General features: G+C 29.9%; 4 protein-coding genes and 1 long non-coding RNA gene across 10 annotated transcripts; 3 read left to right on the top strand and 2 right to left on the bottom strand.

Annotated features, from left to right (window-relative positions):
• The first annotated feature begins 1,343 nt into the window (after positions 1 to 1,343).
• LOC105135990 (uncharacterized) lies at positions 1,344 to 1,620 on the top strand. Its single transcript, XR_844291.1, has 2 exons — positions 1,344 to 1,416; positions 1,476 to 1,620. It is a non-coding gene; the product is annotated as an uncharacterized LOC105135990 (long non-coding RNA).
• Positions 1,621 to 12,647: 11,027 nt separating this feature from the next.
• LOC105135993 (CBL-interacting serine/threonine-protein kinase 12-like) lies at positions 12,648 to 14,806 on the top strand. The gene has a single exon (XM_011041120.1). The coding sequence runs from the start codon at positions 12,876 to 12,878 to the stop codon at positions 14,520 to 14,522; it is 1,647 nt and encodes a 548-aa protein (XP_011039422.1). The 5' UTR covers positions 12,648 to 12,875; the 3' UTR covers positions 14,523 to 14,806.
• A 5,229-nt stretch (positions 14,807 to 20,035) lies between these two features.
• CIPK20 (CBL-interacting protein kinase 20) lies at positions 20,036 to 22,220 on the bottom strand. The gene has a single exon (XM_011041121.1). It carries the CDS (start codon positions 21,552 to 21,554, stop codon positions 20,199 to 20,201), a length of 1,356 nt encoding a protein of 451 aa, XP_011039423.1. The 5' UTR covers positions 21,555 to 22,220; the 3' UTR covers positions 20,036 to 20,198.
• Positions 22,221 to 29,414: 7,194 nt separating this feature from the next.
• On the bottom strand, positions 29,415 to 35,627 carry LOC105135995 (probable LRR receptor-like serine/threonine-protein kinase MRH1). 5 transcript variants are annotated; one of them, XM_011041126.1, is made up of 15 exons: positions 35,268 to 35,627; positions 35,042 to 35,094; positions 34,712 to 34,865; positions 34,469 to 34,601; positions 34,127 to 34,198; positions 33,526 to 33,669; positions 33,301 to 33,444; positions 32,591 to 32,692; positions 32,362 to 32,423; positions 31,801 to 32,268; positions 30,979 to 31,169; positions 30,726 to 30,858; positions 30,467 to 30,624; positions 30,175 to 30,357; positions 29,415 to 30,044 (listed from the first exon to the last, which is right to left on the bottom strand). In XM_011041126.1, the coding sequence occupies exons 3-15, from the start codon at positions 34,809 to 34,811 to the stop codon at positions 29,784 to 29,786; spliced, it is 2,151 nt and encodes a 716-aa protein (XP_011039428.1). In that variant the 5' UTR covers positions 34,812 to 34,865; positions 35,042 to 35,094; positions 35,268 to 35,627; the 3' UTR covers positions 29,415 to 29,783. The 5 variants fall into 5 exon arrangements, with proteins under 5 accessions (XP_011039428.1, XP_011039426.1, XP_011039427.1 ...); XM_011041124.1 differs by having other exon boundaries at positions 34,712 to 35,094; XM_011041125.1 differs by lacking the exon at positions 35,268 to 35,627 and adding an exon at positions 35,216 to 35,239 and having other exon boundaries at positions 34,712 to 35,094.
• A 12,444-nt stretch (positions 35,628 to 48,071) lies between these two features.
• LOC105135996 (2-aminoethanethiol dioxygenase-like) lies at positions 48,072 to 51,823 on the top strand. 2 transcript variants are annotated; one of them, XM_011041128.1, is made up of 6 exons: positions 48,072 to 48,188; positions 48,743 to 49,099; positions 49,249 to 49,412; positions 49,549 to 49,696; positions 51,052 to 51,255; positions 51,354 to 51,823. In XM_011041128.1, the coding sequence occupies exons 2-6, from the start codon at positions 49,000 to 49,002 to the stop codon at positions 51,473 to 51,475; spliced, it is 738 nt and encodes a 245-aa protein (XP_011039430.1). In that variant the 5' UTR covers positions 48,072 to 48,188; positions 48,743 to 48,999; the 3' UTR covers positions 51,476 to 51,823. The 2 variants fall into 2 exon arrangements, with proteins under 2 accessions (XP_011039430.1, XP_011039431.1); XM_011041129.1 differs by lacking the exon at positions 48,072 to 48,188 and adding an exon at positions 48,195 to 48,282.
• Positions 51,824 to 67,426: the final 15,603 nt, after the last annotated feature.

The raw sequence follows: 67,426 nt of genomic DNA on the forward strand, positions 1-67,426 counted from the left end.
CTTTGAGTATTTGGTATATGATCCAAATGGGATTTATTGAGGTTATTTGATAAGATTATATAAGTTTTTGTATGCTTTAAATTTTGATAGCCTTGTTATTTTGAATAAAATTAATGTGTTTGCTTGAAAGTAACATCTATTTTTTTATTTAATAAGGAAAAATTAAAGTATCAGAATATAATCGACTATGCAGCATTCTTCTTATACTTGAGGATTTTAGTTCATATATTCAACTTTTGGTTCTATAATTCAAGTAATTTTTTAGTTAATATTCTTTTCGCAATCTGATTTTTAGCTTTTCAAGCTTGTTATCTACTTCATTATGAGGTCAAGAGTCTATGCTTTATAAGTTTATCAATTTGATATTATGTGATACCCTAAAAATTATTAAAAATCTTTACTTGTACTCCTATGAATCTCATCTATTTATCAAGGCATGGATTAAATGTTTGTTATCTCAGTATATTACCAAAAAATTATGGATGATTAGACACTACTAGAAAAACGAGTTAAAAAGTCAAAGGAATCAAGAAAAAAGGAAAATCATATTTAGGATTATCATATTAACTTGTATTTATTGATCAATCAATTATATATATCCATGTAATAAGAAATAATTACAAATACAAAAGTGTTATGAATGAGATCGTGAAAGAGATAAATGTGATAAATGATCTAGGATGTCGCGTGCATAATCTACTTTAAATCCCATTAAGCTATATAATTCTAAAAGATACATAGCAATTGAGCTCTCAAAAAGCATGCTTAGTTACACAACTTATTCTTTCAAGTTTGCCTATTGTAGTGTAAATACGAGAGTGGAAGATGAAAGAAATGGATCACAGATCCATGTCACCCATGGGTCAACTCGGGCCATGATCCCATGTAATAGAAGCATGGGGAGGGAAGTTACCTCCCGTAAAAAAATATGAACATTAAAGGAGTCCAAAAAAAAAAAAAAACATTATGAGAGTTCTGTAACTAGAAAGAGAGAAGAAACGGGTTCAGAGAGTTCTTCCAAGGAATTTGGCATTCAAGTGGAAGGAAAGCCAAAAACCCTTCCATGCTGTCAAAGGGATTGAACATTGCAATTCAAGTCTATTTAGGCTATGAATATTGAGTACGATTAGTGTTTAATTAACATGTGATCATAGTTAGACTAATGATACAAATTCCATAGGATATTTTGCATGAAATGGATTTTGATCCTCTATTAATTTTCCTATACATATTAAGAGGCTAAAAAGAAAGAAGCAAAAGGACTTGAAGCCTTAGGATAGGAGAAGAAAGTCTCAGGGAGAAATTATGAGACTTCTGATAAATGGGGCAAAAACTCAACACATTTCGAAGGATATGAGCATATGCGGGAACCATTTTACACAACTGAATTACATAAAAGAGTAATTGTTTTTCTGTATTTTTTCACACAAACAGGGTAGGACAGGTCTGGATTTCAGATCATTGTATTTTTTCACACAAACAGGGCAGGACACGTCTGGATTTCAGATCATTAGGAAAATAAAGTCTCAAAAACAAGGGTCCAACTATCTTTGACAGAATCTACAACAGAAAAACAAAACCCTGGGCACCAGAAAACTTTACTGATTGCCTAAGGCCAAATCATGCCAAGCATCTGCATCAACATGTTGAGTATCCTGATCTGAAAACAAGAGCAAACTCGAATATGGGTTACAAACGGACTAGCAGCATTGATTGAAACACAACATGACAAAAACAAATTGATCTAAAGAAACACCAGTGCCCTTATCTCAACTGTGTTTCTAAACAGTGAAGGATTAACTAGAACCACCCAACCAAACAGCTCTCATCATTTCCAGCCAAGTCTCCTTCACTTAATAAACAAGCAAAAATATGTAAAGGGAAAAACTGTTCCAGAAACTCAGTCTGTGTTGAGCAAACCAACTAAATTGTCTTTGTAGACTGACTGAACATATATTAAAATTACTGAAAGATGGTATTAAAAAAAAAAAAAATCAGACTGAGTTTCACCTCCAGTGACATTACAGAAACAACGATTATAAAGATGGGCATCCAATTGAACAAGAAAAAAAGATAAATTTCCCCAAAGTTTAAAAAACACTAAAACAAAGTTTGGGAGGCATACTTGAATCTTCAGCATCATCAGTCCTCACAACCATCACTGGTGGTAATGCAAGATCTGCATTCAGTTAAAACAAGCATAATTCAAAACTTTGGGAAATTAAAGGTACTGTTAAAAAAAGAAAGCTGCATTGGATAATTAGCACATGAATAAAAATGACGATACCATCATCAGGCAAAGTGTCTCTCATCCATTCCTCGTCCACAATATCTATAAGAATACCCATGTTTAGTTCCGCCATATTTGCTTCTTACTTCAATCAGATTCCCTTTCAAAAATACACACCACAAACATTATACACAAAACAAAGGTTAAGTAACATTCGATATCAACGCTCCAAAAAATAAAGTTTGGTTGAGGCGTTTTATCGAGCAGGTTGAAGTCCTATATTACACTAAAGCTAACATTAACACTATACCAAAAAATTGTCCAAAGCAATGAAATTGAAGAAATAAAAGCAAAATCAAAGAAGGAAACTTAAGGATATGTACCTATGCCGACGGCGACGGCGACGGCGACGGCGAACGAGGAACAAGATCCGAACCCTCCTAAATCCAAGTATTGAAACACGACAAGCAGTGTGTGTCCTGTCCGTATAATTGCCTAAAATCGAGATTTGGGCTTGGGTCATAGATGATCGTGTTCAGATTTGAAGCAAGCCCATTGGCCATTGTTTTAGGTCTGGGCAAATTTTGTGGACACCGTTAATCAGGAAAGAAAGGGACAAATTCAGTAATTAGCATACAAATTAAAAACAAATAGTGAATTAACATTACAGCAAATTTTTTTGAAACAAATAGTGAATTAACATTACAGCAAAAAAAATTTATGAAATAGAACACTTTTGAATGTAAGAATTCAAAAACATGATATGAATTAAATTTTATGCTTATAAATGATAACATCAATTAAATTCTAGTAATCATCTCAGTTATTTCACAAAAATTCCAAGAACAAAAATAAAATTATGATATTTATTATTTAATTTGTTAGTTTTATATTTAATTTAGTTGATGATTCTACAGAATAAGAAATTTTTTATTTTAACAACATTTGGGTAGAGCTTCTCATATTTAAGAATTATATCTAAAATTTTATTTCACTTAAAAATACCTATAAAAAACCATAATAATCAAATACAACAAATTCTTACATTTTATAATCACAAATATCTTTAGGAATGCAAATAAATAAACACACATACAAAATGAATCTCAAATACTTAAATAATAGAACTTCTAATAATTAAAATCTCAAAATATATCAATATAACTCATTTATCTATCTATGTCTACACCATCTACTAGATGACCCAAGCTTATCAATAACATTATTGTTTCTTGCTCCTGCTCCTACCTGAATAGTCTCATCCTCTATTATGACATAATTAAAAGTTAATCTTTCTCTAAATATATCAAATCCATTACAGCAAATATTGAACCATTGAGATATATAGGTGTGTCCTACATGAATAGTCCTATGTTTTCTTTATCAATATTACAAAACATGAATGCGATCTCTTGGCCTCCCATAGTAACAAGTCAATCTAATATTAATAAAATATTAATATTAACTTTAAAAATCAATAAATAAAACCCAACATTTTAAATATATTAATTAGTTACGATATTTTAAATTCACTGTGCATGTTGCTTGTATTGCATGTATATAAGTAAAGAAACTGCTCAGGATCCAATATGATACTCATATATTAAATCAAATACTTCTTCTTTACAATTACATGATGCATTTTTTATAAATATCTTATTTCTATGTGTATCATAATGTGATAGGTAAGCTTCATGACGGTTTGATCAATTGTAACCATCATCTTTACCCCAACATTTTGTGACTTGCAACACATCATTCATCTTGATATTAATTGAAATGTGTTGTATATAGTTAAACTGTTGTTTTACCTGATCTGAGCAATATAGTTTAATCATTTAAAAAAAATCAGTGGAACCATTAATGTTCATATATTCATTTCTTTAATGTAAATAGCTAGAGTAACTATCACTCTTTCATTCAAAGAAGGCGTTCACATGACTTTTAAAATGAGTTTCTTAAAATTATAAAATAAGAATTTGGTAAGGTTAAGATTTTTTTTTTTAACAAATGGTTTAAAAAATACATGGATAGCACAGTACTTATCTAGCTCGTTCTAATAAAATAATAACACATGTGTTATATTATTATTAAATACCCTACTAGCACACCATCTAACATTACAAATATTTCAATTTAATTGTATTTTTAAAGTTACAATTACATAATATAAATGCATACAACTGCAAAATAAAGTTGTAATACTTGCATTCCGGTAGGAGTTAAAGTGTAACTCTCTTAGACAATCATAAATAGTAATCTGACTATTTAGGATTGGGTCACATGAAGATGCTCCCAATACCATAATTTTTATTAAATAAATTTTTTTTATTTCATGTTAACAACAAACATTTGTAATGTAAATAGTTATTTTAAATTCTTCAATTGATACTTGTAAAAATAGTTAACATCCCTCAACTTGTTTGACTCCCTTCATGCATTCAAGACACATATGTCTATAGAGGCATGCTAAGATAGTAGATCCCCAACTGTAAGTGGGAATGACGTTAAAATTATCTAGGAGCATGAGATAAATTAATGACACATATCTCTCTATAAGGTCTGTGAATAATACACTATCAAACATACATAATATATATGCTTTGATATACCTAAATAATACATTAAAATTATCATGCTAACTCATGCCAACTTAACAAATAATCAACACATTCAAATCATAATTTAATTGATATCTCTGCAAGACATCGTTGTTAGCATCATATGGTAGTGTGGTGAATATCTTCACATTCCATTTAAGACGTATGTTACCCTTCCTTTAATTCAAAATAAAAAGGTGTCAATCTAAATGCACACTTGCATAACATAATTCGATTATATACACCTGAAGATGTGACTTCTCGTCTATCAATAAGAAGTCCAAAAAAAATTGCCACATCCTATAGTGTTGATGCATCTCCTTGTGCCTACAATGAAATGTGCGCATTGCTCAATTATGGCATGGATCAATCCATGGTCAAGTTTGATGTGCTTTAGATAAATAATGTATAAAAAACCAGCCTAAAACATTTATGGTTGAATCTACTTATGTAGTTTCATCTACTTATATGTTCGAAAATAAATTATGGTCTTAAAATACATAATAATTTAAAATATAATTACCTAAATATATAAAATCTATAATAATAAGTAATAAAAAAATTATTTAAATTAAATATTTTTACGATCCCTGTGAAAATATCCTTCAATCAATCTCTATCTTACAACTGCATGACAAAAGTGTCATCGAGTCCGGTAAACATGTATTCTGACTCAAACTCTCTATGAAAATCATCATGCTTTTTTTGGATGTCATTATCATGCTTTATAGGAATACCATTGTTGTAATGTGGCCACCCAATAAGAGAAAAGGGTATGTTACCTCATGTGTGTGGTATCCTATATAAAAGTACCTATGTTTGATGTGAAATTAGATAAGTTTAATATGCTTTTCAAAAATATCATAATATATTTGACTAAATATTTGTTTTTTCATATATACATTGTCGATTATGATTTTTTTTTTTTATTATTATAGGTTATGTCATTGCATATGTCACCCCTATAATGCTCATGAACCTCTTTTACATCTATGGTGTTGTGAAAACAAGTAGACATTTGTCTACTAAGCTTAAATTTTCATAATGATGAGTTTGCTTCAATTCGAGGTTCTGCGTAATCACTTTATTCTAACTTGTCCGGTAATGGATGGAATGAAATGTCATATATTGATCTGTAACTTTAAACCACATAATAATTATTAATAAATTGTACAAAGTTTAAGTGATTCTCCGCACAATATGCAAGAATATGTGAACATGGACGTGAAAATATCTATTATTTACCACATGTGCATATTCTATAATTCAATTTCAACACTATTTTTTTAGAAAACTTGTTGCTCTGAGTCAAACAACATTGAAGTATGATCTCTTGATATATCTTTGCTCATTATTAATTCAACCTGAATTAATAGGTGTCAAATTATCTTACATTGAATAATAACTATTATACCTATAAAACGAGCATTAAACACACAAGAATGATGAAAATGAACTTTAGCCAATTCATTAAAAAAAATCTTTAATTTATGTTTTATTTTATTTTATTGGTATATAGGCATAATAGGCCATTTAATTTAGGTTAAGCTTTCAATGAATTTAATAAACTTATTATTAAGTTGCAATAAATATTTTAAAAATATGCCAACCTAAATTAATTTTTCTCTTTTTGAAATGCTAAACATTCTTAGTTATGCAATGAGATTTCTTTTCTTTCTTGTTTTTTTTTTTGTCTTTTTTAGATACTTGATCATAATGCAATTTAAAAAAAAACAAAAAAAAACAATGGTCAATTGTTTTTTAATGGCATTCTCCTTTTTAATTTATCCATTTACCTAAAACATGCTAAAAAAACATCATGCTTCACCCCCACATACATTATCACTTCACTAATCCATGTGCACTCTCACACAAGCTCATCATCATATATCAACCAATAATCACAACAAAAAATTAAAATAATTCAAAGTTCAAAATAGACATTCCAAAAATGATTGGATTAGATCTGAGTAGTAAAAATTTTGGAGGAGCCATTGGAATCTCAAGAATAATGTTGGAACACCCTGGAATAGTGGTAGCGCATGTAACCAGACTCCACCATCATTGCCAACACATAGTGATCATGTGCCATTGCTATGAGTAACTGTCACCTGGTGGATTTGAAACGCTCATGTAAATTGCTCATTTCTCCACTAACAATAAGGAAAACTTATTTATAAAGAAGGAGATCTGCTCAATTGAAGGTTTGATCCTCTCTCTTGTTTTTTTTCTCATTCTCTCTGTATACTTGTTTTCAACAGCACCAATCACTACCATGGAGGAAGGAGACAAGCTTGGTCATTTGGGCTACAACTGTTATCAGTGTGGTGGTGCTAATAGTGACTATATTTAAAAGGATGAGAGAGACTTTTGGGTTCTTTAAAGGGGGAGTCAACAATTAGAAGAAAAGAAAGACACTGCGGGTGATGGCTACTATTGCTATTGGTGTGGTGATCATCGATGATATTGTTAGTGCTTACGAGTTATGATAGTAAAGGCTATGAATGGAAGAGTGAGTCTAGCTTGGGTTTTTTAGTGGAAGGAGGCTATTGATGGGTTGAAGGTCTCACTATAAGTGAAAACACTATAGATTTTGCACATTTTCTTCTTCTTCTTTTTTGGTTTTTTAAATTTTCTTACTTTGGTTATTGGATTTTTTTTAATAGTTTCATCCTTCTATATTATATTGACTGGAGATTGAGCTTGATGATTTATTTTGTGTTTCATTCTTCCTAGTTTTTACGGTCTATAAAAAACTCCCGGCATTGAGTTGGTTCTAGATTTTGCAAAAATAAATCAATTTACTTATTTTCTTAAAAAAAAAAACTCAAAATTCAAAGTAAGGTGAAATGGTAGCCATAATTTTTTTTTTTCAATTTCACCTTCTACGTTGTATTAGTTGGTGATTTGGCTTGATGATTTGTTTTGTATTGATTTTTATGGTTCTTAATTTTATAAAAAAGAATTTAATTTTTTTTGTAAAAAATAAAAAAAATGAGGGAACAAAAATAATTTTTTTGGTGAAATAGCATCCCTTTAGAAAAAAAATATTGTCATTGTTATTTTATTTTATTTTTTTTGAAGATTTAGCTTAAGTTTTTATCCAATTTCTTTTTTTGATCCCTTTAATTTGAAAATGATATTATTTAGTTTAAAATGTTATTTTATTCACAATTTAGTCATTTAGTTTAAGAGGGGAGAGAGAGTCATTGAAAAATAACAAATAAGAGAGAAGGAGGTTGGTTGCTCTAATTCTATAGATAAAAATGATCAAATTACGACAAAAATGTCTTTGAGATGTTTTTGGACTTCAATGTTACTAGAAAAAATATATTAGAGTTGCTAGAGTTCTTTTCAATTGAATTTTATATGTTTTTAAACTGAGATTGAGAGTTTTTTTAATTGAGAAATTGATTGTTTGAATAATATTTTTTTTAGATGTTTTTAGATGAATTAAGAATGCATTTTAGATATTTAATTTGACACATTAGATTAATCTCAATACAATTTATTTTGACACCAAATTTAGAAAAGAATATGGATGGAAGGTTTAAAGGTTGAATAACTATGTTTAGTATGATGTCATTTCTAAATAGTTCACTATAACAATGCATAAGGGTTGTATTATTGTTATATTTGTTTCTTTTTAATTGATTCACATTAAAATTACTATTTTTTATTTCTATTTTAAAAACATGACTCAATTTTATTTTATTTTGTAATGTTCGAAGAAATTTTGTCACGGGCAACCTATCTGGTGATAATCTAAATTGGGATCAACCTAGGTCCCGTTTGTTTGCAGGAAAGTAATTTTTTTTTTAAAGTGAATTACGAGAAAATGAATTATTTTCTGATGTTTGGTAGTGTAATGAAAAATAAGTTGAAAAATATTTTCCAGTTTTTGGTTATGTCATGGAAAATGAGCTAGAAAATAACTTATTAATGTTTTATTTTTGTCAAATTTATTAAAATAATTAGGACTAAATCTTACAAATTAAAAGGTTGAATGAGAATAAAATTGAAAAAAAAATATAATTCATAAATTATCTCAAATAAAATAAATGATAATCAAAATAATAAAGATTAAATCTAAAAAAAACGATGAAGAAATTAAAATAATAATAATTAACATTTCATAAAGTATTTCAAATAAAATAAGTAACAATCAAAAGAATGAGGACCAAATTTGATAGATAAAGAATTAAAAAAAAATAATAGGAGAAAAGTAAATAACAACTATAAAAATAAGGACCAAAATTAATATAAAAATAAAATTTTAAGAAATAAAATTGAAAAATAAATATTCAAAATAAAATATATATAGCAATAAAAAATTTGAGGATCAATTTTGATATAATCAGCAAATAATGATATTTCTAAATTTTTCATAACTTCTGAAAAGTGTTTTCTGTCCAAATTTTTCAGGAAAACACTTTCCTGAAAACCAAGTTAAAATTTTCTTTGATTGAAAAGTGTTTTTTGTTGACTAATTTTCCTAACAGCAAACAAATATTATAAAGTTTGGAAAGTGATTTCTCGAAAATCACTTTGCAGAAAACAAACACAACTAAAATGTAAAATATTTTTCTGAAAACAAAGTTAATTTTTTTTTTAACTGAAAAGTGTTTTATGTCGATTGGAAAGTGTTTTTTATTAACCAGAAAGTATTTTTTATTAATCAATTTTTTTAATGACAAACAAATATAGAAAAGTTTGAAAAATAATTTTTTTAAAAAAAAATTAAAAAAATAAACATGTTCTTAAGAAGAATTCGTTTTATATTATTATCCATGCTCATGATTCTCAATTTATTTTATATATATATATATGTCAATGTCATTAGATTTTAAATTTATAATTAAAATTGATCCTGCCGTTTCATCCTCCACCTCGCGGCGGAGTCCTCGGCAATCATCTAAGTAATAGCCAGGTCAACATTTTAAAATTTTAATATGTGGAGGTGGTGAACCGACCACCGACATTTAGTTGATGAGTTGACTTATCATCAGCCTTATCATCATAGAAAAAACCACAACACCATAAATCCCTCTCCATGCCACGTACTCCATCTCCGGAAACCGTTGATCATAAAATCGTAGCCATGAATACACGCAAGCAACGAGTGACTAGACTCCACGTGGTGGCACAAAGGTGTGAATGTGAGGTGGGAAGCAAGTCTGTTATTGCGTATTTGCCTTAAGAAGTACTCTCCATCATTCTCTTTAGCCATTACTTTTCTTTAATTGCTTATATAGCTTAGCTACTCTTTCCCAAAGAAAAAAAAAAAATTATCTCGATAAAATTAATAAAGATCCAAAATTACAATACATGTTAATACACCAACGAGTTTTGGAATTGCATTTCAAAAAAAATTTGATGAAATTTTAAAAAATATTTATTTATATTTTTAAATCATTTTAAAATATTAATATAAAAAAATATTTTAATATATTTTTGAGTAAAATATATTTTAAAAAACAATCAATACAATATTTTTAAACATTTTCATATTTATTCATAAATATCTTAATTTTAAGGGGGAAAAAAGAGTGTTTTTACACTCACTTCATACTTTTAATTAGGTAATTACCACTATTTGTTTTTTTTTTAAAAAATTTAATTATTTGGATGAATTTTCTTTTTCTTTTTATCTTTTTTTCTTTAAGAAAAGAGAAAGAAAGAAGTTCAACCATTTGATGCTAGATTTTTGTGGAACTTAAATTCATGTTACCAATTAGTGAGCTTATTATTTAAAGAGTTGATTTATTTTAATTAATTACTTTATACATCCATCTATGTTGTAGTCAAGATTTTGATTGAGATTTATTATCTTTATTGTCAATTACTTGGAGAAACGCTTGTGTCAAACTACAACAACATTTCCTTATATAAATCGAGATAAAATAATTAGGAATAATATCTAGACCAATTCTTTAACATTAAATTTGTAATAATAGGATCATATATATTTAGACCAATTTAAAAAGAAACAAGAGAATTACATTTTAAGGATAGGAGACACGCATTAAGCATTATATAAATATTTTATAATATTTCAGTTATTGTTAAAAAATAGAAAAAAATATTAAATTAAAAAAATTGATTAAATATATTAAATTATTATTATTGTATGTGGTAATATTCTTAAGTATTTATAATAAATTCTAAAAAAACATGAAATGATTAAAATTATGGAATGACTCTTGATAATTGCCCGAAGAACTCTAAAAAAAAATTACTAATAAATTCTTAAAATTTTCTAAAAAAATCTACACAATTCTAATGCATGAATCTCTTCTATTGATTATATTTGGTTATTGTTTTGGAATAAAAAAATAAATTAGTAGAAAAAAATGCATTTGGTTGAAAAAATATGAACATAAAAACAAATATGCATCTTAAGTAATTTTGGAATGAATTTATATATTTTTAAAATAAAATGTATAAAGGACTAAAATGAATTTATATCTCTAGAGAATTTTATTCCTAAAATATCACTATTAAAAACATTTAATTCAAAACATGTTCAAATGAGACATGTTAGGATTGAAATGATTATTAATGTAGTTTTAAAACTCCATAAAAAAGACAATCTAGGCAAGATCTTAATCATGGATCAAGAGGATTAACCCAAGTTTATTCCAAAAAAGTTTTTTCTTAAAAGATCAAAATAAATTGTTTTTGTAAAAAAAAATTTTTTTGACTGAGTTTGGTAATTGAATAATCAGGTCACAAGTAAATTAAAGTTTTTGATCAAATCAATTATTCCTCTATTTTCTCTTAAACATAGACCGATCTAAACTCTAGATTTGTAAGGTTTTATGTTGGCCATTCAGCCAAATTAAGTTTTATAATTAGAATTATTATACTATTATTAATTTCAACAATTGATATACACTAAAATAAAAAAAATATCTAACTAGTTTTTTAAAATATTAAAGCTTGATAATAATACATATTAGAAATAAAATAAAATATTTTATTTTATCTTGTTTATCATCAACTAAATATAATACATAAATAATCAATGTGAAATATATGTCATTACATAACATAATTCAATCTCTAAAGAAAATAATAACATAAATAGAAGTAATAAGCATAGTTATTAAATCTAGACCAGTCCTGCAGGTCGACTCGGTAGCTGAACTAATCCGAGTTTGTTAGAAAATCGGTCGGTGCAACGACTTATCCAAACCCGAGCGAGACTTAGTGTTTTTTTTTAAATATTATTTTTCTCCTATATGGTTTTTTTCATATTTTTTTAAGTTAGTTATTAATACCTTTTAAACTATATAAACATTAGAAAAATATTTTTTTTTTTTAATGTAGGATTTGAAACCCTTTAATATATATATATTTTATGTTTAGAAGTTATTTTTTTAATATGAGATTTGAAGCCTTTAGTATATATATTCTATATTCACAAGAAAAAAATTATATTTTTTTATTGTGAGATAAAAAACTTTTTTGACTTAAACATTTCAACTTAAAAGCATAATATAATATTTTTTCAATATAGTAAAAAAACTTTTTAAAATTTCATTACTTACAATATATATAGTTTATATTTATATGAAATTTTTTAATTTAAAATATTAAAATTAAAATATTTTTTTAATTTTTTAAAATTAATTCATAAAATTCAAGAGTCAACTGGGTCAACTTCAAACCGAATTTGATAACTATGGTGATAAAGTCCAGCTACGTCCAGACAATTCTAATGACCTGTTTTCTTTTCACTTAAAAGGCACAAGGAGTAAAGAGCATATACCCTTTCCTTATAAAATCCTATCCTTTCTTACCTTTACAAATTGAAAAAAAAGAAAAAGAAAAAAGAAAAAAGAAAAAAGAAGACGCTGACACGTATCCAATCATGAAAGCCAAAATGCAATTTCATCCACCCTTCCCCTTCCATTTAGCTCCTCGTCCTCCACTTTTCCTTTCTTAAAACAAAAACACCAACAGCACAAAAGAAAACAAACCTAAAAAACAAAATAAAAATCTCACCCTCTCATATCTCATCTCTCATCTCTCCAATTTCCATGGCAACCAACAAAACCCCAAACAACATTAGCAACCAAAGCCAAAGTCCTCTGCTCGGTCGGTACGAGATCGGCAAACTTCTTGGACATGGTACTTTTGCTAAAGTATACCATGCTAGAAACGTTAAAACCAACGAAAGTGTTGCCATCAAAGTTATTGACAAAGAAAAGATCCTCAAGGTTGGTCTTATGGCGCATATCAAACGTGAAATCTCCATTCTTAACCGTGTTCGCCACCCCAATATTGTCCAGCTTTTTGAAGTCATGGCTACAAAAGCCAAGATTTACTTTGTCATGGAATATGTTCGAGGCGGTGAATTGTTCAATAAAGTTGCCAAGGGTAGGTTAAAAGAAGAGGTCGCCAGGAGATATTTCCAGCAATTGATATCTGCCGTGGCTTTCTGTCATGCCAGAGGTGTGTTTCATCGCGATTTGAAGCCAGAGAATTTGTTGCTTGATGAGAATGGGAACTTGAAAGTTTCGGATTTCGGATTGAGTGCAGTGTCTGATCAGATTAGACAAGATGGTTTGTTCCATACTTTTTGTGGGACTCCTGCTTACGTTGCTCCTGAAGTTCTTGCCAAAAAAGGGTATGATGCTGCTAAGGTAGATATTTGGTCTTGTGGGATTGTTTTGTTTGTGTTAATGGCTGGTTATTTACCTTTTCAAGATCAAAATATTATGGTTATGTATAAAAAGATTTATAAGGGTGAGTTTAGATGTCCTAGATGGTTTTCTTCTGAGCTAGTTAGGCTTCTTTCTAAACTTCTTGATACTAACCCCGTCACAAGAATTACAATCCCCGAGATTATGGAGAATAGGTGGTTCAAAAAGGGTTTTAAACATATTAAATTTTATATTGAAGATGATAAAGTTTGTAGTGTTCAGGACGAGGATGATGTGGGTTCATCTTCTGATCAATCATTATCTGAATCGAAATCGGAATTCGAAACTAGAAGAAGGGTTACCACTTTGCCTAGACCTGCAAGTTTGAATGCTTTTGATATTATATCGTTTTCGCCTGGGTTTGATTTATCTGGATTGTTTGAGGAGGGTGGGGAGGGAGCAAGGTTTGTTTCTGGGGCTCCTGTGTCGAAGATTATATCTAAATTGGAGGAGATTGCTAAAGTTGTAAGCTTTACAGTTAGGAAAAAGGATTGTAGAGTGAGTTTGGAAGGGTCTAGAGAAGGTGTGAAAGGCCCATTAACAATTGCAGCTGAGATATTTGAGTTGACACCGAAATTGGTTGTGGTGGAGGTTAAGAAGAAGGGAGGGGATAAAGGAGAGTACGAAGAGTTTTGTAACAGGGAATTGAAACCTGGATTGCAGAAGTTGATGCAGGAGGAATCTGAGGCAGCACCTGCTGCTTCTGTGCCTACTGCTCTTGCGCCATCAGAATCCTCACTATTCACCATCGATCCTTTTCCCACTGATTCTTCACAATCACCCATGGATCCTTTTCCTACGAATTATAAACAATTACTTATTGATCCTTTTCCTACCGATGCTTCACATTTACCTATCGATCCCTTTCCTACCAATTCTACCCAATTACCTATTGATCCTTTTCCTACCGATTCTTCACATTTTCCTATAGATCCCTTTCCGACCGATGCGTCAAATTTACCATCGGATTCTGAATATTAGAGAAAGAGAGAGAAAGGAAAAGGGTATGCTTTTCTCTTTACTTCTACTTGCATAAGCTTTTGTATGACATACATATATGTATTTTCGATTTCTTTGATGTTCTGTTGTGTCAGTTAGGGGATTAGATGCTAATACATGTTGCATGTTGTTTTCTTCTGCTGAGAGATAGTAGATTAATCGAAGAATGAAATACTTATTTCTGCTGATCTTGGCAATTCAGTGGTGACTTGTGTGTTAAATTAACTTATGTTGTAAATGTGATTGAAGTTGCTTTCTTGTGTTCATTCCCGCTGATTGTGGTACAGAGTGTTGCAAATACAAGTTTCATAATTTGGATTATGATGATAAAATCATTTAAAATTTCTTGTGCCCGGTCCTATCTCTGGGTAGGAATATACACTCTACCCCTGGTTATACAGCTTTCGCTTGGATGTTTTTGAAGTATGCAGAAAGCCTAGATATTGATTAGTTGCAAATATGATTGGTGAAGTTATTTGTCAACTCTCTTCATGGTAGGATTTCAATAACAGCAGTATGTAGGCCTTCTGGTGTTGCAGTTGATTCCTTGGCATAATTCATCCGAAGGGCAAGAACTATTTCTCATTTATATGGGGGCCATATTTAAATCACGAATAGTAGTTGTAACTTAATTTGTAGACTAAACGAATGATGCTAGGTCCTCTGTGTCAATGCTATTCTTCATGGGAGAAAAGATGTGTTGAAGGTGGACTTAGGATCTCTCAAATTCGGCAATCTGAAATGCAGGCCGTCATTATCTCAAATTAGTAAATGAACAAACAAAAGCTTGAAGTCATTTTTGCCTTATAAATTTGGTGAAAGGGGGAAGAAAATGTCTAGGGGCTTCCATTTAGTTGTCGGTCAATTGTATATTGCTAAAATGCTTGCCTGCTACCACAGAGCTTGTTCCAGTGAAAAATTGGGCTTTCTTTTCATCTCAGTTTTAAGGTGTCTTATTTCAGCTGAATGATTGAGAATGAGAGAATTGATGTGATACCCAATTGAACATCACTTGTATTTTCATCAATGCTTAATCTAAAGAATTTAGTGACTCTGTTTTACCCTCCAGCTTCATTTTTCTTCTCTCTTCTATCACCGCTTTGCCTTTTGTCGTGTATCACGAGTCATAAAACTTGTGCTGGAGCGAAACTTCGTGTTTTTTTCTCTTCAAAGTGACAAATTTACATTTTCAACATTTTAAAAAGGCCAAGGATTGATTCATTTCTTTCACGATCATGACTGAAGCTACAAGTTGACGTGATAATTGAGTGGCTGTGTTGCTGGTATAATACACGCTCTTGTTTCCAGCTTGCTTTGTCTCAAATTATTGAAGGTAGACGGGGCCCTAGTTTAAATCCATTCCCTTTCCAGGAATAAGACATGGCACGTTTTTTCGCTAGCGTATAGGGGACGTAGTACCTCACGCACGGACAAATTAGAGGCGTGCAGGCTTTATTCGTGGTCACTAGGCATGGCGTGCTGGGTCCTTCTTATTAGTTCCTTTTTCCGGCTATAGTGAAGTCCATTTGGCACCATCCATGCTTCATATTGATTATCTCTTAGCTCAATGATTCTGTAGCCATATCCGCTTATAGTGTGTCAAGATGGAAATTTGCATGTTCTTTCCAAGAAAAACTGGGCCAAGAGGGCAAAAGTAAACTGAAATCACTTCCATCTGGTGCAAATGAAGGTGATTACCATGAAACTGAACAGCTTACCAACTATCCATCTGGGAAAATGGCATTAATTAGTTCACTGGACATAAAAAGTATATTTCTGTGCGTTAACAGCACCCGTAATTGACTGTTTGTTCTATTGAGTTGGAAAATGCTAAATAGGGCAAGAATGGTAGTTGTCGCCTCTGACAACAAGAAGAATCAGACCAATGAAACATTTGTCATTCGTCCAGAGTCACAAACTCTTGGAGGATGAGGCTTCTAAAGTAAATTACATTGCCTTAATTCATATATTTAAGGGTAGTCTGCATACTTCATATCCGTATGAATCTATCATATACATTAAGCAAAACGACACTTTAATTAACAATCCATATGGCACTCTAATATTCTAATCGAATGATTAATTAATTTCAATTGGAATAGATTCTTCTTTCATTATATATGCATAGTCGTGACATTTGTGTTACATGCACAATTATGATGTATAATAGCGGAATATTTCAATTTAAAACACTTTCATTCAGCATTAAAGCTAGCATGTTAGCCCTTTGGTAATTATATTAATGTATTGTCTAGCCAAAGCCTTGCGACCTTCCATATATCTAATTACTCTTCTTTTCTCGAAGTCCCTCTTGCGAGGTCCCCACGGGAATCATTGTATCGTCACGAGATTAGGAAATTTGGAATCCAGGTGTGTTTCTTAATCTATTTATTGGATTAATCAAGCTGATGATTTTGATTTTTAGGGTGTAAGTGGGCCACTTGCATGGGTCAATTGGCGTTTGTACCTATGTGATTACAAAGTAATAAGCTTAAAGAGGTATTATGCTTATTTTCTTGAGTTTTTAGTCTAAGTCTTGAGAAAAACATTTGTAAAAATAATTAAATTTATTTCAATGCTTTAAGCAAATTATTTCAAGGGGCGTTTTTAAAATTGTTTGTGAAAAAAATATAGCTTTGATTAATGCATAAATTGATTAAAAAAAATACTCTTTAACGGTTTTATAAAGAAACTATTATAATCCACCATTTTATGAGTTGAAAAATACCATCTAACTTTAGGGAAAAAAACAAAACAAAAGAAAGAACATAGCATGCTGTCTTTAATTTACATTTTGGCTCCCAGCTTGCTAATGTAAATAAATAAGTGGGTTAGCCATCGGCGCATAGACTTATAAAATGATAGAGACATTGGCTCCTTCATATAAATTAAAATAAATTTTCGTAATTATTAATATAATAGTCATTAAAAATTTATATAATTATTAATTTTAAAACTTATAAGATTAATTAAGATATATACATCTTGATCTGAATATTTATATTAATAATAATAAAAAATTATTACAATAATTTAGAAGGATGGAGCGCAAAATATCTATCTACATTTCTATTTAATTAAGCTTTTTTAATCTTAAATAATTTCACTTCAGATGTCTCTTCTATTTAAAAAAATTTATTATTAGATATGATATCTAATTAAAAAAATATATTATTAGATATTTTAAGGTGAGGATTGGTTTTCTTAACTTGATTTTGCAGTAAAAACTTTTCGCCAAGACTTTAAATATTTTATTAATTAAATACAAATCAACTTGACATTAGGGGAGAGGTTTGTTTCTCCCAAAGCTTCCAGTAATAGTGAATCTTAGCTTAGCAACCTTAATTTTTTTTTCCTTGAAAAAACAAATGATGATATGTCATCTAAGGTAGACGACGTACTCAATTGCATAAGGTTATCAAAAGACAAAATTGTGCCACAACGGCTTGAAAAAAACATAACCTTCAAAATCATCTTATAGCCTTCCAAAACCAATTTCTAATTTTATATTCCACTTAGCTATAATACTATATTAGTGATTTGCGTACTATATTATAGGTCAAATCAGATTTTTTTAGTGTAAAAAAAATTAATATCTAGTCATTGTTAATATGTTTTTTAGCATAATTATTTTTTTTAATTATGAATTCAAAATTTGATGTATATTTAACCATATTTTTTTATATAAATATTAAAACAATAATATATTAAAAAATATATTTTTTAAATGTTTAGATTAATGATATATTAGACCAAACCCTGCTAACCTTAGATAATTTGCTAAATCTATGACCTAAATCATGAGATTACGATAACTTCATATAAAATAAATCAAAATATATTATGAAGTTTAATTCTCAATTAATAAAATATTAAAAAATAAAATTGATAAAAAAACATTCAAGTTAAAAAAAGATAAAAAATGATCTGATTCAACCCAAATTAATCTTCAAAACCCGTAACCTGAATCATAAAAATAAGATAACTTCATGAAAAATAAATTAAAAAAATTACGAAGCCCAACTCCCCACCAATCCAATATTAAAAGATATATTTAAAAAAAATATACTCAATTTAAATAAAAAGGACAAAAGGAAAAGGATTTGAATTAATTTAAGTTAGTTTGTCAAACTTCCAACTCGAGTTACCTGTATTAGGTTACGAGACTGGAATAAAATTAAATCCATAATTTTTTTTAAATCACAAAGTCTAATAATTAACTAATAATTTAATGTTGAGTGATGAATTTAAAAAGAAAAATAAAATAACAAAAAATACCAAAAACAAATGATCCAAGCCTAATGCCTCACAAGGACAATAAAAAAAGTCACATGCATTGTCAAAGCAATAACTTTAAAAAATAATAAAATATCATAAAATAAATATTTTATACTTATATTTAATTAATTAATTTTAAAATACTTATTGGTATGAAAATTAATCATGAGAGTAAGACCGGAAAAACTTGGTTATGTTAAACTTGTTTATTTTTTATTTATAAGCTATTTTAATCTATGTTCTAAACTATATACTACAAGTGATAAAGGAAAAAAAGAGATGAATACTAAATTTCCATGCCGAGCCTGACAACATTGGAAGATATGATGAGTGACATTATTTCTAGAAAGTTAACATGAAGGTGCTTGAGAGTTTTGGAGAGGAAGCGATTTCATGACATTCTATGTTACAAAAATAGGTTACTTTGTTCATTATTGAGATTGAATATATTGCCCTTCCTAAAGGAGGCAATTTTTTTTTATTTCCTACATAAAATTGGTCCTGAATTAATTAATTAATAAATAAATATAAGTCTTAGCCTTATTCAAGTGATGTTAGTGAAATTTAAAAAACCAAGCTTTGACTTTGTTTGCAAGAGAGAGTTCACGTGCGTGCACGCATAGAGAGAGAGAGAGATGTTATTTTTCTTACCTTGATCGAGGATGATTTGTGATCAAGGTAAAATTTATGCTCTTCAACTCGAATTGTGTTCTTGATTAAAAAGCTTTTATCTTCAAGTGTTCCGTAAAGAAACAATTTGGTGAGATTTACTCATCTTTTCCATGGTTGTTATTGTTAATATCCACCCTTGTGATGATGTTTTTGTTGCTGAGATAATTCAAGTTAGCGGCTTGATGATGTTATGTGAATACTTTATTGAAAAACAAACCTTGTATTCCAATTATTTGATATAGTTGAATAAATTTAATGAACTATAGTTTCATTAATTTTATATACACTTGGATTTTTTAAGTAAAAAATATTTATAATTATATATTTTTTAATTTAAATTTAAGTACTTAAAAGTTTATCAAATCCTAATTGATTTAGTCGAGTTAAGATGATCGGTTAAAAAATAAAATTTTTTATGTGATAATATATTTTATTAAAACTCAAACTTGAGACCTTATGTTGATTATATGATTAATTAGTTTATTGTCTTGTTAAAATTAATATGGTTGAACTCATTTTAATTGTAAAAGAGAGAAGAGTTTCGGCCTTTATGAATTCAGTTTACATATGCAAATGACTTTTCCCATTACAAATTAATAAAAGATAAAAAAGAATAAAAACTGAAATGAAAAGCGAAGAATTAATTCAAGCAGGAGCTATAACAAACACATTTTTTAGATGAAAAGAAGCAATAGAAGAGCACCACTTCTACACTTGCGGCTGCTCACTTCCCTGCCATGCCCAAACTATATCCTTGAGTGAAGGCTTTAATTCGTGATCACAAAACTCCTTGTATTCAAATGAATCCCCTGATTTTTTCTTCATCTCTACAACATAAAATGATGGCGTAACCTCACAGATTTCTGCATCTATAGCAAGCAACCCTTTTCTTCCTTCCTTGCTGCCCTCCAACATTAGTGTTCCATCTTTCTTCTTAAAACTGAAACTCTCTGCCATTGCTATTTGTTCGAATTTCGACATGATCATCGAGGCTGATTTTGTTGTAGTAAATCTCGCTTCCTGTCTTTGATTCTTATCCTTCTCAAAGAGGCCAGATAAATCAAATCCTTTTGAGAGAGATATGATGTCGAAGGCATTGTAACAAGTTGGTCTTAGAGGACTTCTTGGAGCCACCATGACATTTTCCCTTGAATTGCTTCCGTTATCCGATGCTGAATCAAAGGCAGAATGCACATCCTTAATCAAGTTGCTTCTGGCGTGACCTTGGGGTGATGGTGGGGTTTCAATCTGCTTATATCCCTTCCTAAACCAGCAATTTTTAGTTATCTTTTCTATGCTGGTTCTTGAGCTTGGATGGGGATCCAGAATTCTCGAAAGAAGCTTTTTAGCCTCGGGATGGAACCAATTGGGACACCTGAATTCTCCTTTGGTAATCTTCCTATACAATTCCATGAGATTTTGGTCATGGAAAGGAAGAAAACCCGCCAAAAGCACGAAGAGAATAACCCCACAAGACCATATATCAGCCTTGGGTCCATCGTACCCTTTCTTGTTAATGACTTCTGGAGCAACATATGCAGGAGTTCCACAGGTTGTGTGGAGAAGACCATCTTGCCTCCTCGACTCCGATAACGCACTCAATCCGAAATCCGTAATCTTCAGGTCACCATTTTCATCGAGGAGAAGATTTTCAGGCTTGAGATCTCGATGGTAGACCCCTCGGCTATGACAAAAATCAACCGCACCAATCAACTGTTGGAAATATTTGCGAGCAACGTCTTCCTTCAGTTTCCCTTTGGCAACCAAGTTGAATAGCTCTCCTCCTTTCACAAACTCCATGACGAAATATATCTTGGTCCTGCTTGCCATGACCTCATTGAGTTGAACAATATTGGGGTGCCTAACAAGACGCATGACCGAGATTTCTCTCTTGATTTGATCTATCAAACCACTCCTTAATACCTTTTCTTTGTCAATAATCTTGATGGCAACGCTTTGGCCAGATTGGAGATTTCTTGCATGGTAAACCTTGGCGAAAGTCCCTTGTCCGAGCAATCTCCCTAACTCATATCTATTCATCAATATAGGACCCATCTTCTCCATATTAATTAGACTGACCAAAGGTTATTGCATTTCACCGTCGTACATTGCTTGTAATACATCTTCTGATCATATCTCCTCCGTTAGAATTGAGGAGTCTATGATGTATTCAAGGCAAGAAGGGAGAAAGGGAGAAAGCTACCTTTTAAAACTTTAATATGCCCCTATTAAGGAGATAGGTAGAAGAAGAAGGTTATTTCAGAAAGACAAACCATACCCTTCCATCAATTGTATAGTAACAGAAAAGCTGAAATCTAATTAAAAGATCCATAAAAATAGCAATACTGATCTGGTCTATATTTACTTGGCTGAAATCTAAGCTGAAAGGGACAATGTCAAAAGCATCGACCATATTTTTTTATTTTTTATGCCGTCCCCTACTTCTGTGTACAAATATTAACACACAAGCTGATGACTTTCACAACCTCCTCTTATTTTGTTCTTTAATGGCTGTAATTCGATGTAGGATTTCCCAAGAACACAATAACTTTCAAATTAAAAAACAAAAACCATACGCACGGCCGGATATTCACGAGGGCTTGGCATGTGGATGCTTTGTGATCAACTGGCCCCATGAGATCTTCAATGACCACAAATGGAGTGATGCTTCGATATGGAGAGAGAACAGCAGCAAGTTAAGGCAGCCGCAGACAAGTGGTGCCTGGTTAAAAGAGGCCCACGGATTAACCTATCACTTATGCAGAATCGAGGGATTGTGGGCGGTGTGACCTTGCCTCTTGGGTAGTTCATCGCTTGTCTTGGCCAAAAACTACGCCTTCAATGGTGATGGCTGGGCCACATAAATTAATATTTTGTACACTTCTTGAATTCCACCAGATTCGATCAAGTTATGTGGGCTATATTATTGTTGTTGTTGTGCGTGATTCGGGATGTCACATCATAGGACAAGCAAGCCAGGTCCTCTTTCGCATCAATAAATCAGGCTATATTATTATTTATAGCCTTTTTCTTCTCGCAATATGTTTGGATCAATTAGGTGCTAATCAAATGAAAATTAAGTGTTTACACATAAAACAAAGGAGGAATCAACGCAAGCCTTGGATGTTCTTTAATTTAGAAAATTACTAACTATCATGTGCTGCCATGACACTTTTTAAAAATATTTTTATTGTAGTACATGATAATTAAAATAAATATATGTAAGAAAGACAATGATCAGAATTGAAAAATATATTTTTTGTAGTTAAAATTGTCTTTTCTCATTCATGTGATTTTTTTAATTTTGATAATATCATTAATAATAGCATGGTTAATTTAACAAAACTGATGACAATATAAAAATATCTGTAAACAATTTAATGACTTGATTTAAAGATAAAAAAATTACTTTCCTTGTTAATGTATTTTCTTTTTGTTTGGATGAAAAATATTTTTTTCATCATAAGCATTTTTTTTAAAAATACAAGCTCTTTATGATGTTAAAACAAGTTTCAATAAAAAAAAAATAGTTACACACTTGTATAAAAGAAAAAATAAGACTAACAAATCCTAGAAAATTATATGAAAATTTATGATGAATTAACTAAATAAATATTTTATTTTTATCAAATATTAATGTGATTTTTTTTAAAAATAAACTATACATTTTAGATTATTATATAACTATTCATAAAGTAATTGTTAATATTACCAAAAAAGCTCTAATGCTCTTAAATATTTTTGCATAATTTAATAATTCTTTGAATATCATTTTAATAAATTTATACAAAGAGAATTTTATTCTAAAAATTAAAAAAAAAGCTATTTAACAAAAGGCTAGGAGTATCTAGGCCTAAAAGGACAGACCTATGCACATGAGCCTATAAAATCCTTTTTTCTGCTTTCTTATATTTTTTTATTAGACAAATAACATGTTATTCACCTTAATTTTTATATATAGAATAGATGACGTTTCATCTTCTAGTTTAAGTTCTAACCATCTTTAATAGTTGGAAAGTCAGAGTCTGAATTTTGAGATCTAATAAACTCAAATTTCAACATGATTTAATATAAAAACACCTAAAACATATTAAGAAAATAATAATTTATAAAGTCTTTTTCAATCTTGAAACATCATTTAATCAGTGGAAGAATCATAAATCAAACTCAATCAAAAATAAAATCATGGATCTCGATCTTTTTGTTGTTAGTATGTTTAAATGTCAAAATCACCTTTCATGAAATTTCCTTTCTAAAATAAGCACATTAACACCAAGATTAAATATAAAAAAATGAGCTCAATCTATAATGAAATAAATATTGAATTATGAATATGAAAAATTATAAGCCTAAAAAAAAGGAAACAAAAAAAAAACTTGGGAGAACCTCCTAAACCTAGGTTAATTTGTGAAATCGTAGACCTAAGCTAAATTAAGAAGCTCAAGTTCTAAACAATTAAATGTTGAAGAAATCCAAAAAAAAAAAAACATCAATTTTAAAAATTAGCCAAATAAAATTTAACAAATAACACTACTATAATCTTTAGATTTATCAATGAAATTTTCCATCGGTATTTATACTATCATTCTATTGGTAAGTAATCTATCAACGAAATCATCGACGAAAATGCTCCATAGGTGAATCTTTTGTCGGTAATTTTTTGTCCGCCAGTAAATCCGTTGGTAATAAAAAAATATTATTACCAATGAATTTATTAACATAAAAGGCACCCCAAAAAAATTATTTGCTTCATTGTGTCGATATTTCCCTTGAAAAATACTATATGTAATTCTGTTGGTAATTATTTAAAAATATTTTTTTTTAAAAATCCCATTTGGCAAACCTATAAAATAATTAAATTAATATAAATCAACACTCTATAATACACAAAATGCTTGGAAAAAAGAAGAAAAAAATCTTACAACAATACTCATACAATTACTAAGAACAAAAACAATTAAAAATAAAATAAAAAAACAAATATAGTGAAAAGAAAAAAGAAAAAGGAAAAAATCTTACCTTAATGTAGTTGCAAGTGAAGCTAAGAATAGAAAAAAATAATCATAAAGTATATTAATTAAAAAAATTGAGAAGAAAGCAGAAAAATACATACCTAAGCACCGAGGAGAAGAGAAGGAGTTGAGGAGAGAAGAAAAGAGAAAGAAATGGATATTGATATTTTTTGCATATGGAAAAGAAGAAGAAGAAGAAGAAGATAGGAGCCCCGTCTGTTGTGAAATTAGGGATCTTAGGATTTTTCTTGAAACATTTTACTAATAGATAATTAAATATTAATATGTTTAATCATTTTATTAGTGATTCCGTCTATAATATTTACTTTAAAATTTTAATTTAATAAAAAAATTCAAAAACTGTCAAATATTACTGATAATTTTTTAATCTATTGGTGATTTCATCTCTAATATTTAATTTAGAATTTTAATTTAATATTTTTTTTAGAAAATCATTAAATAATACCGATGACTTTTCAATCTGTCTGTGATTTCTTTTATAATTGATATGATGAAAAGTGTTCATAGTTTACCAACGAATTTATCGATGGTAATTCCATTGATAAAAATGGCATTTCATCATTATTTTGCTTTGTTTTATTTTTTTCCCCATTGTAATTCACTTGGTACATATTGAAGGAATATTTTTGTCGCTAAAATCCATTAGCAATTTACTAACAAAAATATTCTATCAATATTTCTGTTTGCATTTATTGATTTTTTAGTAGTGTAGCAACAAATAAAAAGACTCGAGATAATCCGAGTTATTTTTAAAATTAGTAAAAAAATTTAAAGCTTTTAAACTTTATATAGAACTTGACCAGGTGCAAGTCTAGGGTCATAGGTTAGGTAATTTGGCCTGGGTTAACCGAGGCCAAAGGCTTATAAAATAGTAAAAACAATATAATTTTGAGTTAAAAAATTAAAAAAAAAGTTTGAGAAAAAAGAAGAAGAAAAAAATTCAAAGGTTTGTTTGGATTTTATCTTGGTTGACTGGGTCACGGGTCAACTTGAATTTTTGACCGGGTCATACCATATTAATACTCCCTCTTATTTTTGTTAAACTCAACCTAACCTATGCCCCAAGTCATAGATCAACTCGCCAAATCAAGCCAAGTTGGGTTTTAAAATAGTAAACAATTGTATACAACTAAATAAAAATAATGAAGCTCGATCTCCAATTCAATAAATACTGAAGAATCAAACTAAAAAAATATATGTTAAAAAAAAAGGAAAAACAAACCAAGCAAACTCTAGCAAACTTTCAAAACATGAGTTAATTTTTAAAATTAACAACTCGTAAAAACCTAGACCTATGCTTAATCTAAAAGCTCAATTACCAACCAATTTAATATTAGAGAATGAAATTATAAAACAAATACTAATTTAAAAAATTTATCAAAGTAAAAAAAACAAATAGAATTCAAAAGAATAAGGATCAAATCTGATATGAGAAAAAACTTAAAGAGGATAAAATTATAAAACAAATTAATTTAAAAAATTATCTTAATTAAAACAAATAAAAATTAATAAAATGAAAAGAACAAGGACAAATTAGAGGGGAGAGAAAAGAAAGGAAAATAACAATTTTATAAATTAAAGGGGGTGAAATTGAAAAAAAATATTTTATAAATTATTTTAAATAAAATAAAAAGAATAAGGACAAACCAGAGGAGATAGAAAAGAAGAAAAAATAAATTGAAGGGTATATTTGAAATTTTGAAGATTTAGGCATGTAAATAGAGGAGCAAAGAAAGAAAAAAAAAAAGAAAAAAAAAAAAAAGGTCATTAACGCTAAAACAAGAAACTTGTTAGCCATATGAATCGCTGCATCATGAAAAGGCTATCAGGATGATTTAAATATCTTTGTGAAAGATGTCATTAAGTCTCATTAATTCATCCCAAAGAGGTCCCAATACAAAGTTTCAATAAGACCTAATGGACAATTTTAACTCAATAAACACTCTCAAATGGAGGAAAGATTCATGTTAATTTGATGATAAGATTGCATATTAACGTTTTCTATCATTTATTTGGAGCATTTTTTTGTATAAATTAATGAGTACATAAAAATCATGAGCAAATTAGATAGAACTTTTTTAACTATAGTTAACAATGAAGAGATGAAATTGTCGAATATTTATTCCATTTAAAAAAAATTGATGATAATAAAGGTTATAAACTCATTTAATAATAAAGTCATGCATTTGAGATTTAAACAATCTTTTTTCCTAAATTAAAAAAAAAATTGATAAAACATTTCGAAAGAACAGAAGAAGAATTTTTTGTATTAGTAATAATAATAATAAACCCTTTAAGAATCCAACCATTGGATCGCATTGCTTAAAACAAAATGAAATGGTTTTATTTACTAGGATTTTCACAAGGAACATGGAGGAATTGACTGTATGCTCTCAATGCTGCATTGGAAAGTTAGTTATGAAACATATTTACGAAAGGAATAAATTAATTCCAAGTTGATTGCATGTTCTCAATGTTGCTTTGGTGTATTTTTAGTGTTATTTAAGAGAAATTACTACTAAAAAAAAAATCACCTCCAAGTTTTAAAAATGACTAGAAAATCCTAAAATTAATCTTCCAAAGTTTCCAAGGGAAGCAACTAGTTATCTTAAAGTAAAGATAAAAATCATTCTAGAATATTCTATTTAAGATAAACTATTTAGTATTTATTTTTTAAAAAATAAATGTTATAAGTTGTGCTTATATGCTAACATGGCCTTAATAGTCATGTGTGTTTTTTATTATAGAAGAAACATATAAAGATAAATGATGTTCATGGAAAAATAGTAACATTAAGAATCAATTATGTAAACATAAGATTAAAAAACATGATGCAAACTCATCCAAAATATCATCATTAATCATCATCCTCAATAACTTATTTGATAATACTCCATGTATATTCAAATTGAACAAAAAAAAGCATAAAAAAGCATATTTAAATAAAATAACAAGCTAATTATGACAAGCGAAAGAAAATAAAGTTTGGGATAGTTTTTATTAAAAACAAAATTAGAATAAATAAGATTCAAAATTCCTATTTCTGAAAAGTTTTACGCATGCAAGAGTTTAAGGAACCTTTAAGCACACAACCTCGAAAGCTTGCTCTTTACATAAAAAGAAATGAAATCAACATTTTAGCATGAAAACAATTTCAGATTAACAAGCAATCATAATTATTTTATGAAATAACACAAAAAAAAAAGTAAAACAAAACTTTAGGATAACTTTCATTCCAAGTTAAAGTACAATGTCACAAAAATTATTTTTTGGACAACCTTTGCTCAAAAACACTATAATAACATTTTCAATAATTTTGCGAAAGACGGTATTTATGCAAAGACAAGAGCTTATAAATGGCATCGATCATTCAAAACAAGCATAAAAATGTTATAGAATATTCATCACAAAAATACATCAAGACCAAACCATTGATCCTTCACATGAATTCTCAAACTTGTCCTCCCAACCCCATCATGGGGTATTGAAAACCAGCCTTATTTCACCTTAAATCTCTCTCTCCGACAACATTCTACCCCTAATAGTTTAAACCATGTGAACAAGAAGACAATATTGAACAACATCATGAATTAACATAGGAAATCGAGATTACCCTTAGAAACAATAGAATGAGCTATAATACAATTGGTGCGTGAGCTTATGCACCGCTGCTGGTGCCCACATGCATGCCGGTATTGTTATAGTGCGGCTAACCTTAAATAGACACCAGTTCGATCTTCTCTAGCCGTTGATGAAGGTGGTGTTGCCCACCACCACCCAATGAGAGATATTGAACTTTTTTAATCTCGATTTCTTTCTTTTATTTTTGATGCTATTGTTTTCTCTACATTTTTTTTATGGTATTGTTTTGTTATTATTTGGGGTTGTTATGGTTGGTGATTGTCACTATTTTAGGCATTGTTAGGGGTTGGACAATGGCAGCATGTTATTGTATTAGAAATGAATAATTAAGAACAGAATTATTTGAATCAAAATTAGAATTTAATTGAATATCATCTTAATTAAAAAGGATTAAAACTTAAATGTTATATGTAATATGCAAGTGCACAAAAATCAAGTCAAGGGGATCAGAGGTATTGATTTTTGATATATTAATTGTTGTTATATTATAATATTATTTATTTTCATGTAAGAAGATCATGTTATATTATAATATTATTGATTTTTGATATGATCCAAACTGTGCTCATTTTCTCTTATTGTAATCTTTTATTTTTAGTTTTTATATCATTAATTATTTTAATACATTTTGCCTGAGAAAATTATATTTAGGATTTTATGGATTATCCTTGCATAGCGGCATGATGAGCTGCTTGCTGTCACCCGTCTTTTTCTTTCTGTATTTTTTCCTTTGGCAGAAACTCCGGCTCGTGGCTTCTCCTTCCCCCCAAAGAATCAAAGGGAGAAATCTCGTCCTGGTTCTGTTCCTGAGCAAAATCTCAGTTTTTCCCTGGCTAAAAATCAAAACGATCTAATTTTATTTTGTTTTTGAGAAGAGGAAGCTTATGATCTAAGTGAAAACGAGACATATCTGTTGCACAGATTATCAGATACATCCAGTGCAGTACTCCTGCTCGCATTCGAAGAGGAAGGCAAACCCCAAATGCATGTGATGCAATGCAACTGGTGCAGTGAATAATTCTTCATCTGCTGGCGGACCATCTAGAAATAATGCTTCAAATATACCCTGAGAATCAGAATGCCTTCATAATCTGAAGAGCACAGGTCCTTTTTTCCAACGAGAAGCTAACTGCTACAATTGTACGGTTCTAGCTGAAAACTTTGCATCAGGAGTGGTTGGAATTCATAAATTCCATGGCAAGTAATTGTTTCAAAGGCCACCAGAAGTTCTGAGTATAAACAGCCTAGCTATTAATAAAACAAACTCACTTTTAATATATTCACAAGGATTAAAATCCCAGTGCTATGTTAGTGTTCTACAACACAAAAGTCAATCATAAAATACATATAATTGGGGCTCAAAACCCCACGAATGAAACAGTATATCACACTCTTGTAGTAATGAGCAATACTATGGAGAAATGGTGAAAATAAAACGAATCGAATGAATCACATTACAAGAATACAATAACGGGACTAAAAACCAAAGGGATGGGAAAGCCAAAGAATGGTGGTATTTGATGATTTTGGGGTAGCACCGACCGAAAAGCTAACTTTTGTATTTTCACATCAAAGTATGAGAGAGACTTGATTCCTGCTCGACAAGAGTCAGAGAGCCTTAAGTCGCCTCCACGGATAATATCTCAAGCTCAGCCCACCAAAGGGGAGAAAGTCTTGGGGTTGCTTGATCAGGCGAGATAGAAATCACTTCCTTCAATTTGGAGGTGATCTCCTTCATTGTTGGTCTGTGCCTTGAATCTGATTGGATACATTGTTGAATAACCTCACAGATGACATCAAGCTCATTGTTTTTGAAAGACTTAAGGCTTGGATCTATCATGTAGCCGATGCTCCGCTTGTCATTCAAATATTCAGCAGCCTGCATGTTTAAAATTTTATGGTTATCGGAGACAGGAATTAACCATCCAGCACGTAGTTAAAACAAATATTTAGCCTCGAGTTAAAGGCACAAACTGTGATTGGTTTATGAGATATCATACAAAACTTACCCAATTTTCAAGGTGCCCTTGTTCTTCCGAGTATGAGAGCTTCCCGGAAATGACTTCAAGCAACAAAACCCCAAAACAGTAGACGTTTGTTTCTAAATCAACATGGGGCGGCAGTGAATCCTCCATTTCGCCAGAAATTTTTGAGTTTGATGTAGCTTGAGGCAAGAAACAGATCTCTGCAATCTGAGAAAGCATAATATAGATAGAGAGGTTAATTTTTTTTTTTTTAAAAAAAAGGAAAAATGAAAAGGAGACAAGTGGAAGCTAATCCATAACAGAAGAAAGGATGTACCTTAGCGGCATAGTCATCTGTTAAGAAGATAGCGCGTGAACTCAGTTTAGAATGTACTATAGGTGGATTCAGATCATGGTGCATATATTGCAGGCAATAAGCAACTCCCATAATAATCCTCAACCTTGTATTCCAGTCAAGATGTTCCATTTCCTCAACTGAAAACACAGAAGAAATGTTTGAGACTCTCAGCTTTCCCAGCATTGCACCAGCAACATGGACCAAATCCACACCATCAAAAGTTCATTAAGAAACTTACCATGCAGATGCTCAAAGAGAGATCCATTTGGAGCATATTCAAAAACCATCATCCTATTGAAAGGTTCATCCTCCTCACAGTAGCCAATAAGGTTTACAAAGTTCTTATGATTAATTCGTGATAGTGTTTCAATCTACAACAGACCAAAAGATTTGTAGTCATGAAATTTTGGTAAAACATAGTGAGAAATGCATGATAAAATCAATGAACGTTATTTGTTAAATTTCAAACTTGTAATCAGAAATGGGCAAACCTTTTTTCGGTATGCCATCTCTGCACTCTTTGACCAGTCTTTGGAAGAAGTCACTGCAGTTGATGCAACAGAAATCTCAACTCCGCTGGACAGTGTTCCCTTGTACGCAGTGAAACCATCAAAAGTATCAATGATATTGCTGAAATCCTCACAGGCAGATTCCAGCTCTGATCGATTTAGCTTGGGAACCCCTATATTTCACATAAGTAGCTGGTTAAGTTTGTAATAAATTGGCCAAATGTGAAGCCATGGAATAAACAATAATGCTTTAAGACCGAACCAAACACAATCAGAGGCAACTTATAATGTTTATCAAGCTCGGTAAAACTTAATGGCAGGACCAATCAAATGCATATGAAGACAAATTCATTTTGCTGAACTAGCAATTAAAATGAGAACCTAATTCATACAGTTCACTCAAAATGTAGCTATCAAATAATTAAGATGAATAAGATGTCAACCAAAATAAACAATTTGATTAAATAATTTCACATGTTCATAAAATGAGTCGACATTCCTAGGTCATTTTTTAGGAATGCGTCCGAAACTAAAGGCTCATCCATGCTGCAGAACTTAAATATACTAGACCTCTTATCCCTCAGGCATCCAAACACGTGCCACCATCCTAAGATAATTCTTATGGGTGAGAATAAAATTCACAGCTGATCCACCACTTCAATCAATCAGGTTGGCCAAATCACACAACTGAAGTTATTATTAATGTTGTTAAATAAAGAGACTAATCAAATAAGCCTGCTGATCAATAATAAAGTCATCAGGTTCGTTCGTTTTTGTTTTTTTAATGTACATACTAGAGTTCACCTGTAACAAATGCTTTCTGCAACTGTCCACTTAGACCAGTCTTCCATGGACCTATGGTCGTCACTACTTGTTTCCTGCACATTAACAGCAAGCCTACTGCAACAATGCCCAAGACCCCTGCGATTGGAATTATTAGGAAATACATCCATGTATTTCCAGAAGTTCCATTCGTTGGAGGTTGATCTATATATGGTTTTTCAGACGAATGACTTGAATGCTCAGTCCCTCTGGGCGGAGGACTGACAGGTGAACCCAGTGACACAGGAGATTGAGCTTGATGCTTCTTTGCATTTGGTATTGCAGGGAAAGACCCACTGCTTCGCGTGGTTGGAAGAGCAATAATTGTTTGAGTCGAAGACCCACCACTAGCAGGTGCAGCTTGGAGGTTACTGGACTGTTCAAGTAGTCTGCGACGTTCAAAATTGACAACAATCTCTACATTTTGAACTGTGCCTTGCTCTGATGATCCTGCTCAGTGCAAAAGGCATCGCATTTATCTCACATCACAAGTATAAATATTAATATCAAACAAATCAAGGTTGCTGAATGTTTTGTACTCACTATCTGGTTCATTGAAGCAATTTTCTCCAAAACCATGCAGAGCATCCTTCCCAAGCTTGAACCTTGTAATGGAGGCAAAAAGTCAGTAAAAAGAACACACAAACAACCGCTACTACAACACGAACATGTCAAAACTGGGATATCTCCACTATCTGCATCCACATACATCAAAATTGTACGTGTGAGTGTGTGTGAGCACGCGCATTTGTAAGCATTTTAATTTCCTTACGGTTGCAGCATGAAGGAATTCAAGTAATGCATAAAGGCTCCTTTTATTGGGAATATGAATGAATTCGCTCCATTCAATTGGTTCAAGCTGCTCCACCACGTGCTGCACAAGACAACATTTTAGATCTAAAAAACAGATTACTAAACTGAACCACCCTCTTCAACTTCAATAACTTCAGTTCACAAAGTGATACTTAGTGATTGGCTTGAAGCATCAAATAAAAAAGGGATGCACAATACTCTTCCAAATGTTAGTGGTTTACTGCATAAGTTTATAATGCTTAATGCAACACATAGGAGAGAACGAACCATTTAAGCTAACAACCTTTGGTATGTATGAGTGCTTAAACTACACGTTCTATGAAGTCTATAATCACCCCATGCTACATTTGTTGTGTCAGATAGCTTTCATGTGTATTTCCCGTGCAAGACAGGGTGCAAACAACAGAAAAAACAAGGGACTTTTGTCTGCTAAATTGACAGAAAAATCAATGACCACTTGGAGAGGTACTGGTCAGCTGTGACTAATAGCTTTTTCTCTCTCCATATTTGGTAGTGAGTTAAAGGTGCTTCACTTTAGTGATAACATATCACAATAAACACCAAAACCATAACTCAACTTAGATATGTTTGGCAATCAATTCATCATGCGCAGAATCTCTTGTACTTGCAGATGAGCGTTGATGAGGAAAGATGGAAAATGTCACTTACCCATGTCCAAGTTTTCTATTGACACAGCTAACTCCAGTAGTAGAACCAGATGCAACATTTCCATCAAATTGCAATTCATAAAGCAGGTTAAGCCTCCTGATCTCCGGAGGAATGCTTCCCCTAAATTTATTGTCTCTAAGCAACCTAAGGAAGAAATTGTCTCATTCTAGTTAACCACACAGCATAAACCATCAAAACAATTAAAATGAAGGATAGCTCACACACAAGTATTTTAATGATAGTAATCTTCCTATTTCTTCTGGAATTGCTCCACTGAAGTTATTGTTCCTTAGGTCCAGTAGCTCTAGCTTTCTGAGCTCTCCAATCTCTTTAGGAATGGCACCGGTGAAATGGTTTCGGTAGAGTACACTGTCATGAAAGTAATGGATGGATCAGAAAGTTCAATTAGTTTCAGAACCCAGCAGAGGTTACAAGTACAAAGCTATACATCAGAATCAGAGATACAATTTCCATTGTAGCTGTAGATTCCTATAAACAAAAAACAATAGTTAACAAGTCTGAATATCAAAATCATTTATTTCCATAAATCCTAAAACATCGAGATTAGGAAGAGATATTGAATCTAATATCTTCACTATATACTAACATGTTTTAGAATATGTATGATAGCCTATCAACAATAAAAACCAAACAGTCCCCATATGTCTTGGCCACATTCATTTTCAATCAGTAGAAATTGGCTAAATGCAGTGCTCATTTCTATTCTTGGAGGCTTGAACAGCTTAATCATATACTATAATGAAATGCTTAATTACTAAACCCCAAGTTTCATCAGAGAAAATACAGCAAAATTATGAAGACTTACAGAGATCTTAAGTTAACAAGTTTGCCAAGCTCTGGCGCCAATGTCCCTTCCAAAGAAAGTCCGCTCAGATCCCTACAAGTGCACTGAACAACATTAATATGTCCAATCATTCAGCACCCACATAAATTTTTCTGTAACATAACCTCTGAAATGCAACAGCAAACACTTCTCAATATCACACAATTCCACCAACAAAAAATTAATTGAAGTGGTCTGCAAAATCCTCCATAGTTAAGATTGGAAACAAAACAACTGTATAAAGTGACAAATTTCACCTTTTCTATTTCATAAGATTAATGGTATTTATTAGCTCTTTTAAAGGAAGCATCAATAGCCACTTACAGTATTTGCACCTTCCCCGCGACGCAATGAACACCAGACCATGAGCAAGGATCAATATCGTTGAGATTCCAATTTGCAAGGGCACCAAAAGGATCAAAATCCACTCTTGCCCGGAATTTCAACAAAACCGATCCTGCATTTCATACCCCCACATTACATTCAATTACCAAAACAGGATTCAGTAAGTGCATTTTAACAATATACGTGTAAACAGAAATCAAGGATGCATAAAACAAGAATTACCCTCATCATTAAGCGACCAGGAGCATTGATTTTCAAGACTAAGAGTCAGAACCAAAAAGAACAAAATTCGGAATCCAATTGAGTTCCATCTGCCCCTCATTGCTTGATGAACCAAAGTTGGCAGTGGAGGTAGCAACAATAATCGCCAGGTTTCCTATACACCACCCCTTTCAACTAACAACAACAACTGATGCAAAATATTTAATTTACAAGCAACTATTAACAACTATGCTACGAAAAAATGAAAAGCCTTCACATTTGATCATGCCAGTGTCCCTCATCTGTGTTTTAAAAAACTCTCTACACCCTTTTCATGAAAGACCACATAACCTGGCTTAGCAGGCTATAATCTTCCTCTAAATCTCCACACCAATAAAATGTAGCTGCAAATGAGACAACAGCAGGAAGGAAAATAAGACAAAGGTTAACAGAATGTCACAATAAAGAGAGAGAGAGAGAGCGAGAGAGAAAGCTTTTAACAGACAATGAAGAATCAAGGAATACCCTCAAGAACAAGCAATCCAAAAGAAAAAAGTTTAAGGGTTATTGAATTTACCATACAAGAGGGTCAGAAAGGGTGCCTTAGTGCTGCTGTTGTTAAGGGCAATATTGCAATTTTGATACCAAACATCCTTCAAGAGAATGAAATGCAATGAGGGCTGGTAGGGGGTTGGGTGGATGGATGGAGAGACTCGAACAGAAAAAAGAAAAGGCAGCAAACAAATGATAATGGGATTTTTTTTATTAATATTATTTGCTAGAGTAACAAAAGAATGATATATTTCTTTTCTATGACTGCCCTTTGCTAGATGATATTAGAGGATCTCCTCCACCATTTTTTGTTTTTTACAACTTTCTGTTTTTTCTGTTTCCCCAGTTTCTCTCTCTCTCTCTCTCTCTAGCTAGCCCCCTCCACCAGCCACCCCAGCGACCTATATGTTTCTGATTGCCATTATTTTTCTTTCTTTTTTTGGTTTATTTTCGAAAGGGTCCCGTTAATGAGTACTTATTTTGCCTTTTCTACATTATGGCCCCACTCTACCTTATATGTTTTAAAAATATTCAATTTTTTTTATTTTTTTATAAATTAATTTATTTTTATATTTTTTACTGTATTAATATAAAAAATATTTTAAAAAATAAAAAATATATTATTTTAATATATTTTAAAATAAAAAAAAAACACTTTAGAAAACAATTACTACTCCACTTTTAAATATTCCATGAATCAATTGTTTAGTGATCAATTAACTTATTTGTATTAAAGCATAACTAGTTTTATGTTTTATGTTGTGAGGTGTTTTTAAGATTAATTCTTATTCAATGAATTTATATATTTTTGAGAAAAAAATTATTCAATTTTAAAAAATAATATATTTTATTAAATGAATTTTTTATAAAAAAAATATTTCTTTTTTATTAACAACATTTTTTTATTATAAAACTAAAGGTCATTAAATAAATATTTATAGAAATATATCTTTTTTATTGTGAAATTATTTATTTTTTAACAAAAATATATTTTTGTTATAACAATCTTTCCTTTCTAAACAGAAACTTATTAGGTTAAATAAAAAATAATAATAAGAAGCAAGACTCGAGAATATGAAAGCAATAAAAGGAAGAAATAATAAAATAATTAATATGAAAAAATCATTTAAAATAATAAAATAGATATTTTATTCTAGTTAATATTTATAAGCATATTTTTTATATAAGTTTTGCATATTATATTCATATATAATATTTTAAACATCATTTTTATTTTTTTTATTCATAATGTGGATTTGATTCACAATTAAAAAAAAAGTGAAGAGTAATATAAAAAAAAGTTCAAGCATTGATCTTTGCGTATAGCCCTTTCTCTACTTTTTATAATGAATAGATTAAAAATCATTATCTAGTTTATTTAAAAAAAATTAAAATAAATGACATATCATTTATTTAAACAAATAATTTGTCATCATCTAGTTTAAATTTCAACCACTAAAAATGGAGGTTTTGATTTTTGGACTCAAAAAAATTATTTTTCAACTTGTTTCATATGAAAATATCTAAAAACAAAGTAAACTTATTTTTTTACTCCAAAACATCATAAAATTGATCCAATAAAAAAATTATACAGATTCAAATTACTTTTTCCAATCTTGAATATACATTTTTATATATATAAGATAAATTCTCCAACCATTTTTATGGAACTCACTCTTTTAAATGAACTTGTTGATATCACAATCAACCTTTTTAATTATTAAAATGTGGATAGCCAAATATTTTCTCTCTTCTCTTTTATTTCTAGTAATTTTCTCTCTTTCTTAACATACAAGGATCAAAATACAAACAAAATAAAGTTTATGGCCTAAAGATAAATTTCTCAAATAATAGAAATAAAAAAATATAAAAATTTAAATTTTAGAGATCAAACTATAGTTTTCTTGGCCTTTTAAACAACAAAAATGAAATGCCTATTTTGTTTTCTTAATTTTGGGCATTGTCCATTCAATTCATTCTAGAAATAAATTAAAATTCTTTTTTTTATATAAAATTGATGTTTGATTCATAGATGGAACACCCTAAAGACCTCACGCATATGATAAAATACAAATAAAAGTGAAATATAATATGTAAATCGATGTACACATCTAGTGTGAGGATGAAATGGTGAAGAAATCAAATTGAAGAAATAAAGAAAAAGAGAAGGCATTATAAAATAAACAATGTCATACACATTGCTTCAAGATAGAACCCATAATAAAAATAGGTTTTGTTTCAGTATTTTTCTAATTTTATTTTAATTTTAATATATTAATTTTATAATGTGAATCAAAATATAACATTTATTCTTTAATTTACAAGGATTTGTGTGTTAAATATAAGATGTTGGTTTTATCATATCAACGAAATATAATGGAGATACATGTATATATATGTATTGGACATGAATGTTGATTTTGTCAAATATATCAAATTAAAATTTGTTTTTATAGTTTACACATAATTTATAAAATCAAAGAATAGTTATATTTTTAGATAATGCGATGAAGTAGTAATGTTTAGAACTTATCACTAGCTAATTATCAACATTTTTAGATAGAACTAGTTTTATTGCCCGTATTATATATGGTATAGGTTCAAGGTATTGGGACATTATTGTTAGCATAATTGTTTTAAGCAAATGGTGTAAATTCACAACATACCAAGTTAATTCGGTAGAAACTTTAACTAAAAAATATCTAAGATAATGCTATTTGTATCTTTTTAAAAAATTATACAACTTTGTTTTTCTAAATACAAGAAAAGAATATATAGGTTGTGGGAACTTTTTGTTAGTGTGTCATTGATCCTAATCTAGTAGGTTAACATTGAAATCTCTTAAACCAGCTTTTTGTTTAAATCAAGTTTTAAATTAAACATATAAGTGTTACCTTGACGTGATCCAGTCAACTTAATAAGTTTAAAAATAACCAAAATGACCAGTAATAATTTGGTTTAACCTTGAAAAATATTCAAAATGATTTATTTTTTAATCAAATATTGAGGCATTGACATATTAAGTTGATTATGGTCAATCCAAATTAATTTGTCAAAATTATAATCTAAATCATGAACACGATCACAATAAATTAATCTAATCGGCTCATTTGTTTTTTTCTTCTTTTCTCTTCTTCTCTCCTTTGGCCTTTATTGGATTAGGATGGATTAAAATTTAAAATTAAATTAAAGAATTACTAGAGAATCAAAGACTAAATGAAACACAAAAAATAAAAAGTATTTAATATTTGTGATACATGCTGCATTAATGTGTGATGAAGGTCATTACATATGATTTTCTTAGAGCTCTTACAATAGCCTTTATTGATGTTATTAAAATCATCATAATCCAGGCTTATTTATTATAGTGATGAATAGTGGCTTTGTAGATTCAGTATATTTTTGGTGATTTATTTTTCTTTTCCTCTCTTTTTTTTATCTTTTCTCTCCTCAATTCCGAAGCCTGGTTTCTAGTTTTTCTTTAATAAATGTTGGTAGTGAGTTTTAAAAATTATCGAAAGAAAGAGTTTTATATAATTTTATTAGGTGAGTGTAGGTGAGTACTCGTACAATTTTTGTGGAGGGAAGGAAGGAAGTGTAACTGCCAACGGTCAGATTTTGAGTTATAAATTATAGCGACCAGTCTAGTTTAGTTTAGGAAAGGGAGAGTGGTGATTTGAGGGCCCTCACTTCCGCATACTCGGACGCGCTTTTCTTTCATTGACTGGGCCCCTCTCTCTCCCTGCGTGCGTCCCTCTCTCTTTTCTCCTTTTCTATTAGTTTCCAAACCTCCTCCATGATAATTATAAAACTCGACCAAGTTTCTAGGAATATTCAATCAATTGTTGTTTTTGAAATATTTTTTTATTTTAAAATATATTAAATTAATTTTTAAAAAATAATTTTTTTAATTTTAGTATATTAAAATAATTTAAAAATATTAAAAAATAATAATTTGGAGTAAAAATTAATTAATTTCTTTTAAAATTATTTTTAAAATATAAAAATAAATAGTTTTTTATTAATCCATCCAACATAAAATTTGAAATCTAGTTAACTCTAGTAAAACTAGGTTAATCTTATTATATTATCAATAATTTTTTTAATGCAGTCAATCTCAATGCTAAGCTCCATTTGTTAACATAAAATAAATAAAAAAATAAATGATATTAATTAAAAGATCCGAGCTTATCATACTAAAAAATGTTTGAGATTATAATTTAATTATGTTTTTTAAAAATTTTAAAAGTTTTTTTGTTTTAAATTAATATTTTATAGTTTTTTATTTTTTTATGAGCTGATATTAAAAATAAATTTTAAAAAATAAAAAATATATATATTATTTTAATATATTTTAATATAAAAATAATCTTTAAAACATAACTTATATCATAATCCCAAACGAACACGTACACCATTGACCCATATCTTTTTCTTCAATTAAACCAGATTTGACAACTATGTCTTGCATTTTTTTAGTAAATTATTTTTAGTCCCATGAATTTTTATATAGCTATAACTTAGTCTCTTATGTTTTAAAACTTTCCATATTATCTCCTTAACTTTAGCATTTGACCCTTTCGTTAGTTTCGCTATTTTTAAGGTGTTAAAAAGTATTTTCGAATTTGTCATTACGTTTTCTTAAGTTCTTTAAATATATAAATCTGCCCAAAATTCTCTCTACTTTCTTACACGAAGACCTGTTGTAAGAAAGACATGAAAGCTGGATAGGAAGGAAGAAGGGTTGGACGAGGAATCAGAAAATATAATTAGGGGAGCCAAATTTTCAATTGTTTTATTATTTAAACTATAAATATAAATATTATTAAAGGAAGGGTTGAAAAAATAATTTTCTTGCAGGGACTGGGCCCTTGCCTTCCCCTCCTGTCTCCGCTGCTGGAAATAACATCTTTTTTTTTTTTTTTAACAAACTCTACTGATATAGAAAATAAAATTAATATCATTAAAATCAGATCTTAATTTTTTTATATGGTATTTTTTTGGTCAAGAATTATTCTTTTTCTTTTTTAAATGAAATGATTCATGACATTTGTACTGTTTTTTGAACCTATTCTGTTAATATAGAAAAAACAAAAATGAATACATAAAAGTCATAAAAATGTATGTGTTGTTAATTTATTCACATCATATACAATTAATTATTTAAATAAAATTACTTTAGAATAATAAGATGCTAATGCTGCTATTAATAAACTGAAAATTAATAGAACCTTAAGAATAAATAAATAGATTTTATATATTTGAATCTAGGATTCGTTAAGACAAAAGAATTTAGATATGTTATAATGTTGATAGTAATTATGTAGAAAAATACATTGCTATTTCATAATATTAAAATATTAATATTAATATGTGACATTCAATAATATATTAATTTTTCTCTCTTGAACTTTTGTGAGAGTACCTCAACTATAGATTTTAATAAATTTCTAAAATCAAAGCAATTTTTTTTATTAAAAAAATAGAATGCTTAGCATCATATTTTTATTTTATTTTTCCAACCATATTGCAAAAGTTAGCATAAGCAACTCAATTTTATTTATTTTTAGTATAATTGAGTAAGACTTCGAGATATCCCCGTATTTTTAATTTGTAGAGTACACAATTCCAATATATTCTTCGGTCAAGTTTTTCTATTCAAATTAACAAAATTATATCTTCATTCCAAAATTACCCTTAATATATATAACAGTAAAATAGCTCAAAATTGATCAAAATATTAAAAAAAAGGTTTGAAATTACTCAACCATTAATTTAAAAAAATATTTTTTTAAATATGAAATTATATTCTTATATAGTTCAAGGAAAACTTTAGAATACAAAATATAATTATGTCAATACGGATGTAAGAACTTGATATAACAACATAATAAAGAATTGAATAAGAAAATAGTAAACATAATCGAAAACTAGAAACATATTGGAAACATGTCTATTAGATTAAATCATTTCTCTTAAAACTAATCTCATTTCAATTTTAGCTATTGAAATATTTCGTAAACAAAGTTTTTGGAGAATACATATAATATTTATCGATGATGTAGCAGTCATATACTATATTATTGCTTACGCTATCTTGTAAGTCAAATCAGGTTTTTTAACGTGAAAAAAATATGTGCAGTTGTTATTAATATGATTTTTAGCAAAAAAAAAATTATATAGAGTTTGATCTAATATGACTTGGTCGATTTAACATATTCAAATGCAACTTTACTGATTGATAAAAATATAGTTTAACTTAAAAAAATTAGGACAACAACTTTTTTTTTTAAATATTAAACTGATAATATATTAAATCAACTCATAGCAATTTGAGTTAACCTATCAAATTTGCTATCCAAATCATAAGATACTGATAACCCTATAGAAAACAAATTTTTTTAAAAAAAAACTTAATTAACAATTAACCTAATGTTGAATAATAAAATTAAAAATAAAATTCAACTGAAAAATAAGTTGATTCAACTAAGTTTAACTTATCAAACATGGGTTATAAGCTCGTAATAACTTCATGGAAAGAAAATAAAAATAAATTAGAAAACTTAATTTTCAATTAATTCAATATTGAAGCGTGACATTAAAAAAAAGACACAAAACACCACTCGCGTTAACCAACCAAACTCGTGACTCGATTCATGAAATTGAGATAACTTCAAAGAATTCAAATCAAAATAAATTATGAAGTCTAATTCTCAATTAATTTAACATTGAATAATGAATTTTTTTAAAAAAAAATCAACCAAAAAAAGGAAAGAAAAAACTCAAGTCAATTGGCTTAACTTGTGACCCAAGTTATAAGACTATGATAACCTTGTAGAAAGTAAATAAAAATATATTATATATCATAATTTCCAATTAACCCAATTTAGAAGAATTAAACTGAAAATAAAATAAAATAATAAAAAATTTTATCCTAATCAACTCAAGTTAACCTTTAAAACTCAGGTTAGAAGACTGAAATCACCATATAAAAAGTGATATAAGAAAAATATAAAATTTAATTTTTAATCAATTTAATATTGAAGGATGAAATGAAAAAAATTAATAGAAAAAAATTGACTCGAGTTAACATAGCTACTCCAAAAAACCTGTGATATATATCATGAGACTAGGATAACTCTATAAAAAAAATTAAAAATTAAAATCCTTATACTTAGTAAAATTAATGTTGAAGGATGAAATTGAAAAAAAAAATAATAAATTTTGAGGACCTAAATAGAAAGTGCTTGGCTTTTAATAGTTGGTTGTTATAGTGAAAACCCAAGTTATTTTAGTATATGTTAATAAGATACAATAGTCAAGATATTTATTGACATATTATATTAATATTAAAATATTGAAAAACTTAAAAAAATATTATAAATTTTTGGGTAACATACAAATGTGACAAGAAAATTATTATCTAAATACTCTAATTTAACTAGAATTTTATATAGTGATTTACTATTTATATGAACAATAAAGAAATTTAATATATGTTTTTAATTATTTTAAAACAATTATATGTCATAATTAAGTTGATTTACATGCAAGGTAAGCTAGATTCTCTTTTAATAAAGGTATGTGAAGGGATAAAAAAATGGAATCATTGGAGAGGTTTTGGACAATTTAAAAGAATGAAAGGGAGGCATTTCTATATTAAATTTTATATTATTGGTTTTTGTGTGTAATGCTTCTCTCTCAAACCTTTCAAGAAAAATGGTTTGTTTTAGAAGATTAGTTAGTTAAGTCATTTTATATTTTGAAAAGTTGGCTTGATTCTACCTCAACTAGGTTCGTTCTCTTATTTCCCATTTGCATTTTCTGAATCTCTTGAGGTATTGTATATCTTGTAGAAGGGATGAATTTTAAGGGATCTATATCTCACCTACAAACTGAGCTTAACCTATATACAAATAAAAATAAATAAAATATGTAGTGATGCAAGCTACACATTGAATATAGAGTGATGATAGTACAAGGAGACCCCTTAAAGAAACTTCTAGCCATTACATGCATGGTTATGATTACTAGCTAATTTGTCACAAAAGACCTCTTAATACTTAGTGATCATTCTTTAAAGGTCGATATAAGGTCTACAAGATGTGTGAAAGCAGAGGTCATTAGAATGTTATATAGGTATATTAACCATATCCAAGTTAACAATCAATAGGAGTTAGTGTTTCAAAGGTCTTACCTAAATTGATAGTCATTGGGGTACAACTACTTACCCACCTAACTTAAAGTAAAGGTGTGTGCTCTCAAATAGTGTTGTGTTTGTATGAAGGTATGAATTCATATCTAATATATTTATGACAAAATAAAATATAAATGTTAGGATGAGAAAATAACAAGCAAATTAAAGTGAAATAAATAAAAAGCACATTAATGATAAAAGATAAAAAAGCAAAGTTTAGTTCTAAAATTCTCAAAGGAGTTATCAATCTATCACACCTAACATCGTAGCAACCCTTTCTTTGTTACAAGAGAAAGATTTTATTTATTTATTTATTGTGAGGTAGAAAGGTCTAAAACTTATATAAAAAAAAAATAGTCAACTATTATTATGGTCATCCTAACTAGTATTTGAAGTTCTAAAGTAAATGACTTGTTATGTTAGAGAAAAAAAATATTATCACCCTAAAATATCCTACCTAAGATAAATTAAATTGTTGTTTGTCTTCGATTCATATTGGGTCAACTGCATAATACCAATAATCTATTAACATGGGTGAGAATATGTCTACTACAATAAGTTAAAATCTAAGTAAGGGTTTGATCCTATTTTTTCTAAGTTCAGGTTATTTTTCCATTTCTAAAATTACTTAGTAAATTTTTATATCTACAATTGTTTACTCCTGATCATAACCTGTAACCCATAATAGTTTATCAAGTCATGTCAATTATTAATTAGGTGAGTGTTTATTAGGCTCACTAAACCCAGTTTTTATCCTAGAAAAAGTTGTTGCCAAACATTGTGTTTTTGCAATAATGATCTTTATAGATTTATTTTCTGAGGGTGTTTTTTATACTCTAAACAATCATATTAATGGTTGGATTTTAGAATATAGCCTTTAATCTATATTTATGCACATTGGTCAATGAAGACTTATATATGCATAACCATTATCAGTGGATAAGCATTCATGGACACATTATTTACATCATACATAAATGTTTCACCTTGATACCTATAATTGATACCTAAAAGTAGTGACCTTTAAGAATCCATCAATGCTAAGAATCATTAACGTATATGACTGATGCATTTCAAAAAAAGATTTGATTTAAAAAAAAAACTATAGTATAGAATAAAGGTGTTAGTCCCATTCAACATCCAACATAATGACTTATTATGATTCATTAACTTTAAATATTGTCGATGATTAACATATTAATCATTAATAACTTTTCTTAGAAAAGTGAACAAGTAATATTTATACAAAAGAGAGGATTTATTAAATATTTTAATGTGGGTCTTTTAATATGGGTTGAAACAATAATAGGTTTTATAATTAAACTAAGATACAAAACCCAACATAAATGTATGCATTAACATTGAGTTTTTTATTTTATTTTATCATTTTAAACCAAAAAAACCATGTCAATACATATTGTTGAATAGATCAATACTTGTACACAAAGAAAAACATGTCGCAATGCTAAGGATAATGAGGGAACGATCAAGGACATGAATGAAAATAAGATGCAAAATTAAAGGATTTAACAAAATGCATTCAAACAAAATTATCAATATAATAAGCAATGTTTAATCCTAAAAAGCTCATCATAAAGCACATTAAAATCAATAATAAACCAACATAACTATTCAAAAGATGTTTAAGATTTGAAATAAACCATATAAAATGGCCAAAGGTGACTAAAAAATAGTGGTTAGATGGAAGGAAATAATGGTTACATACGATAGCCTCATGTTAGTAAAGGTTATCATTATTAATATGTCTATATGCCATCGATGTCTACTTGATGGATGAACCAACCCATAGGATGCACTATTCCTTACTCCACCTTTCTATGGTGGTGATGTAGGTCATCGCTAGCTAATGAGAGCGATCTAATACTTGAAAATTTTGATGGTTGTGGTTTTATCCTCGCTATTTTAATTTTCTCTTTCTAGCTTCTCACACAAGATTACATGACTTATATGGTCATGTAGTACTTATCAAAGAGAGAAATGTTGTAATGGTTTCGATAAAACTTGAGGTTAAAGGAGAAATAAATCATCTTTTAAAGAAGATTTTAACAATCTCTAGCAGCTAAAAAGTTGATATTTGAGTTTTGAGACAACAAACATCTAAAAAAAACCCATAAGGACCTCATTAAATCCATTTTAACTAAAAAAATCATCTAATCAATCTAAAAAACCAAAATTAAACTAAATAAAAAAACATTTATGAGCATTAATCTACTTTTCATGGAACTCTTTTTTGTAAAATGCTAACACTTTAGAAATCAAATAATGCTAAATTGAAACTTTAAGGACCAAATTAAAATTTCTCATATGTTTTGAAAATTGAGCTATGTTTTTCTTTTTATTAGTTTATTTTGGTTCTTGTTCTTTTATTTTTTTTATAGCCTAAAATTCTATATTATAACATCAATTATTAATTCAACATTGGACTATTCCATGGTACTTTGTACACGTGAGAGCATGCAAAGTATATATATATATAAAAAACCAAACACATAAAATCATGCTAATATAACTTGGAAGGATAAAATTGGAGAGAAACAATTGTTCAATTACTGAAATGAAAAAAAAAACATTATACTATAAAAATAAATAACTTAGTCTACAATGTTATGAGTCAAGATGAACGTTGTTTAAATACTCAACTCTTTTTATTTTTTTAGTAAAAGTAATTACTAATAATTATTTTTTTGACCTGTAATACAACATAGGTCAAATCATTTTTTTTCAACCTTAAAAAGTTGTAAAGATGTTAGGAAGTAAGAAATTTGATGTATACTAGCCAAAGTATTTTTTTTTTAAAAAATTTAAATGATGACACTTTGGATGATATCTACTTCCAGAATAAGCTTCACGTTCATTTCATTTTAGAGAACCCTAATACAAAGTCCAAATTGAATCAATCTTTTTACCCCCTTGACTATCACTTCCTATCTTTATTTAGCAAAAAAACTCAAGGATAGTTCATTGGATTCTAGAAGAACTACTTTGTTTAGATTGAGGAATTGCAACAATTATCCCTGAATAACCTAAATTCTCTCATTGAGAGTCACTTTAAAAGTTTTATAGTAAGGCATTAGCACATTGATTTTTCTTAGAAAAGAGAGACGAGAAAAGGTTAAACATCACTCTTTTAGGATGAATGTAGGCTTTCACCAAGAAATTTAAAACTTTTATTATGGTAAAAAAAGGTTGATTATGCAAAACGACCACAAATGAGCTTTAAGTCAAAGTATAAAGATCATAGGCAAAATAATTCTCTACATCTTCTTATTACTATTTCATTAAAACTATCGCCTTAGAAATAAAATCTGTATATGATGACCTCATACTTAGTGTATGAATTAGTTGCTGCTAAATAATAAAAAGATTCATTATATAGTTAACTCAAACCTCTCAATCTTGAAAGAATTTGATAATTAACACAAACATTTCAAATAAAAAGAAAGATTTAATCTTAATAGAAAGGTATAGGAGAGAGAAAAAAAAGAAAAAAAATCAAACTAGAATTAAACCAGATATAATCATCATGCACGTGCTGTCTACAGAGAAAATGGACACCGAGAAAAATCAAATGATACGTCAGAATCATGGTTTTTTCTATTTAAGTTAGCCACATACGTCATTTAAAAATAGCAAAATGATTGATGCACTGATGTGTGCAAACACATTTTTTTATTTTTTATTTTATTTATTAAAATACAATACTATCATATCTAATTATCATGAGAAAACCATTATAAAATTACTAATAAGCTCATAAATGCATGTTTTTAGAATTTTGAATACAAAGGCAATATAGTAATTGTACTATACTTGAAAAAGTAAAACATAAAAAATTCCTAATTGTTTTCTTAGTAAAAAGTAATTTAACAGTAATAAAAAACCATTTCACCCAAAAAGCCAACATATCTAATTCCTTATCCAAGAACAAAATAATAATTTTACTATAACCATGAATAATTTTTTATACCTAGATATCTAGATATAGAATGTTTCCTTTACGCTTTTTAGAGTTTTTGTTGATTAGAAAGTAGAAATTAATAATAAATTACCAATTAGTAATAAAGCCCACGGTTCGTTGCCACAGGACCTATACAGGTAAGAGTCAAACCACACCTTAAGTCCATGACCGCAACTCATAAGCCATATTCTTTTCCCTACCTACCTCACCTTTTCTCCATATGCCAAAATACACACGCTAGATACTATGTAGTATACAGTAATTTACTATATATATACGTCTAACATTTTTATACATAATATTTATTTTATATTTTATATTTAAAAGTAAAGTTTTTAAACTCGGATGATAGTCTATTCAACTCAAGATAAATTTATGATATTATATAAATTAATTCTAAGTTTTTTATAAAACAAAATAATATCATTTTAGTTAAAAAATAAATAATTAATAAATTAAAATTTAATTTTTAATTAGATTTTATTAAGTTAATTAGGTCAATTAGATTACTTGAATTATTTTCTCTTATTCCTCTAAATTCAGTCTGATTCCAACTCTAAATCAGCAAGTTTGGGGTCAACCAGCCATGCCAAACCCGGTTTTAAAACTATCATTAACAGAGGGAGGTGTGTCATCGGTGAACAGATATGGTACATTGAATTTTTAACCTCGTGGGGCATTTCGTAGCATCGCCGCATCATTACTGGAAAGTTGAAAAAGCGAAGTTACCCAACACAACACGGTACATCATATGATGACAGTTTATGCGGGTTAGTATCCCTCACCCCTCTCCATTTCTCTGTCTCAGATGATTTTTAATTCTTTGTTTAAACAATTTCAAAGACCCTTCTTTTCCCTTTTCCGGTACTGTCCTCCCTCTCCTTCTACCTGCCCATGTATTTGTTTTTGTGATTTTGATCTGGGATTCTGAGATTTGGGGTTCTTTTTATCGAATATTTATGCTGTTATGTCGATTTTTGGGGGTTGTTTTTGAGCTTAGCCATCCTTTTTTGTTTGTTTATATGCTGTTGATTTTTATTTGAATCTAATTTGGGGTTTAGCTCTTTTTAGTTGAATTTTGTTCGATGGGTTCGATTTGTTTTTTTTTGTGTGGACAAGTTATTTTCGTACTGAAATTTCATCCCATTTCTGTTCTGTTGCAAAGACATGTATGTTAAAGAGTAGGCTTGAATGGAATCTGCTGATTTTGTTCTAAGATATTTTTGATAATTTTTTAGGTTTCTTAGGGAACAAAAAATAATATTGTACTAATATCGGTTTATGTAACTGGGATATTTTTGTTTTTTAAATGTTGGTTTTCTAGGTGATATAAGTTATTTGAGGCTGGGCTTGATTAACCACAATGCATATATATGGCTGTCCTTTCGGTTCGCATAAGACTGGATTTTGGAATTGTTATAGAGAGAGAGAAAGTTGCTGCTGGATGCTTACTTGTAAACTAGAGCAGACCAAGCTGTTTTTTTGATTTGGATGCTCGATTTCAATACAAGATTGGTGACCGATAAGTGGTTTTTCCAGTTTAGATTGGTTTAGTGGGTTAGCTGCTACATTCTTCGCATCATGCCAGTTGTTCAAAAACTGTATGATGCCTGCAAAGAGTCTTTCTCGGCTACTGGTCCCGTATCAGAAGAAGCTCTTGAAAAAGTCCGTGCTCTTCTAGGTTTGTGGATATTTCCTTTTCCTTTTTGCATATCAAATTAGCTCGTTTGCTCTTAACGTAACTCATTTTTTTAATCCATGAATTTAGTTTAAATTCACGAATTTAGTTTAAATTCATTATCTTTGCACTTTGATGTTTTGTTGTGTCAGATCAAATGAAGCCTTCTAATGTGGGTCTCGAACAGGAGGCACAATTGGCTCGTCAATGGAAGGGTTCCGTAAATGGCACCAATGGACGAAAAGGACGCAATGGGAGTCTTCAGTACCCACCTCCTATCAAATATTTGCATTTGCATGAGTGTGACAGATTCTCTGTAAGTGATTAATATCACCAAAGACTTTAAAGTTCTATTTGAATTGTACTTTGATTCTTTTAGCAATATTGTCTCCAACTGTATGGATTGCTCATGCTAGTGAAATTGAATTCATGAACTTTGGACTTTGATGCAGATAGGGATCTTTTGTATGCCACCTTCCTCCATCATACCACTTCATAATCATCCTGGAATGATTGTGTTGAGCAAGCTTCTTTATGGCTCGTTACTTGTAAAGTCATATGATTGGCTTGATCTACCTGGGCTTAATGATCCATCACAAGGTGATAATCTTTATTTACCTTTGTAATTTTGCTGGTTATGTTATGGAATTAGTTTTGGTGGATTTCAGTTGGACATGTGATCTGCTATTGTATATTAAAAGCCAAATCAACCATAGTTGTTAGAGGCTAAAAGCATGTATTGTTATTACTGTGGGGCTAAAGCATGCCACTTGTATTGGTACGACACATTGCTTTATTATGCTAGTGTCTAGTGCTTTAGATGATGCTGTGTGTGTGTGTGTGTCTAGAACTAGCCCCTGACTGAGGTCCCACATCGTGTTGAAAGATGTTAAGTGCGGTTGACTATGATTTTAGCTTGTTGGTTCTTTAGGCCTTGTAAAGAAAGCTTATACATTTGGTCAGATGACAATTAGATTTCTTCTTTTGGATTCATAGAGTAAATTTTTATAGCACAAAAACTCATGCATGAAGGCGGGGTGCAAACAATTGTCACAACCATTGACTTGGTGTGGTGTTTCTTTCTTCTTTTTTTTCCCACTCCTGCTTCATGCACAATTTTTAACCCAAATGGTATGATTTTGTTTTTTGATATATTGAAGACATGTAAGCCATACGTATATTGTAGCATTATAAGTTTCCTTTCAGACCAGCAGTTTGGGCAACTGCTTGTGACTAAGCATCAGTTTGAATCTAGAACCATAGTCTGCACAAATTATATTAAAAAAGTTAGTTGCCAATTTGACCGCAATTCCAAACACATCCGTAAAATCTGTTGAGTGAAAAAGTGGGTTTTGAATAGTGAGTGTTTGGTGATTGTTTTAAAACCGTGGTTTTGAAACCCAAGGCACTTATCCCCATAGTTTTGGAAATTCAATCCCAAGTGTTGTTTTGAGGTTGGGTTTCCTAAACCATGGTTTGCATTGAAATTGTGTTTCCATTATTACAAGTGTCAAAATCAATGTTTTGAAAAAATTAGCAAACACGTCCTTGGAATTCCAAACCTGGTCTGTGTCAACTCTGCCACAACCTGGAACACACAGTAAAACAGCTTACATGCTCATGAACAGGGGGTTCTTTTGTAAGCCAACAACTAATTCTAGGTGTTTGCTTTATCCATTTTAAAGTCATTGCCAACTCAAAGTATTGAATTCTCTTTGCTCATATCTTAAATTCTTGTTCTCTGGGAAACCACTAACTTTAATGATATTACAGGTTAAGTAGCATCGATGTATTTAGCGAGGAAAAATTAGTTGGAAAGCATATGGATTATAATTGCATATGAGATAACATTTCTTCCTCGTTTATCCTGATAGAACAGTCATTTGGTTAAGCTTTTTTTGGGTTGTCTTTTGCACCTTTCTTGAATGATCGAGTTTGATGGTTGAAATTTACAGCAAGACCTGCAAGACTCGTTAGAGATTGTGAAATGACTGCACCTTGTGGTACAACAGTTTTATATCCATCCAGTGGTGGCAACATTCATTGTTTCAAAGCCATGACACCCTGTGCTCTGTTTGACGTTCTTTCACCACCTTATTCCTCAGAAGATGGACGACACTGCTCTTATTTCCGTCGAACCCTTAAGCGAGAACTGCCTGGTATATATTTTTTTTTTACTTCTTTTCTGTCATACTCCAATTCAAACTTTTAAGCACCACCCCCCCTCAAAATTTTAATCCCTTTTCTCCTCTGGCAGAAGGAACAGAAGAATTGTGTGGCATTGAACCCTCCGAAATTGCTTGGTTAGAAGAAACTCAACCTCCAGAAAACTTTGTAGTACGGAGGGGTCTGTACAAAGGCCCTACTATTAGACGTTAAAAGGTTTCTCAATTTTTTTTTGTCAGGATGTACAATACCATTAATCAGATTAGATGAAACAATGGAGAACCAGGGAATTGATTGCTGAAAAAGTTAGTTGTCAACTAACATGGACAGTAACAATCAGTTGGCATTATCAAGGCATTTTCTGTACATATTTTATGTATTTGCACTGATAAATGGCAAATGGAAACAAGAAGAGAATGCATGTGCTCCTGAGGCCCTTGCCTTTCCAAGCATAGAACTCTTACTGCAAGGTTTATGCTTGCTGGATTATTGCAATGTTTGTGGAAACTTGGTGCCAACATTTCTGTGATAAGATCTGTATGTAATGATTTATTGAATATCCTCTAGGCACCAGCTCGGATATAGCTCGTGGGTGGGTGAGTAAATTGTGATAATATTTGAGCTCCAAATTCGCTGCAAATTGGAAGGCTGTTTATTTGATTTTGAGGCCGAATAGGCTGCTGTCTCCGATCCTTTATTCTTGACAGCCTGGGACCTTTTTTTTAACTGAGGAATCTGGTTAGACTAAATGGCACGAATTCAGGACTTTGGTTTTGATTTTCATGTTAATATCTGTATCTTTATTTTTCGGTCCCGACTTCTGTGCTACCTGACGAACACCACCTTTGCTTTTCAATATCTAGGCTAGCCATTCGAAAAGGGGTAGGCGTTGATAAGCTTTCCAGTATTCAGATGATTGAAACAAAGGCTTTTCAATGCCACCTTAGTCACCACTAGAATTTTGCGTGCTATTAGTGGATTTTTTTTGTCAGTATTGATATTGATTATGCTCAAAAAGTACTTACAGATAGAATGTGGATGATAATTGTTAATCAAAAAACTTATTGTTGGTGATTTCAATCATGTTAATAGTAGAATAATTAATGAATTTATACATAAAAAAACATTAATTCAATTTTTTTTATATATATATTGTTGCATGGGGATGATGTTCAATTTTTTTTATATATATATTGTTGCACGGGGATGATGTCGTGGTGAAAAAACATTTGCTCTAAAAATTGTTAATCTTCTATTTATCTGGTAAATATAGGAAGATATAATTATTGTTTTTTATTAGTGGAAAAATAGAATGAAAGTCGCTCATTTAATATTTTGATCACTAGAAACTCTAATTGATTTTAGAAATCAGGTACGAAAATTGATTGTGTAAAAGAAAGGTATTAGCACATTAAATAAATTCTATCTATGGTAAGTTGTATTGTTTTATTGTCTAATAAAATCTGAGGTCTTGTCGTGTTTTCTAGTTGTTGTTATATCTATAGTTTAAGAAAAATCCTTCTTAGTAAGAAGATCTTTCTATTATCAGGTAAGCCTAATCATTCTAACATCAATAAAAAAATTTAATATTTAAAATACATCTTACGTATAAGGTCGTAATCCTAGATACCAAAAAAAAAAAAAATTATTTTGGAATTTTTAAAATATTGACCTAGTTCTCATGATTTTAATAAACTGATTATTAAAGCCAAAATGCATGCTAATACAAATTTTTGAATCTTTGTTGTATGAAAATATGAAATAATTTTTTTTTTGAAAGATTAGGCCGTATGTGTGAAAACAAATATTTTTTTAATGTTTTGATGAAAACTTGGTATTTTAATACTGGATTTGTACTTTTACAATAAAAAAATACAAACCAATAGTAAGCAAAATTTAGTAGAAAAATACACGGGAAAGTCATAGATTTTTTTGAAATAATTTTTGTAGAAAATTTTACTTTTCACTTTTTTATACATTCTTTTTATTTTTTAACGGGCCGGACTCGGCACAAAAAAACAAATTAGGTCCAGAATCACCCAATATTAATACTGGATTTGTATCTTTATAGTATAAAAATATAAACCAATACTAAGCAAAATTTAGTAGAAAAATATGCGAGAAAGTCATAGATTTTTTTGAAATAACTTTTGTAGAAAATTTTACTTTTTAATTTTTTATATATTCTTTTTATTTTTTAACGGGTTGGACCTGGCCCAAAAAACAAATTGGGCCAAGATCAGCCCAATAAAACGCAAACTCTCTTATTGGGTTGGACTCAACCTAGCTCTATTGGTGGGCTGATGATCCAACTCGAGCTGGTTACTGTTCCTGTGCACAGTAACCACCCAAATACAATTACCCGGTTACTGTGCTTATGCATAATATGTAATTATAGGTTCATTTACTTGCAAAAACTTGCACAATGCATATTTTGCATGCAAAGGAGATGAACAAAAAACAAAAACAAGGGGAAGGGAACTACCTGGAATGGAGTTGTTATTGTTCATGGTGCTGGTGGCTCACGATGGTGTTGTTGTCACAACAACCGACTATGGTGGCAGACAATGCTTCTTTTTCTTCTCTCCTCTTCTTTATTGTGCTATTTGTTTCCTTTGTTTTTTGTTTCCCCTTTAACAGTGTTCTTGCATGAACATAGTAACGGCGAGTGTGCATTAGCTGGGAAACGTCCCTCATAATTGAAGTAATCTGCGGCTTTTGTTGCTGAAATAATTTCTCTGTCTGTTGAAACGACTCTTGAAGAAGAGAATGAATAGTGCCTCTGAAACGATGCCGTTTCCTATTCAAAATGTACATTTTTGATTTGGTCATTGGAGTTTTGTTTTTTAATCAAGCCCCCTAGGTAAATTCTAATTGGATCCTTTGATTTTTATGCCTTTTTCAGTTTGGTCCTTGGTTTTGGATTGTCTAAGTCAAGTTTCTAATTGGCCATCAAACTTAAATAATCATGCAATTAAGCTCCTGATTTGACTAAATTAATTTTTAAAAATTATAATTTGACCCTAGAACTTTAATTTCTTCCAATAAAGGCCTTAATTGACTTTAAAATTATTTTTTCTTGTAAGCAAACCCTCCATAAATTCAATTAAATCTTAGATAAAATTTAATTGAGCCCTAATTAGTACTTAAAAATGCATTTTTATCATGGTTTTATATCATCATTTTGCACTTGAAGTATCAATAACTCCTTAACTAAAACATGTTTTATAATAATATATCTAATAACCTAAGATACCTTTAATTTGTGGTAAATATTCATTTTAAATACAGACCTATCACATAAATGAAAGGATTGATTGATGACTTGAAGAACTTAAATTGCAAGGATAAAGAGATGGCCAAACTTAGAAAAGAGATGTCGGTGCAATCCAAACCGGAACACTGTTCGGTAAATGGGTCATATCTGGAGCTATATATCTCAGATTTAGGTCAAATTTATATGGATGGAAAGGTAAGACATAGGCCTACAACTTTCATATGGAGCCCAAGATCTAAAAAGGCCATTATCAAGTACAAATTGTAGCAACAACAAAGAAGCCCGAATCTGTCTTCCAGCCCGAGCACTGTTCGGTATTTTGGCCATATCTGGAGTTCTAGAAGTCCAAATGAGCTGAATTTTTTACACAAGAAAGCTGAGACAATTGCCTACAACTTTCATGTTTGCAACTGGCTCCAGTTTTGACGTTATCAATGACGTTTTGGGCAGACAAGAGAAGATAAGGATTGTCACCAAGTCAAAAGTTGGTCACCCACTTATCAATTAGTCATCAAATCAATAGTTTCCAATTTTGGCCTATAAAAGGAGGCATTTGCCATGCATTTAGGCATCTTGGTTTCCAGATCAAGATCATGCTCTTCCTTTCTCTCTTTGTATTTTTTATGCTTTGTTTTCATTAATATTAAGTTTATGCCTTTCATTTCCTTTCCTTTACTTAGTTAACTTTTATGTTCTTATTTTGTTTATCTATTTTGCTTTCTTTCATTATGTCTAGCTAAGTTAATTATGTCAAGGTGAAAAGGTTACACTAATGGTGTAAGAATAAGTATAATGTAAACTTAATATGGACTTTAATGTTTGATACTAACATGTTTTATATTTGTTATCTTGTTCACTCTTTAATACTTTGCTTGTTAAATAACTAATCTTGATTTATGTTGTATAACACTTGGTACAACAAATGCTTGGCACTTTCATAGCCATCAATCTTTTAGTCGTGTCAAGCCCATAAATATCTGATTTTGGATTTTCTAAAAGTCAATTTTTCTTGTCAACAGGGCTCTCACCAATTACAAATATACTGTCACATTTCAATGTTTCACCTTTTTGAACCTTCTCAACCAATTTTGGTGTTTTTTCGGCATTCCAGCATCCTTTTCTCGCTCCTATTATTTTTTAGATTTCTTCTTAATATTTTTTGATATATTGTTTTTTGTATTTTTTATATTTTTTTTTGTGGGAACCCAAAAATGGGTAACAACAAGCATCATTATATTGATAATTTTAATTTAAGTAGTAATTTATTTTGATATTACTAATGAAATTAATTTGTTAGTGATGTACATATTCTTAGTGGCATTTCTTGTATATTTTTTGAACTTTATGGGATCATCAGAGGGACTTGGTCTGTCAGTGATTCTTTATGTTATGGTTAGTAGCATTTCATGTAATTTGTGTTCAACTCTCTTAAACTTTTGATAGATTTAATTCATTAGTAATGTGTTTAATATATATTTTTGTAAAATTTAAAAAAAAAAGAAAAAAAGAAACAAAATATTTATTACAAATTTAAAAATTATCAATTTGAATACAATTCATATAGAGGATATAAGCTAAAAAAAGAGGGGGTGAAGGCAGATGTTCTTCGGGACCAGGTAGGGGATAAGGTGAACCACATGTACCATCAATGTTTGACAAAAGCTCCCTGTAAAATCTGCTAAGTTCAACTATCTCAGCACAAAACTATTTTGTCTTAGCAGTAAGCTAAGCCATCTAAGTTTCAACTTGTTTTTGTACAATAACATAGAACTCTAAACATTGGGAACTCGAACTTGATTGTGAGGAACCAATGATAAATATACTACGATCTATCCATATATCTTTAGATATGGTGTTTGAGATTCTATAAATCTGATTTCTATTGAGCCCACTGGACGATTCAACCTCCAGCTATAAATTTGGATCAAGTTTTGGATATGTCAAAGGATAATCCCTATACCTATTTTGTAGTTAGGCGATATATGTTTTCTAAGAAAACCTGTAAGCTAATTTAAAAAAGTAATAACTTAAGAAGAAAATTGTTGAAATCCAACTTAACTTGAACTTCTGAGCTCAACTATCCATTAGTTGCTAAACTCTTTTCCATCGATCATTAGTTTGCATGTGAGTTTCTATAAAAAGCTCCATCAATCTTGGTTCGTATTCAAGAACCATATCTTGCAAAAGAAAGTTGTTGGTAGTTAAACATTTCCATATAAAACAACAATTAAAAAAAAGGACGTAATAAAAAATAATTTTCTAACCCGCTTCACATGCGAAATGAACATAATGAATTTGTTATTGTGGGTGGTAATTAAACTATAAATCTTCTTTTTTTGATTCTCTGCATCGGATTGCGACTGCTATAAAACATGCTTAGACATCATGTGTTGGATATAAGCTTTCCATATGGCCTTCGAGACGCATGAGGTCTAAAATTCCTCCAAATCGCTGTCTCCCTAGCTTGGAAGACCTATTTTTTTAGCATATATTTTTTCTTTATTTTTGCATCTCATACCAAAAATCACATAATGAATATGGTAGAAATAATTTATCAATTAAGATATTAAAAAATAAAATTTTAACATTTAAATAAAAAATATAATATTTGAATTCAATCTTATCTATTTGCATTGTGATTCTCCAATACTGTCTTAGCAATAGTGTTGTTAGCCTTATTCCATTAAAATTTTTCCTTGCACGTCAAATTTGTAAAAGTAATTATTTCATTAAAAAAAAACTAATTGAATTAAAATAATAATAAAAAATTACACACACACACACATTAGCCTTGAACTTTCCAAACCATGCATCAATTATAGGTTTACATTCAAGATTTTTTTTTATTAAATGGCACTTCCATCAATGATTTTAATGCCAATGTTATCGTGTGAGCAACTTTCATATTTATAAATCTAAAATTTTATTCATTAATTGAAATTTGTTATTAAAAAATTACCTATTGTTATTTATTTTTTAATCATGTAGGAAATGAAAACACACTTATTTTAATTGGTTAGACTTCTGTTGATCTATGTACTTCCTAGTACATATATGTCTCTCAAAACAAACACATTGTTGCATGGTGACATCTCACTCGTACTTCCTAGTACATATATGTCTCTCAAAACAAACACATTGTTGCATAGTGACATCTCACTCGATGAGCCTGTATCGAGAGAGGATGTGTAACTGGTCTTGGTTAGCATTTAAAGACTCATTATCCCTATAAGCACTACAAGAAGAACTAGCATCACTCTTGTTCGTCTTACTCACTAATATTGCTTCCTTAGCATCTAAAAAAATTAAAGTAAAGATAATGACATTCATATTTTAAAAAAATTAGCAGCACCTTCCTTATACGAGAGATTACCCGAAACTAAGGTACCTACAAATATGCATGAATAAATAAAGGTATAAATCAGTTAATTTTATTTATGATTAATATATTTGTATAAATTGATTATTTTATAAGATGAACAAGGTAAAGATAAACAAGACATTGAATTTAACAAATTACAAATGGGATAAATGGAAAGACATTTGGGCAAAGTGCATACCTAACTATTCTCTTTATTATCTCTTTTCCTTATATTAAATACTTGTGATGAATATGAAGATGGACATATAAAAGACAAAAATCAAATTAATAATTTTAGATTATCTACAAGTGTTATTAATTAAATATCAAAAGATAGCTAAGAAATTAACGAAGGCAAATAACTAAGAAATTAAAAAAGGTAGTACTAGATGAACTTTAGATAATAATTATTCATAAAAACCACATGAGTATATAAAAAATACAACATGAAAGTCTAATAACTATTATCAATAATAATTAGGGCATAATATCATCCTAAATCTTTTCCATCTTTAATTTTCAAAACTTTAAGATTAAAACTACAAGTTTATTATCTCAAATCTCAACAAAATCATTGCCATGTAAAAGCTTAAGCAATAAAAATGAACATAATGAAATCTAAATAAAACCATATTTAATTATGCCAAGGAAAACAAATTCAACCAAGACTTATAGCTAAAATAGATATATAAACAATATCTTCTCTGAAAAATCTTATATTGCAATGATTAATTTCTTAGATATATCTCTCAAACAAGAAATACAAATTACTAAGAAATAAAAAAATAATAATAAAATTTCAAGCAAAATACAACTTAAAACTTTAGATTAAAGTAGAGAAATATATCACAAATCTTCAACAAAGAATTCACCAATTAACAACCCCAAAACATAGCAAATAAAACCCAAAAATAGAAGAAAATGACTCTTCATACCATATTTAGTTATAGTTTTTGTTTTTGAATATGTTAATCCAACTTGGTGAGGCTTGCATAATTTCTTGCAAAATCAAAAGAAAACAAGCACAAGTTAGGAGCTTTACAGGCAAAAAATTAAGCTTTGAAACTTTAAAGTGGCAAGATATTTACCTAGAAAAGTCATGGAGATGTGGTGGATAAATGATAAAAAAGTTGAGGGGAAGAGAAGGAGAGAGAGAGTGAAGAAAATTTTGACATAGAGAGAAGAGAGGAAGAGAGGAGAAGAAGACATTTTCGAATGAAATTAGGGATTCTAGACTTTTAGTTAGGGCTTTTCACCGATACAATTACTGATAGAAAATTAAATATTTAGATTTTTTAACATTTATCGGTAATTTTGTTAGTAATTAAAATTTAAGATTTTGAATTAAACCCAAAATATTTTAAAGACCCCCTACAAAATCTTAGATGAAGTTTTAGTTCATTGTTAATTCTGTTTGTAAAGGTCGGTGGCAAAGTCATGTAATTCTTTTCCAACTCCCTGGAACTCTTAGAGGTAGTTAGTCCATTGATAATTCTATTTATAATGGTTAATGGAATTTCATGTAATTTTTCCCAACTTTCTGGAACTCTTTAAGAGATTTAGTTCATCGATAATCTTGTCTATAGTAATCAGTGTCATTTCATGTAATTTGTTTCTAACTCTCTAAAACTCTTCAAGAGGCTTAGTTCGTTGATAATTTTATCTGTAATAGTCATTGGCATTTCATGTAATTTTTTTAAAACTCTTTAAAACTCTTCGAGGGACTTAGTTCATTGATAATTCAGTTGGTATTTACATTATGTTTGTAGTGCCATCGATATAAAATAATTTTTTAATTATATGTGTTCTAGTTTTCTTTATCTATCTCACCTGTAAAAACAGTAAAATCACAATAGAATAACATCATTTCTATTTATAATAATAAAATCACAACAATAAATTCTCTATTAGTGTTAACAATATTTATTATAAAGAAAAAAAAACAGAAAGATTAAATTAAAGTCTATCTCATTACATGTTGATGTTTAATAATTTTATCAAAATTCTCTTCCTTTTCTTCTTCAATTTTATCATCATCATATCCATTATAATCTTCTTTATTGAATTGATGCTTATTGATATTATCATATTTATCGACTTCTATATGTCCACTAGTTCCCAAAACATCATTTAACTTATCAATATTAACATCAATAAAAATATTCTCAGTAACATAAAATTTTGAATTTTCTTCTAATTCAGTAGACAAAACAACTCGATATGCATCAACTAACTCACCATTTTAAAAGATTTTATCTCCCATATTTACTTCATTATTTCCTTCTTGAACAATTTGGACATGACCCTTGAGTTTGGTTTTCATTATGGATAATTAATAAACTCTAAAATAGTCTTTTATAAATGGAGTGTAATAATAAACTTGTTTGCATTGCTTAAGAAAACTAAAGACATTATTGATGTTGTAAAATCTAGCATTTGTATTAATTTCAACCAGACAATAATGAGAATTTACTCTGATTTCTCTATTGATAGTACCATATCAATAATATTTGAATAAAAAAACTTTATTTAGCTCGCTATAATATTTCATTTCAATAACCTCTTCTATTTTTTTTTTTTATAATAATCAACTTCAAACTCATTAGAAACTGATTCCTTAACACAAAATCTATTATTATAGGTCTTATTTCAATCGATAAACCTGGTACATGATTATAACTATTAACAGTTAACAGTTAAAGTAAAAGGTTTATGTATATATATACAAAAAAAATACAAAATAAATATATATATATATAAAGATTTTATTTTTGAAAGAAAGATTTTTTATTGTTGTTTTAGTGGAAGAAAACACAATTCATTTAATACTAAAAAAGCACATTTGATTAGTACTTAAAAGTGTATTTTTATCATGATTTTATATCATTATTTTGCACTTGAATTATCAATAACTCCTTAACTAAAGCATGTTTATAATAATATATCTAATAATATAAGATACCTTTAATTTATGGTAAATGTTCATTTTAAATGCAGGCCTATCACATAAATGAAAGGATTGATTGATGAATTTAAGAACTGAAATTGAAAGCATAAAGTGATGGCCAAACTTAGAAAAGAGATGTCGGTGCAATCCAAACCGGAACACTATTCGGTAATTAGGTCATATCTGGAGCTACAGATCTTAGATTTAGGTCCAATTTATATGGATGGAAAGGTAAGACATAGGCCTACAACTTTCATATGGAGCCCAAGATCTAAAAAGGCCATTATCAAGTCCAAATTGTAGCAACAACAAAGAAGCCCGAATCTGTCTTCCAGCCCGAGCACTGTTCGGTATTTTGGCCATATCTGGAGTTCTAGAAGTCCAAATGAGCTGAAGTTTTTACACAAGAAAGCTGAGACAATTGCCTACAACTTTCATGTTTGCAACTGGCTCCAGTTTTGACGTTATCAATGACGTTTTGGGCAGACAAGAGAAGATAAGGATTGTCACCAAGTCAAAAGTTGGTCACCCACTTATCAATTAGTCATCAAATCAATAGTTCCCATTTTTGGCCTATAAAAGGAGGCATTTGCCATGCATTTAGGCATCTTGGTGTTCAGATCAAGATCATGCTCTTCCTTTCTCTCTTTGTATTTTTTATGCTTTGTTTTCATTAATATTAAGTTTATGCCTTTCATTTCCTTTCCTTTACTTAGTTAACTTTTATGTTCTTATTTTGTTTATCTATTTTGCTTTCTTTCATTATGTCTAGCTAAGTTAATTATGTCAAGGTGAAAAGGTTACACTAATGGTGTAAGAATAAGTATAATGTAAACTTAATATGGACTTTAATGTTTGATACTAACATGTTTTATATTTGCTATCTTGTTCACTCTTTAATACTTTGCTTGTTAAATGACTAATCTTGATTTATGTTGTATAACACTTGGTACAACAAATGCTTGGCACTTTCATAGCCCATAATGTATGGTATAACCGACACCTGAGCTATGAAAGGAACTTGATTTGTTGTTAACATAAGTTATAATCATGAATGCTTGACGAGATTTACAAGTATTAGCATTAATTGAATAAGAAGAAGACATCAATGTTTCAGTCGTGTCAACATTGCATATAGGTCGCAATTCTAAATATTAAATATGTAAGTGTAAAAAAAGTAGGGAGTTAAATGGAAAATGATCTCTCAAAAATTAAAGATTTTTTGAAAACATTACTAAGAATGTGTTTGGCTAGACGTAAATAAAATATTTTTATCAAGACTATTTTAATAATGATATCAATTTAAAACAAATTATCATTCATCAACTTAAAACTGAACAATGCGAAATATCAACACAAATCTTATTAATTTCACAATCGTTTTTCAAATCACATATTAATTCAAATGAAACAATATAAACCTAAACATAATTCATGCATCAATATTTAATGTCATAAAAAACAATCACAATCTAAACATAAAGTCATAATTCAACACTAATATTCAAATCATCTCAAAATCAATAACACATCAAACTAAATTAAAAGTATCTAATAGTTCCACGCCCTTAGCTGTGCTGGATGGTTGAGCATGTCAGGTGCTGATTGTGTTCATGGAATGCTCTAGCTTTTCCCATTGCTGATTCTTGGATATAAGTGGCTGCCAGTTTGTTTTTTGTATATGGTTATACTTTATTTTGACAAATGGTCTTGTTTTTGAATGGCTATGATGTTCCTACTACTTTTTTATGAGAGTCTGTTCATTTTGGTCTATTTACTAAATGTTTAAATGCTTATATATATGACTCATTAGTTTTCTAGCTTTGTTACTTTTGATCTATAATGCTTACATTTTGATTAAAAAAAGTGTCTAACAATCCAAAAATATACACAATAATAAGCATTTATCCTAAAATTTATCGAAATGATATTTAAGGTCATGTATTGACCTTTTTAGAGTTGGGAATAGGTTCGGGAGGCTATTGCAACCCGGAAATAGTGTTGGACATAAAGGAATTGACATGACCAAAAGATTGATTTCTTCTTCTAAGTATAGGAGTATCAAAGTAATACATAAATCGGCAAGACTAGGGTCGAGCCACAAGGAGGTTAATTGTACAAATTATAAATAACAATAACAACAACAACAAAAAGGAGGTTCCAATCAGATTATATATTGTTAACATGATTACATTAGTCATCTTATTCAATTAATGCTAATACTTGTAAATCTCGTCAAGCATTCATGATTATAACTTATGTTAACAACAAATCAAGTTCCTTTCATAGCTCAGGTGTCGGTTATACCATACATTATGGGCTATGAAAGTGCCAAGCATTTGTTGTACCAAGTGTTATACAACATAAATCAAGATTAGTCATTTAACAAGCAAAGTATTAAAGAGTGAACAAGATAGCAAATATAAAACATGTTAGTATCAAACATTAAAGTCCATATTAAGTTTACATTATACTTATTCTTACACCATTAGTGTAACCTTTTCACCTTGACATAATTAACTTAGCTAGACATAATGAAAGAAAGCAAAATAGATAAACAAAATAAGAACATAAAAGTTAACTAAGTAAAGGAAAGGAAATGAAAGGCATAAACTTAATATTAATGAAAACAAAGCATAAAAAATACAAAGAGAGAAAGGAAGAGCATGATCTTGATCTGGAAATCAAGATGCCTAAATGCATGGCAAATGCCTCCTTTTATAGGCCAAAAATGGGAACTATTGATTTGATGACTAATTGATAAGTGGGTGACCAACTTTTGACTTGGTGACAATCCTTATCTTCTCTTGTCTGCCCAAAACGTCATTGATAACGTCAAAATTGGAGCCAGTTGTAAACATGAAAGTTGTAGGCAATTGTCTCAGCTTTCTTGTGTAAAAATTTCAGCTCATTTGGACTTCTAGAACTCCAGATATGGCCAAAATACCGAATAGTGCTCGGGCTGGAAGACAGATTCGGGCTTCTTTGTTGTTGCTACAATTTGGACTTGATAATGGCCTTTTTAGATCTTGGGCTCCATATGAAAGTTGTAGGCCTATGTCTTACCTTTCCATCCATATAAATTGGACCTAAATCTGAGATCTGTAGCTCCAGATATGACCCAATTACCGAACAGTGTTCCGGTTTGGATTGCACCGACATCTCTTTTCTAAGTTTGGCCATCTCTTTATCCTTGCAATTTAAGTTCTTCAAGTCATCAATCAATCCTTTCATTTATGTGATAGGCCTGCATTAAAAATAGACATTTACCATAAATTATAGGTATCTTATATTATTAGATACATTATTATAAAACATATTTTAGTTAAGGAGTTATTGATACTTCAAGTGCAAAATGATGATATAAAACCATGATAAAAATGCACTTTTAAGTACTAATCACACCCCCCAACCAGCTTATTACTAGTCCCTAGTAATCAAAGCGTTAAAATAGAAAACAAATTTGCAAATTTCACAAAGCAAGGTATTCATCATTTAACTTCCATTAATCTATCCAGATAAACAAACTCTCATTAAATTTATATATCTGCTCAATACCACTTAACAAGATATTAATAAACCTTTCTTTTGTGCTCAATGTATCAACACATAATTATGGGGCTTTTCTTGGAAGAAAACAAAATTTTTGTTCTAATGTTTAAGGTTAACTTCCTTGGGTTGGGATTATTATTTTTGTCTTTTTTTTTTAATGTATATACATATAATTTAAAAATATCATGCATCTTTAACCCATGTAATGAGCTTTCAGCTAATGACTCCCAGACCAGTTGGTATTAGGGCATTAGGTGTTAAGACACCCCTACGAGCTTAGTAACTCGGGTCGCAGATACTGATATGTAGATAGTGCAATGTTTGATTCCTTTAAGCTTTTCTCCTCAACCCATGTAACAAGCGTTGGGCCAATAGCTCCCAAGTCAGTTGACTTTAGGGTATTAGGTGTTAAAACACCCCTTCGGGCTTAATTGCTTAGGTTAGGGAGGCTACGAAACCAAACTTATCTACATTTTTATTATCATCATTTTTTTTTTCTTTTTTTTTTTTTTTTTTTTTTTTTTTTTTTTTTTTTTTTTTTTTTTTTTTTTTTTTTTCTTTTTAATTATATACAATCCCTTTCCCTTAGTTGTTACCTTTAACAAAAGAACATAAATAATGTAATAATCCAATATGCAACCCACAATCATATGTTAAAGTGTGTGTGTGTAAATTAAGGTTTAAGAATACATGTTAAATAAGTATATGAGCAGAATTAAGTGGTAACAATACGAGAGTTTGTAAACCTGAATATTTCAGGAAGTATTATAATAGACCTTGTTAAGAATGGTTACTAAGATGCGTCTCAAGAGTCACTTTAACAAAAGAACTCCTTTACTCTGCCATCCTAGTAACAACAATTATGCACATGCTTTATGAAATGAAAAACAATTTTTTTTTTTATCAACTACTACCCTCTCCCCCCAACCAAAACGAGACATTGTCCTCAATGTTCTAAGGTAGAAAGATAGAGTATAAAAGATATCACCTGAAATAACGAACACTGACAAAACCTGAAACACACTGAAACAAAAATAAGAAATAACAAAACACAATAATAAAACCAAAAGACATAAACATTCACAAATGAAGGCTCAAATCCAATCTAAGCTTTTTACGGCTTTCCTTAGATGACCAATTTATGCGACTCATGGAAGGATCAATCACAGGAATGAAAGATTGTAGTTGGTCAATCAATTGTTCAGCAGTAGTAGCAGAGATTATGATTTGTCGTGCAGAAGATGTTAGAAATTCCTGTTCCACAGCATGATCAAGAAAAGACAACAACTTATCATAATAACCATTAACATTTAACAAACCTATGGGTTTATGGTGAATGTGCAGTTGAGCCCAAGAGGAAATATGAAAGATCTCTTCCAATGTGCCTAGACCACCTGGTAAAGCAATGAAGGCATCAGCATGGTTAAACATTGCATTCATTCGAGCCGACATTGTGGAGACCTGAAGTTCCTCTCCAATTGTTTTTCCAATGATGTCCCCTTGTGCCAAAGCTTCAGGGACGATTCCTAAAACTTGACTACCTCCTAAAAATGCAGCTATTGACACACCTCCCATTAACCCAAGACTGCCTCCCCCATACACTAAATGAATCTTTCTCTCAGCTAGCACCTGACCAAGATGATTTGCTGATTCTAAAAACTCCTTTTCTTTCCCAGGACTAGATCCACCGAAAACACAAATATTTCTTATTTGATGACTTGAGGAACTTGCCATTTCTACACACTTCTGTATTTGTTGAATGTATGGGTTGAGTAGAAATGAAAGGAAGGAAAAGAGGGTTTTATAGATGAGAAAGTAGAAAGGCAATCATAACATCTATATGTAGGCCAGCTAGAGTCTCACACACTCTCTCTCTCTTTTTATTTATTTATTTATTTACTTTTGAAAAAAAACATGTGTATGTACAGGTAGTTGTGATTGTGGCTCACATCTTCCCTTGGTTTTACGTCCAAGAACGGCTTAAACGCCCTCTATGGGTCGGGGATAGGCTTCCCATCCAGTTTTCTTAAAAACTGGCAAACAGGGTCTTTTTTAGTCAGATTCCCAAGACTAAGTCTATCATGTTCTTTATGAAATAGTGGCCATAAATCATGAATTGCACGATGCACATCTCCACTAGGATGCGTCTCAAGAGTCAATAGAAGCTTATCTAAAGACTCCTTACTCAGGCCATCCTTAATGAATTGTATTTTATCTTCACGGTTTATAGATACCATTCCTAAAGAACGACATTTTGCATTACAAGTCCATCTGGCACATCGATAACAAACTTCAGTCGTTTTGCACAACGTTTCTTGGCGAAAGTGCTTTTACCTGTTCAAGGCATGTGTGAAATGAAAGAATTAGAGGACTCATCTGATAATCAGACCTTTTCTTCAATCAACCAGCGATTATCTTCAGGAATTTCATGATTCATTAACAACCTCAATCTTGCACATCTAGCACGGTAAATTTTTGTAATCGCATTCTGAGGCAGAGCAGGTAAATACTTTTTCAATTTTTCAAGATTAGTGTCCATTATCAAATGAGAATTGGAAGAAAGATTTAAAGAATTGCACAAATATATACACAGATATCAGTTATTATGGGAAACTAAAAGAACCGACATAAGTGATGGAGTACCGTTGTCCACTATTTAACCGGGGTGAGAGAAACTAGCAAAAATCACTTAAAAATAAACATAAAAATAATGTGAGAGAAAAAAATCAATCTTTATATACAGGATCACCTAATTCAGTAGAGTCATTTTCAATTAAAAAATTGTTAAAATAAACTTTCAAACGATGTTCATTTACCTTGAAAACATTGTCATTCTTTGGATTCTCGATGTCACCGGCTCCATATGGATACACATGTTTCACAATAAAAGGACCGCTCCATCTTGATCTTAGTTTTCCAGGAAATAAAAGTAGTCAAGAATTATAAAGCAAGACTTTTTGACCAACATTGAAGGTTTTTCTTATAATATTCTTGTCATGAAACTCTTTGATTCTTGCTTTATGAATT

Source organism: Populus euphratica, unplaced genomic scaffold, assembly GCF_000495115.2.
Source record: "Populus euphratica unplaced genomic scaffold, PopEup_1.0 scaffold56.1, whole genome shotgun sequence".
In the NCBI taxonomy this organism is placed as follows: Eukaryota; Viridiplantae; Streptophyta; class Magnoliopsida; order Malpighiales; family Salicaceae; genus Populus; species Populus euphratica.

What these genes read in the sequence shown, in the direction of transcription:
- CIPK20 (XM_011041121.1), bottom strand. Translation starts at nt 21,554, where the DNA reads ATGGAGAAGATGGGTCCTATATTGATGAATAGATATGAGTTAGGGAGA.
- LOC105135995 (XM_011041126.1), bottom strand. Translation starts at nt 34,811, where the DNA reads ATGAGGGGCAGATGGAACTCAATTGGATTCCGAATTTTGTTCTTTTTG. An exon ending in AATTCCTTCATGCTGCAACC is followed by an intron (nt 32,424 to 32,590) that starts GTAAGGAAATTA and finishes CTCCATTACAAG; the next exon opens with GTTCAAGCTTGGGAAGGATG. An exon ending in TCTCTTTGAGCATCTGCATG is followed by an intron (nt 30,625 to 30,725) that starts GTAAGTTTCTTA and finishes CTGTGTTTTCAG; the next exon opens with TTGAGGAAATGGAACATCTT.
- LOC105135996 (XM_011041128.1), top strand. Translation starts at nt 49,000, where the DNA reads ATGCCAGTTGTTCAAAAACTGTATGATGCCTGCAAAGAGTCTTTCTCG. An exon ending in ATGAGTGTGACAGATTCTCT is followed by an intron (nt 49,413 to 49,548) that starts GTAAGTGATTAA and finishes ACTTTGATGCAG; the next exon opens with ATAGGGATCTTTTGTATGCC. An exon ending in CCTTAAGCGAGAACTGCCTG is followed by an intron (nt 51,256 to 51,353) that starts GTATATATTTTT and finishes CTCCTCTGGCAG; the next exon opens with AAGGAACAGAAGAATTGTGT.
- LOC105135993 (XM_011041120.1), top strand. Translation starts at nt 12,876, where the DNA reads ATGGCAACCAACAAAACCCCAAACAACATTAGCAACCAAAGCCAAAGT.